This window comes from Ziziphus jujuba, chromosome 12 (genome assembly GCF_031755915.1).
Source record: "Ziziphus jujuba cultivar Dongzao chromosome 12, ASM3175591v1".
NCBI classification, from domain to species: domain Eukaryota; kingdom Viridiplantae; phylum Streptophyta; class Magnoliopsida; order Rosales; family Rhamnaceae; genus Ziziphus; species Ziziphus jujuba.
In genome coordinates, this window is record NC_083390.1 from 24,525,772 (window position 1) to 24,596,557 (window position 70,786).

At 37.9% G+C, this 70,786-nt stretch overlaps 11 protein-coding genes and 1 long non-coding RNA gene across 12 annotated transcripts; 11 read left to right on the plus strand and 1 right to left on the minus strand.

The window, feature by feature from the left end:
• Window positions 1–1,572: 1,572 nt before the first annotated feature.
• Window positions 1,573–2,496, plus strand: LOC107404030 (protein FAR1-RELATED SEQUENCE 5-like). Its single transcript, XM_048462069.1, has one exon. The coding sequence runs from the start codon at window positions 1,573–1,575 to the stop codon at window positions 2,494–2,496; it is 924 nt and encodes a 307-aa protein (XP_048318026.1).
• Window positions 2,497–3,036: 540 nt separating this feature from the next.
• Window positions 3,037–4,046, plus strand: LOC125418504 (protein FAR1-RELATED SEQUENCE 9-like). The gene is made up of 3 exons (XM_048462070.2): window positions 3,037–3,773; window positions 3,861–3,934; window positions 4,021–4,046. Exons 1-3 carry the CDS (start codon window positions 3,037–3,039, stop codon window positions 4,044–4,046), a joined length of 837 nt encoding a protein of 278 aa, XP_048318027.2.
• A 4,647-nt stretch (window positions 4,047–8,693) lies between these two features.
• Window positions 8,694–13,241, plus strand: LOC107405832 (lignin-forming anionic peroxidase). Its single transcript, XM_048463326.2, has 3 exons — window positions 8,694–8,978; window positions 9,129–9,320; window positions 12,501–13,241. Exons 1-3 carry the CDS (start codon window positions 8,766–8,768, stop codon window positions 13,059–13,061), a joined length of 966 nt encoding a protein of 321 aa, XP_048319283.1. The 5' UTR covers window positions 8,694–8,765; the 3' UTR covers window positions 13,062–13,241.
• Window positions 13,242–14,882: 1,641 nt separating this feature from the next.
• LOC132800111 (lignin-forming anionic peroxidase-like) lies at window positions 14,883–15,473 on the plus strand. Its single transcript, XM_060813077.1, has one exon. The coding sequence runs from the start codon at window positions 14,883–14,885 to the stop codon at window positions 15,291–15,293; it is 411 nt and encodes a 136-aa protein (XP_060669060.1). The 3' UTR covers window positions 15,294–15,473.
• A 1,641-nt stretch (window positions 15,474–17,114) lies between these two features.
• On the plus strand, window positions 17,115–17,705 carry LOC132800112 (lignin-forming anionic peroxidase-like). Its single transcript, XM_060813078.1, has one exon. It carries the CDS (start codon window positions 17,115–17,117, stop codon window positions 17,523–17,525), a length of 411 nt encoding a protein of 136 aa, XP_060669061.1. The 3' UTR covers window positions 17,526–17,705.
• Window positions 17,706–18,251: 546 nt separating this feature from the next.
• LOC132800173 (lignin-forming anionic peroxidase-like) lies at window positions 18,252–19,937 on the plus strand. Its single transcript, XM_060813198.1, has 2 exons — window positions 18,252–18,293; window positions 19,197–19,937. Exons 1-2 carry the CDS (start codon window positions 18,252–18,254, stop codon window positions 19,755–19,757), a joined length of 603 nt encoding a protein of 200 aa, XP_060669181.1. The 3' UTR covers window positions 19,758–19,937.
• Window positions 19,938–20,483: 546 nt separating this feature from the next.
• LOC132800174 (lignin-forming anionic peroxidase-like) lies at window positions 20,484–22,169 on the plus strand. The gene is made up of 2 exons (XM_060813199.1): window positions 20,484–20,525; window positions 21,429–22,169. The coding sequence occupies exons 1-2, from the start codon at window positions 20,484–20,486 to the stop codon at window positions 21,987–21,989; spliced, it is 603 nt and encodes a 200-aa protein (XP_060669182.1). The 3' UTR covers window positions 21,990–22,169.
• A 546-nt stretch (window positions 22,170–22,715) lies between these two features.
• On the plus strand, window positions 22,716–24,401 carry LOC132800175 (lignin-forming anionic peroxidase-like). The gene is made up of 2 exons (XM_060813200.1): window positions 22,716–22,757; window positions 23,661–24,401. The coding sequence occupies exons 1-2, from the start codon at window positions 22,716–22,718 to the stop codon at window positions 24,219–24,221; spliced, it is 603 nt and encodes a 200-aa protein (XP_060669183.1). The 3' UTR covers window positions 24,222–24,401.
• Window positions 24,402–40,206: 15,805 nt separating this feature from the next.
• On the plus strand, window positions 40,207–41,448 carry LOC107405830 (lignin-forming anionic peroxidase). The gene is made up of 2 exons (XM_048463325.2): window positions 40,207–40,534; window positions 40,628–41,448. Exons 1-2 carry the CDS (start codon window positions 40,316–40,318, stop codon window positions 41,363–41,365), a joined length of 957 nt encoding a protein of 318 aa, XP_048319282.2. The 5' UTR covers window positions 40,207–40,315; the 3' UTR covers window positions 41,366–41,448.
• Window positions 41,449–52,650: 11,202 nt separating this feature from the next.
• On the minus strand, window positions 52,651–54,718 carry LOC132800300 (uncharacterized). The gene is made up of 3 exons (XR_009635309.1): window positions 54,287–54,718; window positions 54,115–54,175; window positions 52,651–52,919 (listed from the first exon to the last, which is right to left on the minus strand). It is a non-coding gene; the product is annotated as an uncharacterized LOC132800300 (long non-coding RNA).
• Window positions 54,719–63,969: 9,251 nt separating this feature from the next.
• Window positions 63,970–65,491, plus strand: LOC125418792 (lignin-forming anionic peroxidase-like). The gene is made up of 3 exons (XM_048463324.2): window positions 63,970–64,341; window positions 64,451–64,642; window positions 64,750–65,491. The coding sequence occupies exons 1-3, from the start codon at window positions 64,096–64,098 to the stop codon at window positions 65,308–65,310; spliced, it is 999 nt and encodes a 332-aa protein (XP_048319281.1). The 5' UTR covers window positions 63,970–64,095; the 3' UTR covers window positions 65,311–65,491.
• Window positions 65,492–67,246: 1,755 nt separating this feature from the next.
• Window positions 67,247–68,207, plus strand: LOC107404035 (lignin-forming anionic peroxidase-like). The gene is made up of 2 exons (XM_060813201.1): window positions 67,247–67,252; window positions 67,334–68,207. Exons 1-2 carry the CDS (start codon window positions 67,247–67,249, stop codon window positions 68,069–68,071), a joined length of 744 nt encoding a protein of 247 aa, XP_060669184.1. The 3' UTR covers window positions 68,072–68,207.
• The last annotated feature ends 2,579 nt before the right edge of the window (window positions 68,208–70,786 follow it).

Here is a 70,786-nt window from a genome sequence, read left to right on the forward strand (position 1 = left end):
GGTTTAATATTTAATAACTGATAAACAAAATTAGAAATCGGCTAGGCTGCTAGCCATGCAAGTGGGCTAGGCTGCTAGCCATGCAGGTGCGCTGGATTTAACTTATATATATATATATATATATATATATATATATACAGAGAGGCTAGCATGAGGACTGACCGCATGAGTTATATGCGGACCAAACATGTGATGAAATTTCCTGCCCTTCGATTTGCACTGCTGGCATCTACGGCCCAACTTCAAAGCAACTCTCACGTGAGAATGGCTGGCCAAATTTCCCCTGAGCCCTTCCCCCTTACATTCTCGCTCTCACCAGCTCAAAAGGACTTTGCCAAAATTCCCAATCGCACCAGCAGTAACCAGCCAAAATTCCCAATCGCACCAGCAGCAACCAGCATTGCCATCCTTGCAAACCCACCAGATCGCACCACCATTGCCACAGCATTTCCATCTTGCAAATGCACCTGTTTGCACCACGATTGCCACCCTTCTCTGTACCCATCAGCTCATAATCTTCTACTCTGCATGTCTATATTCTGGCTCTTCGTATCTGTGAGTGAGTGAGTTTATGTTTTGTAATTTTTTTTTCATTCTATTTTTTATGTTGGTGATTTTATGTAATCTTGCATAATTGAAATTGTTAAATGTGGGATTGTGATTTGGGTTGAGAAATAACTTGAACGAAGGCCAATCTTCATGATGATTTTTGAAAATGATACTTTTCGCAGAAAAAGCATGAATGTATGCATGTTGTTTTTCTTTCCTGGTGTATAAATACCACTGTTCACGCATACTGTTCACGCATACTGTTCATTGTGTAATAATCAATTCACTTAGTCTATCATAATAATAACACGAAAGAGATATTTACACCACTTGTTTTTGGAGTATACGAATGGCCAATCCATGCATGCTATACAAGAGAAAATAAGTTTGTTATAATTGGAATACAAAGTAATTCTATTTTGTAATTCCTATATCTACACACACACACACACACATAAAGACATATGTATATATATCCTTGAATAAGAACTTTAAATAATTATAATCCCTTTAATATGCATGAAACATAGAGTTAATAGATTAAATTGATATCATTGCTTTTTATTTTTATTCTTTTAATAGCCTTTGCGTAGATTTGTTAACCTCTCATTGATTAAAGAGTTATGTATCAATATTTTTGTTTCCCTTTATCTAGCAAAGATGTAATTATTGCATTGTTTTGCAACTTATATTTTTCATTTTTATATGTACTATTAACCTTTTTGAACCCCTTGATTCAGATTTATTTATTTATTTATTTTTTCTGTTGATGCACGCATATTTGTTTCTTTCGTTATAGAGTGTGCTGGATCAGCAACCATAATGCAAACTCGGCAGATTTTGGCTGAAGTGCCTTTATTTTTGCAATATTTTTCTCTTCTATTTAGAAACTAAACTTTCTTAAAATAAAAGATATTACCACCTCTCATGATGGTTTTGCTTTGCGATCTACCAGGTTACAAATTGATCAATAGGAAGCTGGTTTGAGTGTAGAATAGTTGGAAGCAAATTCAGATTGGAAACATGAGTGTAGAACAGTTGGAAGGAAATTCAGATTGTAGACGAGTTGAAGACATATCCTTGCTGTCACATTCAAAATCCGTGGATGACGTTTACATTCCCCAAGTGGCCGAAAACTGCAAACCAAAGGTTGGACAAGAGTTTGAATCGATAGATGGGGCACATGAGTTCTACATTAAATATGCAAAAGAGGCGGGGTTTAGTGTTCGTAGCAGTTCGACTAAGAGATGTAAAGGTGTGAAAGAAGTTGTCAGGAAAGAATTTGTGTGTTTTAAGGAAGGAGTATCTTCTATAAAGGACGGTGAGAGAAAAAGGTGTCGGGGGATGACAAGAGAAAATTGTAAAGCTAAACTTGCCGTGGTTAGGTCAAAAACAGGGAAATTTGTTATCACTGTATTTGTTGAAGAACATAGTCATCCATTATCAACCCCTCGAAGAGTGCATTTATTGAGATCACATCGTAGTGTGTCTGAAGCCAAGAAGTCACTAACTTTGCAGTTTTCAGCAGCAAATGTGCCAACTCACCAACAAATAAGCATTCTTGAATTTGAAGCTGGAGGTATAGAGAATATTGGGTGTACAAAGAAGGATATATATAACCATGAAGCTAAGGTGCGGAATGAATTAAGAGGACAAGATGCAGAACTTTTAAAGGAATATTTCCTAACCGAGCAAGAAAAAGATCCTTGCTTCTTTTTTAAAATAGATGTAGATGATGATGGTAAATTGAAGCGTTGTTTTTGGGCTGATTCGGTGTCTAGAAGAGCTTATGGATGTTTTGGTGATGTAGTTGTATTTGATACAACTTACAACACTAATCAATATGGTATGATATTTGCACCCTTGGTGGGGGTGAACAATCATGGTCAAACGGTGCTTTTTGCATGTGCCTTTTTAAGTGATGAAAAAACGGAATCATTTGTTTAGTTGTTTGAGCTATTAAAGGATAGCATGCCGACGAACAACCCAAAAATGATCATTACCGATCAAGATCCTGCAATGACAAAGGCTATAGTTCAGAGCTTACCGAATACATTTCATAGGTATTGTAGTTGGCACATACTTGAGAAGTTATCTACGTATTTAAATGCGATCACCTATAGAGATTTTTATAAGGACTTCCACCAATGCATTTGGGAATCAGAATGCCCTGAAGAGTTTGAAAGAAAATGGGTGACTACCATCGAGAAGGCAAGCCTAGATAACAATGATTGGTTAAAATCAATATTTGAGCTACTTTCAAGATGGGTGCCTGCATATGTTAACCATGTATTCTCAGCTGGAATGTCAAGTAGCCAATGTGCGGAAAGCTCCCATGCATTTTTCAAGAAATATGTTTCGAAGAGAAACTTATTGATGGATTTCATACTTCGATTTAATAGGGCGCTTGCACAACAACGTCACGAAGAATTAGGGGCTGATCACGTTGATATTAATGAGAAGCTTGTTTTGAAATTGCCATTGGAAATGGAAAAGCAAATGGCTGAGATTTACACACGTAAGATTTTTCTTAAGTTTCAAGATGAGTTGTGGAATAGCTTAGTAATAATGCCACAATTTGTTCGTGAAAATGCTATACACAAAATGTATGTGGTCGAGAGTAGTCCAAAAGAACGTGTTCGTAGAGTGCGGGAAATTGCTTATGATAAAGAATTGGACTTTGCATCTTGTACATGTAAGAAGTTTGAGAGTGAAGGACTTCCCTGTAGACATATCTTGGCATTCTTGAGACTATTTGGTAACATTCCTTTGCCAAATCAATATATAATGAAAAGGTGGACTAGAGGTGCAAAATGTCAAATAATAGCCGATAAGCAAGGTGTTGAGATAGGTGGACAGCGTAGTTCAATGTTGACCTGGCGAGCTAAACTATTCCAACTTGCTTCGGAAGTCATTGATAAAGCCATAATATATGAAGAGGCAAGTGTAATTGTGAATGATGGTCTTCAAAGTTTGCTAGGCAAGATTGAATCCATAGTTAGCAACACGAAAAGTGGAGGCATTTCTGAAAAAGGTAGCACTACTCATGACTATGAGGCTTTGAAAGACCCATCTGCTGTGAGGGCAAAGGGATGCGGACAAAGATTAAAAAGGGGAAAGGAGAAGGTAACAAATGCCGCAAAGTATAGAGGTCGACGTTGCAATGGATGTGGAAAAATTGGGCAATCGCACGACAAAAGAAACTGTCCACTCCTCAACAATCTGTAAGAAAATAATACATTTACTATTTATTATTCTTATGCAATTTGTATGATTATACTTTATACAAACCATGCTGCTCATCTATATAGGTCCTCACAAAATGAGGAAAGTCCTCAGCACGCCTCGGAATATGATTCTAAAGCTGATAGTTTTTCTTCCACAGGTATGAAACTAAGTGGTATCGTATGGTCTTCGATATTTTATTGAACTAACATGCTGCTAATCTAAGGACGTGCTGGACTTTGGCAGGTCTGCATGAGAAAATGAAAGGATGACCTATCTTGAAACAATTTGGGAGAAGAAGTTGTTTTTTTTATTTTGGTGTGCTTGTCTGGGATTTTCTATCTTATAGCAAGCACTATCAGCTGACTATATAAAATAGAGATGTGTTTTGATTATTGGATTGAATGTATACTGGTTTTGCCGTATATTCACGCGCTACTCTTTATGTTTGGAACGTTTAATTTCTATACATCATGATAAATGAAGAGAAGAGGAGCCATTTTTGCAACAGATTATCTTCTTCCACATACCACTGCCATTTTGCTCTACTTCAATATTCTAATCTGTCATGTTATTGATTTACTTCTAAAATGCCACATTGTACTTCACCACCTTAGTTTATTTGTTAGAAGACTTATTGGGCTGTTTATTTCATCTTTCTCATGTTTTTTCTATGCCTGTTTATTGGATTTATGCTTATTAGGAATTTTCTGGCCTCTACTTAGGTGTGTTTGTCAATGGATAGATTGGCATCTCAAAAAAAGATCTAAAAAGTCCTAAGCTAGATGAAGCACATAGAAATATCCTATGGGACATTAATAATCGAAACGAAAAAGGAAAGTGCTCTAAGGAATAGGATGCTCAATGTTGTGGTAAATTCTGCATAGAACAAAAAGCTGATATTTTGTTCGTTGGTTTTGTAGAAAAGTAGATTATTTTTCATGGGATTCTGTCATTGGTTGGTATATTTGTTAACTAGGATAAAAAAGTCATAGTACAAACTAGTACAGAAAACTTAAGAAAGCAAGAAACTTAAGAAAACAAGCTTCGTGATTACTGTTCACGTGTACTGTTCACGTAAACTGTTTACCTGCATTTAAACATTCTTCTTTTTCTTACATTTTTTTGTCTTTTTTTGTCATATTGCAATAACTATCAGCTTAGTTACTAAAAGAGAGTTGAGTTATGATTATAGACTTCTTAAATTGCCATGTATTGGAAACATGAAGTCTTGTTTGATTATTTGACGAAATGTATGCTAGTTTGCTTTTAGTCTAGTTTGCTGTTTATTTACCAATGTGGTTTACTTCAATTAGCAGGAAAGAGAAGCTGGAGATTGATGTTTATACACAGGTATTTTAGCAAAATAAAAAAATAAAAAAATCTAAAAAAAAAAAAAAGATGTTTAAACACATATGAACAGTGCACGTGAACAGTGCGCGTGAACAGTATCTCGGCAGCAACATAGCTCGGCAGCAATACAAGCTGGAGATTGATGTTTATACATAGGTATTTGAACCCCAAAAGCAATAAAAATAAATCTAAAAAAAAAAAAAGGATGTTTAAACATAGGTGAACAGTGCACGTAAACAGTACACATAAACAGTAGCTCGACAGCAACATAGCTCGGCAGCAACTCAAGCTGGAGATTGATGTTTACACACAGGTATTTTAGCCAAAAAAAATTTAAAAAAAATCTAAAAAAAAAAGATGTTTAATATAGATGAACAGTGCACATAAACAGTACATGTAAACAGTAGCTCGGAAGCAAGGTAGCTCGGCAGCAATACAAGCTGGAGATTGATGTTTATATGCAGATATTTTAGCCAAAAAAAAAAAAAAGATATTTAAACAACACAGATGAACAGTGCACATGAACAGTATCTCGGCAGCAATACAAGCTGGAGATTGATGTTTATATACAGATATTTTAGCCAAAAAAAAAAAAAAAAAAAGATATTTAAACAACACAGGTGAACAGTGCCATGAACAGTAGCTCAGAAGCAGGTAGCTCGGCAGCAATACAAGTTGGAGATTGATGTTTATATGCAGATATTTTAGCCCAAAAAAATCAAAAAAAAAAAAAGATATTTAAACACAGGTGAACAGTGCCATGAACAGTAGCTCAGAAGCAGGGTAGCTCGGCAGCAATACAAGCTGGAGATTGATGTTTATACGCAGATATTTTAGCCAAAAAAAATCAAAAAAAAAAAAAAAGATATTTAAACAACACAGATGAACAGTGCACGTGAACAGTAGCTCGGCAGCAATTCAAGCTGGAGATTGATGTTTATATGCAGATATTTTAGCCAAAAAAAAATGAAAAAAAAAAAAGATATTTAAACAACACAGGTGAACAGTGCACGTGAACAGTAGCTGAGAAGCAAGGTAGCTCGGCAACAATACAAGTTGGATATGCAGATATTTTAGCCCAAAAAAATCAAAAAAAAAAAAAGATATTTAAACACAGGTGAACAGTGCATGTGAACAGTAGCTCGGAAGCAAGGTAGCTCGGCAGCAATACAAGCTGGAGATTGATGTTTATACGCAGATATTTTAGCCAAAAAAAAAATCAGAAAAAAAAAAGATATTTAAGCAACACAGATGAACAGTGCACGTAAACAGTATCTCGGCAGTAATACAAGCTGGAGATTGATGTTTATATGCAGATATTTTAGCCAAAAAAAATAAAAATAAAAAAAGATATTTAAACAACACAGGTGAACAGTGCACGTGAACAGTAGCTCGGAAGCAAGGTAGCTCGGCAGCAATACAAGCTGGAGATTGATGTTTATATGCAGATATTTTAGCCAAAAAAAATCAAAAAAAAAAAAAAAGATATTTAAAGACAGGTGAGCAGTGCACGTGAACAGTAGCTCGGCAGCAACACAGTAGCTCGGCAACAGCACTAGCAGCAACACAGCAAGCTCGGCGACAGCAAAAACAAGCTCGGCAGCAATGCAGTAGCTCGGTAATAGCACTAACAGCAACACAGCACGCTCGGCAGCACCAGCAACAGCACCAGCAGCAACACAGCAAGCTCGGCAGCAGTAACAACAAGCTCGGCAGCAACACAGCAAGCTCAGCAGCACCAGCAGCAATACAGGAGCACCAGCAGCAACACAGCAAGCTCGACAGCAGCAACAACCACTAAATATAAGGCAAAAGCAGAAACATGTAATTCAACAGATGAATTTATACTGCATGCCCAAGTTGCTCTCTTGTGTGTGCAAGAAGTCGCAGCAGATAGACCAAACATGGCAGATGTTGTGTCAATGCTTGGAGGATATGCAGTAACTCCCCCACATCCAAACGGGAGAGGTTGGGAGCATTGAAACTGATAAGGCAATCACAAAAGACTATCATTCAGCCATATATTATTGATAGCAAAGAAAATCAAATAAAAAATGTTTTGACTGGGTTTGATTAATTTATAAAAATATTGTAAAAAGGATAGGAAATAATACATTAAAAAAAAGAAAAAAACACAGTCCATAGAGTTAATATATTTAAAGGACAAAACATCTCAAAGGAACAATATCATAGAAACTTGAATAAGTAAAATCCAGTACTACTGGTTTCACTATTGAGTAACTTGTAGTTTAAGATTAAGAGCGTCTTTTATTATATATGAATTTTTAATTTTGAATCTCTCTATTAGTAGATTCGTTGTCACTAACTATCCTTGATTAAGACCAACTTATGGTTTAACCGCTAGAATAAATAAAAATAAATACATAAATAAAATAATTCATTAAAATGGTATGAAATTAGAGGGTCCGCAAAAATCAACAGTGGTTATTTCCATAAAGACCAAAGAAACATACAGTGAAAGAGATGCTTGGAGAGAGTATCATTAGGCATATACTCCGCTACTAACAACCGCTCGTCTCCCTCAGTACATCATCCACAGAAATCTAACAAGCTTCTCAACTCTAGATATTGGAGCCACAATCTTAAAAAAGAAAGCAATTTCTTGAATATTTGCTCCCAATAAACAATGAGATCCATAGAATAAACAAAATAATTCAAAAAAGTTTATTACATTACGATTTCTAGAAGCCTAAGTAAATAAGAATAACTATATACATTAAGTGATTACCCAAAAAAAATAAAAAATAAAAACACTTTAAAAGCAATGAAACAAAAAGAGAAACATTATTATTATTTTTTTTAAAAGAACAGAACTGAACCAGAATAAAATATATATATATATATATATCTATATATAAAACATAAAAACACAAACAGAGGTATAGAAAAATCAAAATGAAAGAGAGGAAGGAAGGAATGGCAAAGAACCCACACTCCAACGGCAAGGCACTAACGGTTTGAGATTTTTGAAATAATCAGGTCGGTGGCTGGTTGGGCTGGTTCCGAATGGGGAGATGCGAGCGGGAAGGGGGTGGAAGCAGAGGAGAAGAGGAATTTTGGTAAAGGTGGTTCCAGCTGATGCAAGGGGGAATGCGAGCTCCTGTGAGCGGGAAGGGGAGATTTTGCCAAAATTCTCACGTGAGAGTTGCAATTCCATCTGGACCGTTGACTCCAGATATGAAAATCCAATGGTCTTTATTTACTCACGTTTTTGGTCCGCATATAACCCATGCGATCGGTCCTCATGCTAGCCTCTCTGTATATATATATATATATATATACACTTTGTCTTTATTCGCTATAATTGTCAAAGTCGACAAACTCAAACTTTATCTTTTGTATTATAATAATAATATCTTCTTTTGACTTACAATTATACTCTCTACAATTCAATCTGAATTTTCAAAATAAATAATAATTCAACGGTCAGCAAAATAATATAATAGAATTTGTCAAAGCCTTTCTTGTTTCTACTTTGCATTACTGAACTATAAATATGACCACTGGAACGCTAATCTTTCTCCAAACATATCTATCCCTATCTTTTTCCTTACCATCTCATTGTTTTTCCTTTCCCATCCAAAGCAAAATTTTCCAAAGAAACAAACATCTAAATAATGGCCTCCCGTGCAATATTTGTCCCCGCTGCTTTGTTCCTTCTACTTCTTTTCAGCACAACATGCAAAGCCCAACTATCCTCTTCCTTCTATGAATCTACATGTCCAAATGCCCTCGCTACTATCCGAAATTCCATTAGAGCTGCAATTTCCCGAGAACGTCGAATGGCAGCTTCTCTCATCCGCCTTCATTTTCATGACTGCTTTGTTCAGGTATATTTATATATATATATATATATATATATATATATATATATATATATATATATATATATGTACTTAATACACATACATATATATACTTTTTTATTTTTTGTACAAATAATGTAATTTTGGAATTATACATATTATTGGTTTTTGCAGGGTTGTGATGCATCAATTTTGCTTAATGGAACTTCTACTATTAGAAGTGAAATGGAAGCAGGACCCAATAGGAATTCAGCAAGAGGCCACCAAGTGATTGATGCTGCAAAATTGGAGGTCGAGAAAATATGCCCTGGTGTTATATCTTGTGCTGATATCCTTTCAATCGCCGCAAGAGATGCATCTGTTGCTGTGAGTATATATTTCATATGTATATATATATATATATGGAACCATTCACCTCATCGAAGATGTTACAATCTTTAGCACCGCCACATCACCATGTCTCTTATTATAAGTTACAAAATAGTTTTTGAGAAATTGAACTTCATGTATATATAGTAGATTAATTATATCTAAATATATGTTGACATATTTACATACATATTAATGGCTCTGATTATATATGTATGTCAGGACCCGTCCAGAATTCCTTCCCCGGAACCCTAGACAGCCCTGATCCCAGGGAAACCCTACCGGACCCTCCAACGGAAAATCCGACAGAGCCTCCCCTAAGGGATTTACTTACCACAAATTACCTGCACTGAAAACACACTTCTATAAACATCCCCTTATTCCTCCCACAAACTACAAATTGTTTCCACAAATTTCAGCACTTCAAAATAAAACAACAGCAGCAACCCAGTGCATAAAAACAACAACACGTCCAATACAGTATACAGAGCATTATACAATTAACTGTGGAATTTATAAAATTAACAGATAAGAATGTAATACAAGATAGAGAGGAAAAAGGGAAGAAAAACTGCTTGAACCTTCGGCAACGAACTGAGACGTCGGGCTCGCCTCGGACAAATCAACGTCTCCAACCTGGACCTAGGGGAACGGAATTTAAGAGTGTGAGATGCTAATCATCTCAGTGAGTGACCCTAACTACTATACACCTTTAATAATAATAATATAAAAATAAAGGAATTTAATTAAGCAATACCGAACAATTAAATAAATAAATAAATAAATATTTGAAGTAATAATTTCTCTCAAAACCCTCACTATTCACTCTGTTTGAAATGTTCCCCTTTTAAAACATTTTCACAAAACCCTTGTACGTACTTCCCAAAAACCAAGGAACCAAACAAATTAATAAACAACAAATAAACAAATAAATACCCCAAATATAATAAATAATTTTTTGAACACCTTTGGGGTTTTAAACTTTAATTGCAATTTACACCGACGCACCACACCATATACCAGTGATGCCCTCCGATACCCAGCGTCCTGAGCACCGACTGGCGGGGGGTTAAAGAGAGAAACCTGCAGCGGTCACTTCGGCGTCCCGACAGTACCAACTGTTAAAAAAAAACCATCACCCGGCCAAGGAGGGGGGCGGCTGTGCGCAACAATAACCTTGCCTGCCCACGGTCCAATGGCAACTCACGGGTGAAGTAAAAACCGCACGCTAAACCATATAATAACCGCGTGCTACCACGTGTCCATACACCATACACCAGAACACCAATACTGTATGAGTACGTTTAAAAATAAACATAAGTAACCAACCGTACCGTTTTTCCAAAAACCACCGTGGGAAGTATACCAAAATTTCACAAAACACCATCCCACATATTTTATCCAATAACCCGGTACGAAACAGTGATAACCAACAAATCACAACTTCCTCGAAATACGAGATACAACCATAAAAATACCGCGGGCATAATTTATAAAATATAACCAAATATTTTCGTAAAATATTTAACCCAATTATGCCCGGAAAATCAAATTTAAAACCACGTACAAATACCACCAAAATTCACTTTGCTCATGCATAATAAATTAAACAACAATATAATTCATAATTAAATCACCATAAAATAATAATCGAGAATTTCTTAATGATCCCAAAATTTCCATTTATTACCAATGGTAAATATATATATAAAATAATATTTTTCCCGATTATATTTAAAATACACCACATGAGCACAATTTACAGATATCAAATTAATACCACATAAATACAATTAATTACCCCAAAAATATTTTTAAAGGTGGATCACTCACCTGGAGCACGCAATTAACCCATGATCCACCACGGCATCAATTCTACGACTCACCGGTGCTCCTAGAACAAAATTCACAGACAGTCAAATAAATTAATATTTTAATCGGGTAAATAATACCCGGTACTCGGGGGCTTAAACACAAACTTTAACCAAAATGGTCGAATGATATACCGAATCGAAGCTCGTGGAACGAGGATCACCAATCCGGTCTCCATCGACCCCAATTCCGCCGGAGGTGGCCGGAATTTGGTCGGGAAGTCTCGGCCGGTGTTGATATTGAGGGATCTTTCAAACGGTGGGGATTTTGGGCAATCTAACCCCGGAAATGGACTCAGAGGGGTCGAAAATAGTGGGATAGAGGTATGGGATGGGCTGGGTTGGTCGGAAACGGCGAGAATCGCCGGAAAAATTTCTCCTCGCCGCCGTGACTTCGCCGGCCCGATCTGGGCGCGTCCGGCGGCGGCTGACCGGGAAATTTGGTGGCCGAGGTCTTGAGATGGCGGGCTACACCGGTGGCCGGCGCGTGTAGCATTCCGGCGACTGAAATCCGGCGAAACACCGGTCAAACAGGGAGACGTAGAGAGTCAAAGGAGAGAGAAATGGAGAAAAAGCTTGCTGCGTGTTTTTGGTCTCTCGGGCTCGGGGAAGAAGAAAGGAAAGGGAAAGGAAAAAAGAAAAGAAAAAGAAAAAAGAAAGAATGGTGTTTTCCCACGTGGGGAAGGAAAAGAAAAAGAAAAAGAAAAAGAAAAGAAAAAGGAAAAGAAAAAAGAAAAAGGAAAAAGGAAAAATAATAATAATTAAATAAAAAATATTATTATTTAAAATAATAATAAAAATAATTTGATTTTTCACATGGTTGACATGTGGCATTTCACCATGGTGACACATGGCCACCTTCATTAAGTCACACGTGGCACATCGTTATGCGTGTAAAAATAATATTAAAATAATACAGTATTTGAAAAACTTTACAGGTCCATAACTTTCAAACAACATGTCCAAATCGAACGTGCCGCTAGTCTACAGACTCGTATCGACGAGCACTTCAGGCATGAGTCAACGCTCAACCTTACATGAATAAAAAGTCAACCTCGGCACCCCTTGGACAGTTTGGACCTCAACTTGTTTTACTCAAAACTTTCAAACCGTAGCTCCGTTTTCAACGTGCTACCAGTCTACGAACTCGTGCCAACGTGTACTTCGTAACGGTACCTCAGTCAACCTAGAATTCCAACCGGATCAAAAAGTCAACTTTTGACCCTTTTCGGTCAACGGTCAACAGTCAACCTCGGTCAACGTGCGAAAATTTCCGACATGGTTCGGGACGGGGTGTTACATGTAGGTGGGAGGTCCATTATGGACAGTGAAGCTTGGAAGAAGAGATTCAACTACAGCAAATCCGGACAAGGCTAACAGTGATCTTCCTAGCTTCAGAGATGGTGTTGATAGACTTATATCTAGATTTGCTGACAAAGGCCTCAATGCAAGAGACATGGTTGCCTTGTTAGGATCACATACAATTGGACAAGCTCAATGTGTCACATTCCGTGACAGAATTTACAACAATGCCAGTGACATTGATGCTGGTTTTGCCAGCACTCGAAGACGCGGTTGCCCTGCTAACCAAGGCGATGGTAATTCCAATTTGGCTCCGCTTGATTTGGTGACACCGAATCAATTGGACAATAATTACTTCAAGAACTTGATTCAGAAGAAGGGTCTTCTTGAATCTGATCAAGTTCTCTTCAGCGGAGGATCAACGGACAGCATTGTTTCAGAGTACAGTAGCAACCCTTCAAAATTTCTGTCTGACTTTGCATCTGCCATGGTTAAAATGGGAGATATTGAGCCTCTCACTGGTTCTGCTGGACAGATAAGAAGGATTTGCAGCGCTGTTAACTAAAATTCTAGCCTCTGCCAGGAAATATTATTTCATTTATATCTTATTAAGCATTTGTTTGTTAAAAAGAACAATAAATAGACACCAGGATTGTCTATAATTTTTAATTTTCACTTCCATCAATTGTAAACAATTATGAGATCAATTTTAATGTATTACTTTATTTCAAGTTTTTCAAACAAAGATAGGAAAAACAAAAAAAAAAAAAAAATATGTACATCTTGTCAGTGATATCTAAACCTAAATTTTCTGACCTCATTTCAATTTACAAGCACATACACAAAACGAAGCAATGCAAGCTTAACACTTGGCTCGTTTCTAATGTTCTTATGAAAAGAAGAATTATTATAAAAATATATATTGTAGTATAATATAAAGTCTTTGGCGTACGTTTAAGACTTACCAATAGCAAGTAATACAGTTAATCTGCTTCGATTGGAAGAGATTCTTCATTAACCAAGAAGTAAGGAAAGAGTGCAATGGTTGATATGCTTTTACACACTCATTCTTTAAACCCCAATACAAAAACTGTAGGAGAAATCTTTTGTGAGAAAAAAGCCAAAACCCTCTGATACCATTGATACTAGAACAAGTTGCATATTGGCTTCCCCAAGTAAGACTCTCTCCAACTTTCTTTACAAGCTCATACAATGCTTCATTGTTAACAGCTACAGGATAAAGCAGTGGCATTTCCTCCTTGAAGTCCACAACCGGCACCAAATTCTATATATGAACTACTACTTGATGCTCTATGACCTTGACATGGAACATGTCAGGACCCGTCCAAAATTTCTCACCGGAACCCTAGACAAGCCCTGATGTCAGGACCCGTCCAGAATTCCTTCCCCGGAACCCTAGACAGCCCTGATCCCAGGGAAACCCTACCGGACCCTCCAAAGGAAAATCCGACAGAGCCTCCCCTAAGGGATTTACTTACCACAAATTACCTGCACTGAAAACACACTTCTAAAAACATCCCCTTATTCCTCCCACAAACTACAACTGAGTCCACAAATTCCAACACTTCTCAAAGCAACAACAGTCCAGTGCATAAATAAAACAGAAGTATCCCAATAGTATACAGAGCTTTAAGAAGTGCTAAACAACAGAAATACAACAAGGCGGAAAAGAAATAATACACTGAGATGAAAGAGTACAAAGAAACTTCTCGAAACACAACAGCAGCGGAAAACTTGGTTCGCTCCGGAAGAACGTCTACCACCACTTGCACCTAAGGGAACGGAATTTAAGAGTGTGAGATGCTAATCATCTCCGTGAGTAACCCGAACTACTGAACACCTTTTGATAATAATAATAAAATAATAACAATTAAGGAGTGGAACAAATACCAACAATTAACCTTTGGAAAATAATGATTTCCCTCAAAACTCTCACCAATCGCTCCGTTTGAAATGTTCCCTTTTTAAAACCTTTTCGCAAAACCCAATGTGTATACCTCCCAAAAACCAAGGGATTAAATAATTTAACAACAACAATTAAATAAATACATACCCCACATATATAATAAAAATATAATAAATTATAATAAATAAATTTTGAACACCTTTGGGGTTTAAACCATTATTTGCAATTACACCTACACCTGACGCCCAGTCAACCTCGGTCAACGTGCGAAAATTTCCGACATGGTTCGGGACGGGGTGTTACATGTAGGTGGGAGGTCCATTATGGACAGTGAAGCTTGGAAGAAGAGATTCAACTACAGCAAATCCGGACAAGGCTAACAGTGATCTTCCTAGCTTCAGAGATGGTGTTGATAGACTTATATCTAGATTTGCTGACAAAGGCCTCAATGCAAGAGACATGGTTGCCTTGTTAGGATCACATACAATTGGACAAGCTCAATGTGTCACATTCCGTGACAGAATTTACAACAATGCCAGTGACATTGATGCTGGTTTTGCCAGCACTCGAAGACGCGGTTGCCCTGCTAACCAAGGCGATGGTAATTCCAATTTGGCTCCGCTTGATTTGGTGACACCGAATCAATTGGACAATAATTACTTCAAGAACTTGATTCAGAAGAAGGGTCTTCTTGAATCTGATCAAGTTCTCTTCAGCGGAGGATCAACGGACAGCATTGTTTCAGAGTACAGTAGCAACCCTTCAAAATTTCTGTCTGACTTTGCATCTGCCATGGTTAAAATGGGAGATATTGAGCCTCTCACTGGTTCTGCTGGACAGATAAGAAGGATTTGCAGCGCTGTTAACTAAAATTCTAGCCTCTGCCAGGAAATATTATTTCATTTATATCTTATTAAGCATTTGTTTGTTAAAAAGAACAATAAATAGACACCAGGATTGTCTATAATTTTTAATTTTCACTTCCATCAATTGTAAACAATTATGAGATCAATTTTAATGTATTACTTTATTTCAAGTTTTTCAAACAAAGATAGGAAAAACAAAAAAAAAAAAAAAATATGTACATCTTGTCAGTGATATCTAAACCTAAATTTTCTGACCTCATTTCAATTTACAAGCACATACACAAAACGAAGCAATGCAAGCTTAACACTTGGCTCGTTTCTAATGTTCTTATGAAAAGAAGAATTATTATAAAAATATATATTGTAGTATAATATAAAGTCTTTGGCGTACTTTTAAGACTTACCAATAGCAAGTAATACAGTTAATCTGCTTCGATTGGAAGAGATTCTTCATTAACCAAGAAGTAAGGAAAGAGTGCAATGGTTGATATGCTTTTACACACTCATTCTTTAAACCCCAATACAAAAACTGTAGGAGAAATCTTTTGTGAGAAAAAAGCCAAAACCCTCTGATACCATTGATACTAGAACAAGTTGCATATTGGCTTCCCCAAGTAAGACTCTCTCCAACTTTCTTTACAAGCTCATACAATGCTTCATTGTTAACAGCTACAGGATAAAGCAGTGGCATTTCCTCCTTGAAGTCCACAACCGGCACCAAATTCTATATATGAACTACTACTTGATGCTCTATGACCTTGACATGGAACATGTCAGGACCCGTCCAAAATTTCTCACCGGAACCCTAGACAAGCCCTGATGTCAGGACCCGTCCAGAATTCCTTCCCCGGAACCCTAGACAGCCCTGATCCCAGGGAAACCCTACCGGACCCTCCAAAGGAAAATCCGACAGAGCCTCCCCTAAGGGATTTACTTACCACAAATTACCTGCACTGAAAACACACTTCTAAAAACATCCCCTTATTCCTCCCACAAACTACAACTGAGTCCACAAATTCCAACACTTCTCAAAGCAACAACAGTCCAGTGCATAAATAAAACAGAAGTATCCCAATAGTATACAGAGCTTTAAGAAGTGCTAAACAACAGAAATACAACAAGGCGGAAAAGAAATAATACACTGAGATGAAAGAGTACAAAGAAACTTCTCGAAACACAACAGCAGCGGAAAACTTGGTTCGCTCCGGAAGAACGTCTACCACCACTTGCACCTAAGGGAACGGAATTTAAGAGTGTGAGATGCTAATCATCTCCGTGAGTAACCCGAACTACTGAACACCTTTTGATAATAATAATAAAATAATAACAATTAAGGAGTGGAACAAATACCAACAATTAACCTTTGGAAAATAATGATTTCCCTCAAAACTCTCACCAATCGCTCCGTTTGAAATGTTCCCTTTTTAAAACCTTTTCGCAAAACCCAATGTGTATACCTCCCAAAAACCAAGGGATTAAATAATTTAACAACAACAATTAAATAAATACATACCCCACATATATAATAAAAATATAATAAATTATAATAAATAAATTTTGAACACCTTTGGGGTTTAAACCATTATTTGCAATTACACCTACACCTGACGCCCAGTCAACCTCGGTCAACGTGCGAAAATTTCCGACATGGTTCGGGACGGGGTGTTACATGTAGGTGGGAGGTCCATTATGGACAGTGAAGCTTGGAAGAAGAGATTCAACTACAGCAAATCCGGACAAGGCTAACAGTGATCTTCCTAGCTTCAGAGATGGTGTTGATAGACTTATATCTAGATTTGCTGACAAAGGCCTCAATGCAAGAGACATGGTTGCCTTGTTAGGATCACATACAATTGGACAAGCTCAATGTGTCACATTCCGTGACAGAATTTACAACAATGCCAGTGACATTGATGCTGGTTTTGCCAGCACTCGAAGACGCGGTTGCCCTGCTAACCAAGGCGATGGTAATTCCAATTTGGCTCCGCTTGATTTGGTGACACCGAATCAATTGGACAATAATTACTTCAAGAACTTGATTCAGAAGAAGGGTCTTCTTGAATCTGATCAAGTTCTCTTCAGCGGAGGATCAACGGACAGCATTGTTTCAGAGTACAGTAGCAACCCTTCAAAATTTCTGTCTGACTTTGCATCTGCCATGGTTAAAATGGGAGATATTGAGCCTCTCACTGGTTCTGCTGGACAGATAAGAAGGATTTGCAGCGCTGTTAACTAAAATTCTAGCCTCTGCCAGGAAATATTATTTCATTTATATCTTATTAAGCATTTGTTTGTTAAAAAGAACAATAAATAGACACCAGGATTGTCTATAATTTTTAATTTTCACTTCCATCAATTGTAAACAATTATGAGATCAATTTTAATGTATTACTTTATTTCAAGTTTTTCAAACAAAGATAGGAAAAACAAAAAAAAAAAAAAAATATGTACATCTTGTCAGTGATATCTAAACCTAAATTTTCTGACCTCATTTCAATTTACAAGCACATACACAAAACGAAGCAATGCAAGCTTAACACTTGGCTCGTTTCTAATGTTCTTATGAAAAGAAGAATTATTATAAAAATATATATTGTAGTATAATATAAAGTCTTTGGCGTACTTTTAAGACTTACCAATAGCAAGTAATACAGTTAATCTGCTTCGATTGGAAGAGATTCTTCATTAACCAAGAAGTAAGGAAAGAGTGCAATGGTTGATATGCTTTTACACACTCATTCTTTAAACCCCAATACAAAAACTGTAGGAGAAATCTTTTGTGAGAAAAAAGCCAAAACCCTCTGATACCATTGATACTAGAACAAGTTGCATATTGGCTTCCCCAAGTAAGACTCTCTCCAACTTTCTTTACAAGCTCATACAATGCTTCATTGTTAACAGCTACAGGATAAAGCAGTGGCATTTCCTCCTTGAAGTCCACAACCGGCACCAAATTCTATATATGAACTACTACTTGATGCTCTATGACCTTGACATGGAACATGTCAGGACCCGTCCAAAATTTCTCACCGGAACCCTAGACAAGCCCTGATGTCAGGACCCGTCCAGAATTCCTTCCCCGGAACCCTAGACAGCCCTGATCCCAGGGAAACCCTACCGGACCCTCCAAAGGAAAATCCGACAGAGCCTCCCCTAAGGGATTTACTTACCACAAATTACCTGCACTGAAAACACACTTCTAAAAACATCCCCTTATTCCTCCCACAAACTACAACTGAGTCCACAAATTCCAACACTTCTCAAAGCAACAACAGTCCAGTGCATAAATAAAACAGAAGTATCCCAATAGTATACAGAGCTTTAAGAAGTGCTAAACAACAGAAATACAACAAGGCGGAAAAGAAATAATACACTGAGATGAAAGAGTACAAAGAAACTTCTCGAAACACAACAGCAGCGGAAAACTTGGTTCGCTCCGGAAGAACGTCTACCACCACTTGCACCTAAGGGAACGGAATTTAAGAGTGTGAGATGCTAATCATCTCCGTGACTAACCCGAACTACTGAACACCTTTTGATAATAATAATAAAATAATAACAATTAAGGAGTGGAACAAATACCAACAATTAACCTTTGGAAAATAATGATTTCCCTCAAAACTCTCACCAATCGCTCCGTTTGAAATGTTCCCTTTTTAAAACCTTTTCGCAAAACCCAATGTGTATACCTCCCAAAAACCAAGGGATTAAATAATTTAACAACAACAATTAAATAAATACATACCCCACATATATAATAAAAATATAATAAATTATAATAAATAAATTTTGAACACCTTTGGGGTTTAAACCATTATTTGCAATTACACCTACACCTGACGCCCAGTCAACCTCGGTCAACGTGCGAAAATTTCCGACATGGTTCGGGACGGGGTGTTACATGTAGGTGGGAGGTCCATTATGGACAGTGAAGCTTGGAAGAAGAGATTCAACTACAGCAAATCCGGACAAGGCTAACAGTGATCTTCCTAGCTTCAGAGATGGTGTTGATAGACTTATATCTAGATTTGCTGACAAAGGCCTCAATGCAAGAGACATGGTTGCCTTGTTAGGATCACATACAATTGGACAAGCTCAATGTGTCACATTCCGTGACAGAATTTACAACAATGCCAGTGACATTGATGCTGGTTTTGCCAGCACTCGAAGACGCGGTTGCCCTGCTAACCAAGGCGATGGTAATTCCAATTTGGCTCCGCTTGATTTGGTGACACCGAATCAATTTGACAATAATTACTTCAAGAACTTGATTCAGAAGAAGGGTCTTCTTGAATCTGATCAAGTTCTCTTCAGCGGAGGATCAACGGACAGCATTGTTTCAGAGTACAGTAGCAACCCTTCAAAATTTCTGTCTGACTTTGCATCTGCCATGGTTAAAATGGGAGATATTGAGCCTCTCACTGGTTCTGCTGGACAGATAAGAAGGATTTGCAGCGCTGTTAACTAAAATTCTAGCCTCTGCCAGGAAATATTATTTCATTTATATCTTATTAAGCATTTGTTTGTTAAAAAGAACAATAAATAGACACCAGGATTGTCTATAATTTTTAATTTTCACTTCCATCAATTGTAAACAATTATGAGATCAATTTTAATGTATTACTTTATTTCAAGTTTTTCAAACAAAGATAGGAAAAACAAAAAAAAAAAAAAAATATGTACATCTTGTCAGTGATATCTAAACCTAAATTTTCTGACCTCATTTCAATTTACAAGCACATACACAAAACGAAGCAATGCAAGCTTAACACTTGGCTCGTTTCTAATGTTCTTATGAAAAGAAGAATTATTATAAAAATATATATTGTAGTATAATATAAAGTCTTTGGCGTACTTTTAAGACTTACCAATAGCAAGTAATACAGTTAATCTGCTTCGATTGGAAGAGATTCTTCATTAACCAAGAAGTAAGGAAAGAGTGCAATGGTTGATATGCTTTTACACACTCATTCTTTAAACCCCAATACAAAAACTGTAGGAGAAATCTTTTGTGAGAAAAAAGCCAAAACCCTCTGATACCATTGATACTAGAACAAGTTGCATATTGGCTTCCCCAAGTAAGACTCTCTCCAACTTTCTTTACAAGCTCATACAATGCTTCATTGTTAACAGCTACAGGATAAAGCAGTGGCATTTCCTCCTTGAAGTCCACAACCGGCACCAAATTCTATATATGAACTACTACTTGATGCTCTATGACCTTGACATGGAACATGTCAGGACCCGTCCAAAATTTCTCACCGGAACCCTAGACAAGCCCTGATGTCAGGACCCGTCCAGAATTCCTTCCCCGGAACCCTAGACAGCCCTGATCCCAGGGAAACCCTACCGGACCCTCCAAAGGAAAATCCGACAGAGCCTCCCCTAAGGGATTTACTTACCACAAATTACCTGCACTGAAAACACACTTCTAAAAACATCCCCTTATTCCTCCCACAAACTACAACTGAGTCCACAAATTCCAACACTTCTCAAAGCAACAACAGTCCAGTGCATAAATAAAACAGAAGTATCCCAATAGTATACAGAGCTTTAAGAAGTGCTAAACAACAGAAATACAACAAGGCGGAAAAGAAATAATACACTGAGATGAAAGAGTACAAAGAAACTTCTCGAAACACAACAGCAGCGGAAAACTTGGTTCGCTCCGGAAGAACGTCTACCACCACTTGCACCTAAGGGAACGGAATTTAAGAGTGTGAGATGCTAATCATCTCCGTGACTAACCCGAACTACTGAACACCTTTTGATAATAATAATAAAATAATAACAATTAAGGAGTGGAACAAATACCAACAATTAACCTTTGGAAAATAATAATTTCCCTCAAAACTCTCACCAATCGCTCCGTTTGAAATGTTCCCTTTTTAAAACCTTTTCGCAAAACCCAATGTGTATACCTCCCAAAAACTAAGGGATTAAATAATTTAACAACAACAATTAAATAAATACATACCCCACATATATAATAAAAATATAATAAATTATAATAAATAAATTTTGAACACCTTTGGGGTTTAAACCATTATTTACAATTACACCTACACCTGACGCCCAGTCAACCTCGGTCAACGTGCGAAAATTTCCGACATGGTTCGGGACGGGGTGTTACATGTAGGTGGGAGGTCCATTATGGATAGTGAAGCTTGGAAGAAGAGATTCAACTACAGCAAATCCGGACAAGGCTAACAGTGATCTTCCTAGCTTCAGAGATGGTGTTGATAGACTTATATCTAGATTTGCTGACAAAGGCCTCAATGCAAGAGACATGGTTGCCTTGTTAGGATCACATACAATTGGACAAGCTCAATGTGTCACATTCCGTGACAGAATTTACAACAATGCCAGTGACATTGATGCTGGTTTTGCCAGCACTCGAAGACGCGGTTGCCCTGCTAACCAAGGCGATGGTAATTCCAATTTGGCTCCGCTTGATTTGGTGACACCGAATCAATTTGACAATAATTACTTCAAGAACTTGATTCAGAAGAAGGGTCTTCTTGAATCTGATCAAGTTCTCTTCAGCGGAGGATCAACGGACAGCATTGTTTCAGAGTACAGTAGCAACCCTTCAAAATTTCTGTCTGACTTTGCATCTGCCATGGTTAAAATGGGAGATATTGAGCCTCTCACTGGTTCTGCTGGACAGATAAGAAGGATTTGCAGCGCTGTTAACTAAAATTCTAGCCTCTGCCAGGAAATATTATTTCATTTATATCTTATTAAGCATTTGTTTGTTAAAAAGAACAATAAATAGACACCAGGATTGTCTATAATTTTTAATTTTCACTTCCATCAATTGTAAACAATTATGAGATCAATTTTAATGTATTACTTTATTTCAAGTTTTTCAAACAAAGATAGGAAAAACAAAAAAAAAAAAAAAATATGTACATCTTGTCAGTGATATCTAAACCTAAATTTTCTGACCTCATTTCAATTTACAAGCACATACACAAAACGAAGCAATGCAAGCTTAACACTTGGCTCGTTTCTAATGTTCTTATGAAAAGAAGAATTATTATAAAAATATATATTGTAGTATAATATAAAGTCTTTGGCGTACTTTTAAGACTTACCAATAGCAAGTAATACAGTTAATCTGCTTCGATTGGAAGAGATTCTTCATTAACCAAGAAGTAAGGAAAGAGTGCAATGGTTGATATGCTTTTACACACTCATTCTTTAAACCCCAATACAAAAACTGTAGGAGAAATCTTTTGTGAGAAAAAAGCCAAAACCCTCTGATACCATTGATACTAGAACAAGTTGCATATTGGCTTCCCCAAGTAAGACTCTCTCCAACTTTCTTTACAAGCTCATACAATGCTTCATTGTTAACAGCTACAGGATAAAGCAGTGGCATTTCCTCCTTGAAGTCCACAACCGGCACCAAATTCTATATATGAACTACTACTTGATGCTCTATGACCTTGACATGGAACATGTCAGGACCCGTCCAAAATTTCTCACCGGAACCCTAGACAAGCCCTGATGTCAGGACCCGTCCAGAATTCCTTCCCCGGAACCCTAGACAGCCCTGATCCCAGGGAAACCCTACCGGACCCTCCAAAGGAAAATCCGACAGAGCCTCCCCTAAGGGATTTACTTACCACAAATTACCTGCACTGAAAACACACTTCTAAAAACATCCCCTTATTCCTCCCACAAACTACAACTGAGTCCACAAATTCCAACACTTCTCAAAGCAACAACAGTCCAGTGCATAAATAAAACAGAAGTATCCCAATAGTATACAGAGCTTTAAGAAGTGCTAAACAACAGAAATACAACAAGGCGGAAAAGAAATAATACACTGAGATGAAAGAGTACAAAGAAACTTCTCGAAACACAACAGCAGCGGAAAACTTGGTTCGCTCCGGAAGAACGTCTACCACCACTTGCACCTAAGGGAACGGAATTTAAGAGTGTGAGATGCTAATCATCTCCGTGACTAACCCGAACTACTGAACACCTTTTGATAATAATAATAAAATAATAACAATTAAGGAGTGGAACAAATACCAACAATTAACCTTTGGAAAATAATGATTTCCCTCAAAACTCTCACCAATCGCTCCGTTTGAAATGTTCCCTTTTTAAAACCTTTTCGCAAAACCCAATGTGTATACCTCCCAAAAACTAAGGGATTAAATAATTTAACAACAACAATTAAATAAATACATACCCCACATATATAATAAAAATATAATAAATTATAATAAATAAATTTTGAACACCTTTGGGGTTTAAACCATTATTTGCAATTACACCTACACCTGACGCCCAGTCAACCTCGGTCAACGTGCGAAAATTTCCGACATGGTTCGGGACGGGGTGTTACATGTAGGTGGGAGGTCCATTATGGACAGTGAAGCTTGGAAGAAGAGATTCAACTACAGCAAATCCGGACAAGGCTAACAGTGATCTTCCTAGCTTCAGAGATGGTGTTGATAGACTTATATCTAGATTTGCTGACAAAGGCCTCAATGCAAGAGACATGGTTGCCTTGTTAGGATCACATACAATTGGACAAGCTCAATGTGTCACATTCCGTGACAGAATTTACAACAATGCCAGTGACATTGATGCTGGTTTTGCCAGCACTCGAAGACGCGGTTGCCCTGCTAACCAAGGCGATGGTAATTCCAATTTGGCTCCGCTTGATTTGGTGACACCGAATCAATTTGACAATAATTACTTCAAGAACTTGATTCAGAAGAAGGGTCTTCTTGAATCTGATCAAGTTCTCTTCAGCGGAGGATCAACGGACAGCATTGTTTCAGAGTACAGTAGCAACCCTTCAAAATTTCTGTCTGACTTTGCATCTGCCATGGTTAAAATGGGAGATATTGAGCCTCTCACTGGTTCTGCTGGACAGATAAGAAGGATTTGCAGCGCTGTTAACTAAAATTCTAGCCTCTGCCAGGAAATATTATTTCATTTATATCTTATTAAGCATTTGTTTGTTAAAAAGAACAATAAATAGACACCAGGATTGTCTATAATTTTTAATTTTCACTTCCATCAATTGTAAACAATTATGAGATCAATTTTAATGTATTACTTTATTTCAAGTTTTTCAAACAAAGATAGGAAAAACAAAAAAAAAAAAAAAATATGTACATCTTGTCAGTGATATCTAAACCTAAATTTTCTGACCTCATTTCAATTTACAAGCACATACACAAAACGAAGCAATGCAAGCTTAACACTTGGCTCGTTTCTAATGTTCTTATGAAAAGAAGAATTATTATAAAAATATATATTGTAGTATAATATAAAGTCTTTGGCGTACTTTTAAGACTTACCAATAGCAAGTAATACAGTTAATCTGCTTCGATTGGAAGAGATTCTTCATTAACCAAGAAGTAAGGAAAGAGTGCAATGGTTGATATGCTTTTACACACTCATTCTTTAAACCCCAATACAAAAACTGTAGGAGAAATCTTTTGTGAGAAAAAAGCCAAAACCCTCTGATACCATTGATACTAGAACAAGTTGCATATTGGCTTCCCCAAGTAAGACTCTCTCCAACTTTCTTTACAAGCTCATACAATGCTTCATTGTTAACAGCTACAGGATAAAGCAGTGGCATTTCCTCCTTGAAGTCCACAACCGGCACCAAATTCTATATATGAACTACTACTTGATGCTCTATGACCTTGACATGGAACATGTCAGGACCCGTCCAAAATTTCTCACCGGAACCCTAGACAAGCCCTGATGTCAGGACCCGTCCAGAATTCCTTCCCCGGAACCCTAGACAGCCCTGATCCCAGGGAAACCCTACCGGACCCTCCAAAGGAAAATCCGACAGAGCCTCCCCTAAGGGATTTACTTACCACAAATTACCTGCACTGAAAACACACTTCTAAAAACATCCCCTTATTCCTCCCACAAACTACAACTGAGTCCACAAATTCCAACACTTCTCAAAGCAACAACAGTCCAGTGCATAAATAAAACAGAAGTATCCCAATAGTATACAGAGCTTTAAGAAGTGCTAAACAACAGAAATACAACAAGGCGGAAAAGAAATAATACACTGAGATGAAAGAGTACAAAGAAACTTCTCGAAACACAACAGCAGCGGAAAACTTGGTTCGCTCCGGAAGAACGTCTACCACCACTTGCACCTAAGGGAACGGAATTTAAGAGTGTGAGATGCTAATCATCTCCGTGAGTAACCCGAACTACTGAACACCTTTTGATAATAATAATAAAATAATAACAATTAAGGAGTGGAACAAATACCAACAATTAACCTTTGGAAAATAATGATTTCCCTCAAAACTCTCACCAATCGCTCCGTTTGAAATGTTCCCTTTTTAAAACCTTTTCGCAAAACCCAATGTGTATACCTCCCAAAAACCAAGGGATTAAATAATTTAACAACAACAATTAAATAAATACATACCCCACATATATAATAAAAATATAATAAATTATAATAAATAAATTTTGAACACCTTTGGGGTTTAAACCATTATTTGCAATTACACCTACACCTGACGCACCACACCATATACCGGTGATGCCCTCCGATACCCAGCGTCCCGAGCACCGACTGGCGGGAGGTTAAAGAGAGAAACCTGCAGTGGTCACTTCGGCGTCCCGACAGTACCGACTGCTAAAAACCATCACCCGGCCAAGGAGGGGGGCGGCTGTGCGCAACAATAACCTTGCCTGCCCACGGTCCAATGGCAACTCACGGGTGAAGTAATAACCGCACGCTAAACCATATAATAACCGCGTGCTAAACCACGTGTCCATACACCATACACCAGAACACCAATACTGTATGAGTGCGTCTAAAAATAAACATAAACAACCAACCGTACCGTTTTTCCAAAAACCACCGTGGGAAGTATACCAAAATTTCACAAAACACCATCCCACATATTTTATCCAATCACCCGGTACGAAACAGCGATAACAACAAACCACAATTTCTCGAAATACGAAATGCAACCATAAAAATACCGCGGGCATAATTTATAAAATTTAACCAAATATTTTCATAAAATATTTAACCTAATTATGCCCGAGAAATCACATTTGAAACCACGTGAAATTAATACCGAAACATACCTTGCTCATGCATAACAAATAATTTAAATTAAACCGCATTAAAATCATACTTAAACCACACCACATGAGCATAATTAAATACTAAATTAAATACCAATTAAATTTAATTAATTGCCCAAAATAATTTTTGAAGGTGGGTCACTCACCTGGAGAGCGCAAATCAACTAAGATCCTCCTCGGGATCCACTCCACTACTCGCGCGTGCACCTAAACAACCACAGTGCACAAACCAAAAATATTAATATTTTATTCGGGTAATTCCCAAATGGATACCCGGGGAGCGAACACCAAGCGACATCTAAGGGTTACGAGTTATATACCGAATCGAAGCTCGCGTGATGAGGATCACGGATTCGGTCTTACTTTCCGGTGATCGAACCCGACGGGGTCGGAATCTCGCCGGAAAGCTTTTCGAGTTTCGGCTCCGCAATTCTCCCAAACCGTCGCGAATTGGCGGAAACGGAAGTCGGATTTGGGTTCAGGAGGTCGAACACTGCGGACTGGAGCTGGCCGGAATTTTCGGGTACTCGCCGGAACAGTATTTTCCGGCGGGCCGCCACGTCACCGGCAACCGTCACCGGAACAGTATTTTCCGACGGTGGCCGTTTGCTGTGAAATTTTGCAGATTTGTAGATCGTGAGGAGAGCAATCCAACGGGACCGACGGTGAGCAAAACGGAGGTCGGACGGCGGAGAAATCACCGTTTGAAGATTTTCGACCCCTCGTCGGAAAACGCTCCGATCCCGGCGCGTCGGTGGTCCGATGGCCGTGATTTTTGGTGGGTAGGCCGGACTTGAGGAGAGGATCAAGGCTGTCAGGCGCGTGTGGCCGGAAAGTGGCCGGAACAGTGCCGATTCGCGGTGGCCGGCGGTGGAGGGGAAAAATCGCCGCCAAACTTCGGACGTCCGATCCGGGCGCGTCCGGCGGCCGTTCACCGTGAAATTTGGAGGTTTTGCCGGAAATGAGGTGGGCAAGCTTTCTGTCTGGTGTGTGTACAGTAACTCGGCCGGAACAGTGGCAAAATCCGGTGGCCGGCGGTGGCTCTCTCTCTCTCTTTCTCTCTCCTCTCTCTCTTTCTCTCTCTTCTCTCTCTTTCTCTCTCTTCCCCGAGAGTTTTTCAAAATTAAAACCCTGTGTGACACTGTTCATGCCACGTGGACCACTCAGAAGCTGACACGTGGCATTTCACTGTTCACGATCAAAAAAAATATTAAAATAATACGGTATCCGGTAAACTTCAAACGTCCATAACTTTTTAACCGGATGTCCGTTTTGAGCGTGCCGCTAGTCTGTGAACTCGTATCGACGAGCACTTCACAACCATGCATGAGTCAAAGCTCAATTCCCCATAAACAAAAAGTCAACTCCGGCACCCCTTGGACAGTTTGGACCGCAACTTGTTTCGTCCATAACTTCCAAACCGTAGCTCCATTTTCGACGTGCTACCAGTCTACGAACTCGTGGCATCGTGCACTTCGCCACAGTATCCTGGTCAACTCAAAATTCTCACCGAGTCAAAAAGTCAACTTTTGACCCCTTTGGTCAACGGTCAACAGTCAACCTAGGTCAACGTGCACGGATTCCGGTGCGATTTGGGACGGGGTGTTACAGCCTTCCCCCCTTACAAAAATTTCGTCCTCGAAATTTCCGCACGTCACTAGAACAGATAAGGGTTCTGATCACGCACCTGCGCTTCGAGCTCCTACGTCGCTTCCTCGACTAAGTGGTTCCTTACCAACCAATCCATGCCCAAACTTACTTCAAGTCCGAATAGATCCAACAGGATCAGATCCGCTTCCATCACTTGATCTTCGATGCAGAAGAAACATTCCTTGATTAACTGGCTAGGCCACAAGGATTCTCCTACAGGAGTGGCTATTTCTAGCAGACATTCTAAAGGAGTAGGGGTCATACCGACCCGAACGACAGACTCTCTTGAGATGAACGAATGTGTTGCTCCCGGGTCTATAAGTACACATGTGTCATTACCAAAAATATTCAAAGTACCTGTGAAATCGTCGGGCGTAGTCCTGGCTCCCTGCTGCGTCATAGCAAACACCCGGCCTTGACTTGTCTGTTGGGGTCTCCTTCCTCTACCTCGACTCGATCCTGCAGACGGCTGGACTGATCCCGAAGAAACTCCTACTGGCTGACTCCCCTGGGAACTCTGTCCTGGAAATACTCCCGTATGCTGTGTCCGTCGACCTGCTCCTAGCACACTGCCGCTACCATAAGGGCAATCCCTCCTTATGTGGCCTGGCTGCCCACACCGAAAGCATAAACCATCCATCTGACACTGCCCAGAATGATTCCCCCTACAAAGTGGACAAATCCGCGGAGAACCAATGCGTGACTGCTGGTACGAGCTTGTATCCACACTGATCGAATGGCGAGCTGGCTGGGGCATACGATAACTATCTCTCCTCTGGAATCTGCCTCGTGGGCTTAACCCATCATTGTCTGAGCCTGAACTATGGCTTCTTTTAGTTGCCCCCTGTTGAGGTACTCTGCTATACGAACCTTCGAAAGATCTGCGCCTTGAGGGTCTGCGTATCTCCTCCTGTCTCTCTAGCTCGAGCGCTGCATCCCTGGCGGACTGATAGGTGGGATGTACTGATCCAGAAAGAGTGTAGCCGATGCTCTCTTTCAATCCATCTATGAACCTCATCTTCTTCGTGTGATCGTCAGGAATCAGGTGCATGCAGAATTCTGATAGTTCCCGGAATCTCCTCTCGTACTCGGTCACTGTCATGTTCCCCTGTCGCAATTCCTCGAACTCTCTCCTTCTTGCCTCACGATAGGCAGGAGGACAAAACTCAGTAGAGAAGGCAATCTTGAACTGATCCCACGTATGCCTTCTGCGGGTCTTCTCCATCTGCCACCACTTCCGGGCGTCTCCCTCTAACATGAACCCAGAAATCCTCACCATATCTTCATCGGGGCACTGCATCCCCTCTTCCAAGATTTTCTCCATGCTGGATAGCCACTTCAAGGCTGCTGCTGGGCCTTGGCTCCCATCGAACTCCACGGCTCCTAAACGTCGAGCTTGATCCACAGATCGATTACTAGAGCTTGAACCCCCTAAGGCTCTAGTTAGTTGAGAGACCAGATTTCTAAGGCTAGAACGACTTCCGGAACTCTCAGCAGAGCGTTCCCGAGTCCTACGTGTGTCCGGCCGACTCATTGTAGTAGATTCTGAGGAAACAAACAAGAGTTTAGAAACAGGGAAACAGGGACACTTAAGCACGATTACGAAAGGAAGGAATTTACGGATGGGCTGTACAGCAATGCACAGTCCCTTAGGATTACAAGAACCTATGCTCTGATACCAACTGTCAGGACCCGTCCAGAATTCCTTCCCCGGAACCCTAGACAGCCCTGATCCCAGGGAAACCCTACCGGACCCTCCAAAGGAAAATCCGACAGAGCCTCCCCTAAGGGATTTACTTACCACAAATTACCTGCACTGAAAACACACTTCTAAAAACATCCCCTTATTCCTCCCACAAACTACAACTGAGTCCACAAATTCCAACACTTCTCAAAGCAACAACAGTCCAGTGCATAAATAAAACAGAAGTATCCCAATAGTATACAGAGCTTTAAGAAGTGCTAAACAACAGAAATACAACAAGGCGGAAAAGAAATAATACACTGAGATGAAAGAGTACAAAGAAACTTCTCGAAACACAACAGCAGCGGAAAACTTGGTTCGCTCCGGAAGAACGTCTACCACCACTTGCACCTAAGGGAACGGAATTTAAGAGTGTGAGATGCTAATCATCTCCGTGACTAACCCGAACTACTGAACACCTTTTGATAATAATAATAAAATAATAACAATTAAGGAGTGGAACAAATACCAACAATTAACCTTTGGAAAATAATGATTTCCCTCAAAACTCTCACCAATCGCTCCGTTTGAAATGTTCCCTTTTTAAAACCTTTTCGCAAAACCCAATGTGTATACCTCCCAAAAACCAAGGGATTAAATAATTTAACAACAACAATTAAATAAATACATACCCCACATATATAATAAAAATATAATAAATTATAATAAATAAATTTTGAACACCTTTGGGGTTTAAACCATTATTTGCAATTACACCTACACCTGACGCACCACACCATATACCGGTGATGCCCTCCGATACCCAGCGTCCCGAGCACCGACTGGCGGGAGGTTAAAGAGAGAAACCTGCAGTGGTCACTTCGGCGTCCCGACAGTACCGACTGCTAAAAACCATCACCCGGCCAAGGAGGGGGGCGGCTGTGCGCAACAATAACCTTGCCTGCCCACGGTCCAATGGCAACTCACGGGTGAAGTAATAACCGCACGCTAAACCATATAATAACCGCGTGCTAAACCACGTGTCCATACACCATACACCAGAACACCAATACTGTATGAGTGCGTCTAAAAATAAACATAAACAACCAACCGTACCGTTTTTCCAAAAACCACCGTGGGAAGTATACCAAAATTTCACAAAACACCATCCCACATATTTTATCCAATCACCCGGTACGAAACAGCGATAACAACAAACCACAATTTCTCGAAATACGAAATGCAACCATAAAAATACCGCGGGCATAATTTATAAAATTTAACCAAATATTTTCATAAAATATTTAACCTAATTATGCCCGAGAAATCACATTTGAAACCACGTGAAATTAATACCGAAACATACCTTGCTCATGCATAACAAATAATTTAAATTAAACCGCATTAAAATCATACTTAAACCACACCACATGAGCATAATTAAATACTAAATTAAATACCAATTAAATTTAATTAATTGCCCAAAATAATTTTTGAAGGTGGGTCACTCACCTGGAGAGCGCAAATCAACTAAGATCCTCCTCGGGATCCACTCCACTACTCGCGCGTGCACCTAAACAACCACAGTGCACAAACCAAAAATATTAATATTTTATTCGGGTAATTCCCAAATGGATACCCGGGGAGCGAACACCAAGCGACATCTAAGGGTTACGAGTTATATACCGAATCGAAGCTCGCGTGATGAGGATCACGGATTCGGTCTTACTTTCCGGTGATCGAACCCGACGGGGTCGGAATCTCGCCGGAAAGCTTTTCGAGTTTCGGCTCCGCAATTCTCCCAAACCGTCGCGAATTGGCGGAAACGGAAGTCGGATTTGGGTTCAGGAGGTCGAACACTGCGGACTGGAGCTGGCCGGAATTTTCGGGTACTCGCCGGAACAGTATTTTCCGGCGGGCCGCCACGTCACCGGCAACCGTCACCGGAACAGTATTTTCCGACGGTGGCCGTTTGCTGTGAAATTTTGCAGATTTGTAGATCGTGAGGAGAGCAATCCAACGGGACCGACGGTGAGCAAAACGGAGGTCGGACGGCGGAGAAATCACCGTTTGAAGATTTTCGACCCCTCGTCGGAAAACGCTCCGATCCCGGCGCGTCGGTGGTCCGATGGCCGTGATTTTTGGTGGGTAGGCCGGACTTGAGGAGAGGATCAAGGCTGTCAGGCGCGTGTGGCCGGAAAGTGGCTGGAACAGTGCCGATTCGCGGTGGCCGGCGGTGGAGGGGAAAAATCGCCGCCAAACTTCGGACGTCCGATCCGGGCGCGTCCGGCGGCCGTTCACCGTGAAATTTGGAGGTTTTGCCGGAAATGAGGTGGGCAAGCTTTCTGTCTGGTGTGTGTACAGTAACTCGGCCGGAACAGTGGCAAAATCCGGTGGCCGGCGGTGGCTCTCTCTCTCTCTTTCTCTCTCCTCTCTCTCTTTCTCTCTCTTCTCTCTCTTCCCCGAGAGTTTTTCAAAATTAAAACCCTGCGTGACACTGTTCATGCCACGTGGACCACTCAGAAGCTGACACGTGGCATTTCACTGTTCACGATCAAAAAAAATATTAAAATAATACGGTATCCGGTAAACTTCAAACGTCCATAACTTTTTAACCGGATGTCCGTTTTGAGCGTGCCGCTAGTCTGTGAACCCGTATCGACGAGCACTTCACAACCATGCATGAGTCAAAGCTCAATTCCCCATAAACAAAAAGTCAACTCCGGCACCCCTTGGACAGTTTGGACCGCAACTTGTTTCGTCCATAACTTCCAAACCGTAGCTCCATTTTCGACGTGCTACCAGTCTACGAACTCGTGGCATCGTGCACTTCGCCACAGTATCCTGGTCAACTCAAAATTCTCACCGAGTCAAAAAGTCAACTTTTGACCCCTTTGGTCAACAGTCAACCTAGGTCAACGTGCACGGATTCCGGTGCGATTTGGGACGGGGTGTTACACCTGATCCCAGGAAAATTCTACCGGACCCTCCAATGGAAAATCCAGCAGAACCTTCCCTAAGGATTGGACTTACCACAAATTTCCTACACTGAAAACACACTTCTATAAGCATCCCCTTATTCCTCCCACATTACTACAATATAATTCCACAAATTTGCAGCACTCCAAATGAATAACAGTAAATCAGTGCATAATTAATAACTAAATATACAATACAGTATACAGAGCATTATAAAAATAAATGTGGAATTAATACAATGACAGATAAGGAAGCAATACAAGATGGAGAGGAAAAAGAGAAGAAATTCTTCTTAGACTTTCGGCAATGAACTGAGATGTCGGGCTCCCCCCGGACGATCAACGTCTCCCAACCTGGACCTAGGGGAACGGAATTTAAAAATATGAGATGCTAATCATCTCACTGAGTGACCTTAACTACTGTACAATTATAAAGCAACGATAATTATAGTACAGTTCTTTAATTAAAAATAAATAAGTAAGTAAATAATTAATAATTAATTGAAAATAATATTTCCTCTCAAAACCCTCACGATTCACTCGGTTGGAAAAGTTTCCCTTTTAAAACATTTTACAAAACCCACTATTTGTATGCCCCGAAAACCAAGGAAACAATTAATCAACTAAATAATAATTAAATAATCCAAATGTAAATAAAATGTAATAAAATATAATAAATAAATGTAGAACACTTGTAATAAAGAAATATGACATAAAGTAAAAACCTTCAATATAACTAATTCATAAAATTTGATTTAATCAATCAAAATAAAGAATGCCGAAAATGTAATTTAAATAATTAATTAGATGGTAACGCAAATAAAATACATTTAATTTAAATACGATTTTAAAACCTTTAGGGTTTGAAATTTCTATCTGAAAATTTATACTTGACGCACCACACCATATACCAGTGATTCCCTCTGATACCCAGCATCTCGAGCACCATCTAGCGCGGGGGTTAAAGAGAGAAACTTGCATACGGTCGCTTCGACGTCCCGACAGCGCTGCTACTTAAACCGTCATCCCGGCCATGGAGGGGGGCGGCTTATGCGCATTATATAAAACTTGCCTGCCCTCGGTCCAATGGCAACTCACGGGAGACATTATAACTTGTGCGCTCATCCACATATACAGTACAGAACACCAGTACTGTATGAGTGCGTCTAAAATAAATAACCAAATTGTATTATAAAAAGATATGCAAACTTTTCCAAAATCCACCGTGGGAATTATACCATTTTTCGAACTCAACCTCCCACATTTTTCTTTAACATTTCCAGTACAAATCCACCGATAACCATATACAAATAATTTTTCTCGTATCATAAAGTCCATCAAATAATGTTCCACGGGCATAATTATAAAATTTGAAACCACCAATTTAAACCAATATTTTCCTTGAAATATTTAAAATCAAATCATTGTAACACCCCGTCCCGAACCATGTCAGAATTTTTGCAGGTTGACCGAGGTTGACTGTTGACCGTTGACAGAAGGGGTTAAAAGTTGACTTTTTGACCCGATTAGAATTCTAGGTTGACTGAGGTACCGTTACGAAGTACACATTGGCACGAGTTCATAGACTAGTAGCACGTTGAAAACAGAGCTACGGTTTGAAAGTTATGAGCAAAACAAGTTGAGGTCCAAACTGTCCAAGGGGTGTCGGAGTTGACTTTTTATTCATGTAAAGTTGAGCATTAACTCATGCATGGTTGTAAAGTGCTCGTCGATACGAGACCGTAGACTAGTGGCACGTCCGATTTGGACATGTGGTTTGAAAGTTATGGACCTGTAGAGTTTTTCAAATACTGTATTATTTTAGTATTATTTTTTTAAACGCGTAACGATGTGCCACGTGTGACTTAATAAATGTGATCATGTGTTACCATATGGAGATGCCACATGTCAACCATGCTTATTACCCTATTATTTTATTATTGTTAATTGATATAATAATATTATTTTTTAATATTATTTAATTAAATTATTTTATTTTCTTTTATTTCTTTTTCTTTCTTTTTCTTTTCTTTTTTCTTTTTTTTTTCTTTTCCCCCACGTGGGAAAAAAGGGGACCCAGCCCCGTTCTCCTTCTTCTTCTTCCTTCTTCTTCTTTTCTTCTTCCTTTCCTTTCCTTTCTCCCTCTCGGCCTCACCGTATTTTTTAAATTCTGGCCACCCATTGCCCACACGCGCCGGCCAGTGATGAGCGGAGGGAGAAGGCGAGCTCGGCCGCCAATTTTCACGGTCACCGGCTGTCGGACGCGCCCCGATCAGGCCGGAGAAGCCGCCGGCCGAAAAAATTTCTCTCTCCTCTTTTCTTGTGTTTTCCGGCCAGCCCAGTCCAAATTAAACCTCCTCTCCCCCTATTTTGGGTCCTCTGAGTCCAAATATGGCCTCCAATCTCCAAAATTCGAAGCGGTTTGCGAGATAAGAGGAAATCAAAACCAGCCGAAGCTTTCCGGCCACCTCCGGCGGAATTGGGGTCGATGGAGGTCGGTAATGTGATCCTCATCTCACAAGCTTTCCATACACATATAATTTTTCAATTTTGGATAACGTTTGTGTTTGACCCCCCGGGTACTGGGTATTATTTATCCGAATAAAATATTAATTTATTTGACTGTGTGTGAATTGTGTTTTAGGAGCACCGGTGAGTCGTGGAATTGATCTCATGGTGGATCATGGTTTAATTGCATGCTTCAGGTGAGTGACCCACCTTCAAAAATATTTTGGGCAATTAATTATGTTTAATTGATATTTAAATTATGCTCATGTGGTACAATTTAGTTATGGTTTTATTGTGATTTAATTTATTTATTATGCATGAGCAAAGTATATTTCGGTAATAGTCATACGTGGTTTTAAGTATTATTTTGGGCATAATTGGTTTAAATATTTTATGAAAATATTTGTTAAATTGGTGGTTTAATTTTATAATTATGCCCACGGTATTTTTATCTGTTGAACCTCGTATTACGAGAAAATTATGGTTTATTTGTTATCTATGTTTTCGTACCGGTTTGTTAAATAAAAAATATGTGGGATGGTAAGTGTGAAAATTTAATATATTTCCCACGGTAATTTTGGAAAATGGTACGGTTGATTTAATAATTATTTTAGACGCACTCATACAGTATCGGTGTTCTGGTGTATGTACACGTGGTTTAGTGCACAAGTATTATATGGTTTAGCATGCAAGTATTATGTCTCCCGTGGTTGCCATTGGACCGTGGGCAGGCAAGTTTGATATTGGCCACAGCCGCCCCTCCCTTGGTCGAGATGACGGTTTCAGCAGCGGTACTGTCGGGACGCCGAAGTGCCGTTTGCAAGTTTCTCTCTTTAATCTCCCCGCCAGTCAGTGCTCGGGACGCTAGGTATCGGAGGGCATCACTGGTATATGGTGTGGTGCGTCAAGTGTAATTTTTCGGATAGAAATTTCAAATCCCAAAGAGTACAAAAATTATTTATTATAATTTATTACACTTTATTTATATTTGGGGTATTTAATTATTTATTTGTTGTTTATTAAATTATTTGATCCCTTGGTTTTCGGGAAGTACAAGTATCGGGTTTTGTGAAAATGTTTCAAAAGGGGAACATTTCTAACGGAGTGAATAGTAAGGGTTTTGAGAGAAATTATTACTTCAATTGTTTATTTATTTATTTATTTAATCGTTCGGTATTGAGTAATTAAATCCCTTTATTTGGTATATTATTGATATTAAAGGTGTACAGTAGATAGGGTCACTCACTGAGATGATTAGCATCTCACGTTTTTAAATTCCGTTCCCCTAGGTCCAGGTTGGAGACGTTGATTGTCCGGGGCGAGCCCAACGTCTCAGTTCGTTGCCGAAAGTTCAAGAAGTATTTCTTCCCTTTTTCCTCTCCATCCTGTATTACTTCTTATCTGTCATTGTATAAATTCCACATTTATCTGTATAATGCTCTATATACTGTATTGGACGTATAGTTATTATTTATGCACTGAGTTGCTATTATTTCTTTGAAGTGCTGAAATTGTGGAATCAATTTGTAGTATTGTGGGAGGAATAAGGGGATGTCTATAGAAGTGTGTTTTCAGTGCAGGTAATTTTTGGTTAGTCCTACCCTTAGGGGAGGTGCTGCCGGATTTTTCGTTGGAAGGTTCGGTGGTATTTTCCTGGGATCAGGGCTTGTCTAGGGTTCCGGGGAGGAATTCTGGACGGGTCCTGACATCATGCCTAAAAATAATATTAAAATCCAAATACAATTAATTAACTGAAAACACCTTGCTCATGCGTGATAAATACAATTGAATCATAATAATAATCAAAAATCCATTAATAAACCAAAATTTTCATTTAGCAGCAATAAACATATACGTACATATAAAATAATTTTTTTTTTCACAATTATATTTAAATTCCACCATATGAGCATAATTCTAGATATCAAATTAACACCAAATAAATATAATTAATCACCCCAAAATAGTTTTAAAGGTGGGTCACTCACTTTAAGCACGTGTATCAATCAAGATCCTCCGCAAGATCAACTCCACTACCCACACGTGCACCTATAATATCCACAATACACAAAACCAATTATTTTAATATTTTAATCGGGTAACACCCAAATGGGTACCCAGGGAGCGAACACAAACGACAACCAAAATTGATGAGTAATATACCGAATCGAAGCTTGAGTGATAAGGATTACGAATCCGGTCTTACTTCCCGGAGATCGGACCCGAGGTGGCCGAAATCTCGCCTGAGATCTTTTAGGATTCAACTCTTCGTTGAGATTTAAGGAAAGGGGACACCGAATTTGGATTCAGGGGGTCGGAATTAGTGGGGAGGGATCGGCGGTGGAACTGGGTACTCGCCGAAATTGGATTTTTCGGCGAGCCGCCAAATCCCACCGGAAATCGTCACCACTGGTAGCGCGTCCGGTGGCTGGTGGCCGAGATTTTTGGGGGTTTTGTAGATCGAAGGGAGAGGGTTCCAATGGGACCGGCGGTGAGGCAAACGGAGGCTGGACGGCGAAGAGATCTGGGTTTGAAGATTTTCAGCCCCTTGCCTGAAAATACTCCAATCCTGGCGCATCGGAGGTCCAGTAGCCGTGAAATTTGGTGGGTTGGCCAAAAATGAGGAGTGGTGAGGGGTGGCTGGCATGTGTGGCCTGAAAATGGCTGGAAATGGGTCAAACGGGGGTGGCCGTTGGTGGAGGGGAAAAATAGCAGTCACCGAAAAACGCTCCGATCCCGGCGCTTTACATGGGGCCCTTCGGTGGCCGAACGATGGCCAACCGGTGGTGGCCGATTTTTCTCCCCCTCTGTTTCTCTCTCCTCCTTCTCTCTCCTTCCCCCCACCCTCCCTCTCTCTCTCTCCCCTCTCACCTAATAAAAACCACGTGGATGCCACTGTGCACTCATAGGAACGGCTGAGATCGCGACATGTGGTGTTTCACTGTTCACCGATTCAAAAATATTAAATTATTACGGTATTCGAAAAAATTCACATGTCCATAATTTTTAAACCACATGTCCAAATCGAATGTACCGCTAGTCTATAGACTCATATCGATGAGTACTTCACAATCATGCATGATTCAAAGCTCAACTTTGCATGAATAAAAAGTCAACTCCGGCACCCCTTGGACAGTTTGGACTTCGATTTGTTTTGCTCATAACCTTCAAACCGTAGCTCTGTTTTTGATGTGTTACTAGTCTACAAACTTGTGCCAACGGTACCTCAGTCAACCTAAAATTCCATCCGAGTCAAAAAGTCAACTTTTGACCTTTTGGTCAACGGTCAAAGTCAACGGTCAACCTTGGTCAAATTTGAAAAAAAATTCGGTGTACTTGGGGACGAAGTGTTACAGAACAGAATTGCCAGTTTACTTCAAACCAAATTCTTGAAAGGTCGTCAAATATCGAGAAGTGTTACGTCTTTGATTCTTTCCTTGAGGTAAGACAGACATTCAGAGGTTAAGCTCCTAAGGTTCCACCAAATTTTAGGGCTTGTCTAGGGTTCCGATGAGGAATTTTGGATGGGTCCTGACAAATTTCAATCGTAAAAATATTTTCATTGATCTTATTCTTTTTTTTTTTTTTTACACAATTTCAACTGAAATTACAATTCAAGGATAACGGAGACATTGCGACGTTGTTGTTGGGATCCTTGATCATCTCCTCCATAATACCTTTTGTAACAATGTTCATGCAAACTCCATATTTTTTTTGCAAAGTGTTGAAAATAGAATAAAAGGTTGGTGGATGAGTGTGAGGTTAGAATACGAACAGAATAATATAAAAAGACAAATTTGTGTGACAATAACTACTTGAGATATGAACAAAATCTGCTTAGTCGCAATATTTTGAGATTAAGGATATGAATAAAAATAGTTAGATATATTTTTATAAAAATATGGATGGATTTTGAAAATGCAAAATTTTACTGCATTTGCAATGGTTTGATGTGGATTTTTTTTTTTTTTTGGGTACATAATTGCTTTTTTGGAGATTGAGAGACAATAGGATTTGAAAAAAAAAAAAAAAAGTAGGATACAATATTTATAGATAAGTTTAGGAAACTATTTAGACGTATTTCAAATTTGAAAACGTGTTGTACAAAAAGATATGCATTGTTTCGATCACCAAAAAAAAAAAAAAATGAAAACAAAGACAAAGAAATATATATTGTTTATGTAAATTTAAAAATAGCCCTACATCTATATTTTACCATTAGAAATTGTAACTAATTATTTCAAAAGTAATACTACAGTACCAAATTTGTGTACAAGATTATTTACTAATTGATGTGGTTTAAATTACCAATTTACATTAATTGATGCCCCACATAAAGTTCGAATATATATATATATATATATATTGCTTCAACGAATATTTTTGGATATTTGATTCCAAAAAGATCAATGACAATGACAGTTTTATATATATATATATATATATATATATATATATATTTACATATTTGGATATACTTGGTATCTATAGCTCAGCGAGGCAGTTCGTATATGTAGCAATGACAATGATCCCAATTCAAGTACATATAACCCAATATATATATATTACTTTTTTTATTTTCAATAATATATACAAATTACTTTACAATATAAAATGGGCCGGAAAAATGTTAAAACTTATTTGCTAATAATACCAATGCGGAAAAATGTCAAACTTGTGCAAAGAGTCTGCAGGTGTTACCTTTTGGTGAATTGGATGCCGGCCGTTATATACTTTGGAATATCATTATATTTATATATTCGGCTGCAGCTTCCATATGTAGATTGTCTTTATTCACAAATTGCCAAAGACGACCAACTCCAACTTTATATGCATGGAGTTATCATCTTTGACTTTTTGTACAAATTCAACCCCACTGAATTTTCTTTCAAACAAGTACTTAGAACTATTCAACGCGTCACAGCAGACAAAAAAATGAACTATAAATTTGACGAGAGGCTCCTTTTTTCTCCACACCATTTGCAGTTAATATCATTTGCTTCTTTCTCTTCATCAATATTTTGTTTTCCCCACTGAAGCAAAACGCCACTATAATTTGTGAAAAAACTAGCAAATTATTAATTTTATACGATGGCTTCCAATGCATTTGCATTTGTTCCTGCCCTTCTCTTTCTGTTGATGATGCTTTTCAGCTCAACAAGCAAAGCTCAACTATCTTCTACATTTTATGACAAAACTTGTCCTAATGCTCTCAGTACAATCCGAACTTCCATTAGAGCTGGAATTTCCCGTGAACGTCGAATGGCGGCCTCTCTCATTCGCCTTCATTTCCATGACTGTTTCATCAAGGTGTTTAATCAAAATTCATATGCATAAATATGGTGTGCTCGTTGTTCTTTAATTTTCCTCGCATATTAATTAATATTGTTCCTCGTTTTGCAGGGTTGTGATGGATCCATTTTACTCAACGATACTGCTAATAATGAAAGGGAGGTAATTTTCAATAAGAATTCAGCAAGAGGTTACGAACTCATAGACAATACGAAAACAGAGGTCGAAAAAATCTGCCCCGGTGTTGTATCTTGTGCTGATATTCTAGCAGTGGCAGCTCGTGACGCATCGGTTGCAGTGAGTGGTCCATCATGGACGGTGAAGCTTGGAAGAAGAGATTCAACAACACCATATCCAGATGTTGCATTATCTGATCTTCCTCGTTTCACCGAAAGCCTTCCGGAACTTATAGCTAGATTCGAACACAAAGGCCTAAGTGAAAGGGACATGGTTGCCTTGTCAGGTTCGCATTCAATTGGACAAGCTCAATGCTTCACATTCCGCGACAGAATTTATAATGGCGGCGACATTGATGCTGGCTTCGCTAGCACTCGAAGACGGGGTTATCCGGTTAGCTCAGGTGATTCAAAGTTGGCACCACTTGAGTTGGTGACACCAAATCAATTGGACAATAATTACTTCAAGAACTTGCTTCAGAAGAAAGGTCTTCTTCAATCTGATCAGGTTCTATTCAGTGGAGGATCAACGGACACCATTGTATCTGAGTATAGTAGGAATCCTTCAACTTTCTTGGCTGACTTTGCTTCTGCCATGGTTAAAATGGGAGATATTGAGCCTCTTACTGGTTCTGCTGGACAGATAAGGAGGATTTGTCATGCTGTCAACTAATTGGAATCTGCCAAATGTATAAGCTGCCTTAAATATTCTTTAATTTGTATCTAATTACAAATTTGTTAATTTGTTTAAATAAATAGACACTTTGTGTAATGATGTAACACCCAGTCCCAAATTGCACCGGAATCCATCCACGTTGACCGAGGTTGACCGTTAACCATTGACCGAAAGGAGTCAAAGTTGACTTTTTGACTCGATGGGAATTTTGAGTTGACCAGGGTACCGTGGCGAACGATGCCACGAGTTCGTAGACTGGTAGCACGTCAAAAACGGAGCTACGGTTTGAAAGTTATGGACGAAACAAGTTGCGGTCCAAACTGTCCAGGGAGTGCCGGAGTTGACTTTTTATTTATGGGGAAATGAACTTTCACTCATGCGTGGTTATGAAGTGCTCGTCGATACGAGTTCACAGACTAGTGGCACGCTTAAAACGGACATCCGGTTAAAAAGTTATAGACGTTTGAAGTTTACCGGATACTGTAATATTTTAATGTTTTTGGGTCGATGAACAGTGAAACACCACGTGTCATCTTCTGATTGGTCCACGTGGCATGAACAGTGTCACACAGGGTTTTTATTTGATAAAATTCTCGGGGAAGAGAGAGAAAGAGAGAGAGAGGATCTGACGGCCACCGGAGATTTTCAACTTTTCCGGCCGATCTACAGTACATGCGCCGGCCAGTAAAGTTCCCCTCCCCATTTCCGGCAAAACCTCCAAGTTTCACGGCGATCGGCCGCCGGACGCGCCCGGATCGGACGTCCAAAGATCGGCGGCGAGTTTTACCCCTCCACCGCCAGCCACCGCAAATCGACCCACTTCCGGCCATTTTCCGGCCACACGCGCCAGTCACACTTGATCCTCTCCTCAAGTCTGGCCGACCCACCAAAAATCACGGGCATCGGACCACCGACGCGCCGGGATCGGAGCGTTTTCCAGCGAGGGACCGGAAATCTTCAAACAGTGATTTCTTCGCCGTCCGGCCTCCGTTTTGCTCACCGTCGGTCCCGTTGGATTGCTCTCCTCACAATCTACAAGTCTGCAAAATTTCACGACCAACGGCCACCGCACGCGCCGCCGCCGACGACGGTTGCCGGTGACCGCGGCGGCTCACCGGAAATTACTGTTCCGGCGAGTACCCAGTTTTTCGGCCAGCTCCAGTCCGCTGTGTTCGACCTCCTAAACCCGAATCCGACTTTTGTTTCCGCCAATTCACGACGGTTTGGGAGAATTGCGGAGCCGAAACTCGAAAAGCTTTCCGGTGAGATTCCGACCCTGTCGGGTCCGATCATCCGAAAGTAAGACCGAATCCGTGATCCTCATCACGCAAGCTTCGATTCGGTATATAACTCGTAACCCTTAGATATCGTTTGGTGTTCGCTCCCCGGGTACCCATTTGTGAATTACCCGAATAAAATATTAATATTTTTGGTTTGTGCACTGTAGTTGTTTAGGTGAACGCGCGAGTGGTGGAGTTGATCCCAAGGAGGATCTTAGTTGATTTGCGTGCTCAAGGTGAGTGACCCACCTTCAAAAATTATTTTGGGCAATTAATTATATTTAATTGGTATTTAAATTATGCTCATGTGGTGTGATTTATTTATGAATTATATTGTGGTTTAATTTATTATGCATGAGCAAGGTGTATTTTGGTAGTATTTGTACGTGATTTTTTAAAATTGATTTTTCCGGGCATAATTGGGTTAAATATTTTACGAAAATATTGGTTTAAATTTTATAAATTATGCCCGCGGTATTTTTATGGTTGCATCTCGTACTTCGAGAAAATTGTGGTTTGTTGGTTATCAGTGTTTCGTACCGGTTTGGTTAAATAAAAATGTGTGGGATGGTAAGTGTGATAATTTAATGTATTTCCCACGGTGGTTTTTGGAAAAACGGTACGGTTGGTTAATAATGTTTATTTTTAGACGCACTCATACAGTATTGGTGTTCTGGTGTATGGTGTATGGACACGTGGTAGCACGCGGTTATTATGTGGTTTAGCGTGCGGTTATTACTTCACCCGTGAGTTGCCATTGGACCGTAGGCAGGCAAGTTTGTTATTGGCCACAGCCGCCCCCCTCCTTGGCCGGGTTGATGGTTTTAGCAGCGGTACTGTCGGGACGCCGAAGTGACCGTTGCAGGTTTCTCTCTTTAACCCCCCGCCAGTCGGTGCTCGGGACGCTGGGTATCGGAGGGCATCACCGGTATATGGTGTGGTGCGTCGGTGTAAATTGCAAATAATGGTTTAAACCCCAAAGGTGTTCAAAATTATTTACTATAATTTATTATATTTTTATTATATATATTGGGGTATGTTTTTATTTATTTATTGTGTATCAAATGGTTTAATCCCTTGGTTTTTGGGAGGTATGTACATTGGGTTTTGCGAAAAGGTTTTAAAAATGGAACATTTCAAACGGAGCGATTGGTGAGAGTTTTGAGGGAAATTATTATTTTCCAACAGTTATTATTATTTATTTATTAATTGTTGGTATTTGTTCTATTCCTTAATTGCTATTAATATTATTTTATTATTAAAAGTGTTCAGTAGTTAGGGTCACTCACGGAGATGATTAGCATCTCACACTCTTAAATTCCGTTCCCTTAGGTGCAAGTGGTGGTAGACGTTCTTCCGGAGCGAACCAAGTTTTCCGCTGCTGTTGTGTTTCGAGAAGTACTTCTGTACTCTTTTATTTCAGTGTATTATTTCTTTCATCCTGGTTGTATTTCTGTTGTTTAGCACTTCTTAAAGCTCTGTATACTATTGGGATAATTATGTTTTATTTATGCACTGGACTGTTGTTTTTGAGAAGTGCTGAAATTTGTGGAACAATTTGTAGTTTGTGGGAGGAATAAGGGGATGTTTTTAGAAGTGTGTTTTCAGTGCAGGTAATTTGTGGTAAGTAAATCCCTTAGGGGAGGCTCTGCTGGATTTTCCGTTAGAGGGTCCGGTAGGGTTTCCCTGGGATCAGGACTTGTCTAGGGTTCCGGGGAAGGAATTCTGGACGGGTCCTGACAAATGATCATTTGTATTTTCATTTCAATCAATTGTAAACAATCAAGAGATCAAAATTAAAAATTTATTATTTCACTTCAATCCAACAAAAAAGGAAAGAAAAGACTTGAGTATGTATTAAACCTTGTTAGTGTGATTAATTCGGTGATCTTCATTTAATTTGTTGAGGATATATATAAAACCGAACAATGCAAATTAAACAAAGTTGGCTTAATGCTTTCTTATTTTCAATTTCAGATTTCTTATTTCTTTAAGTTAATAATATGTTGAATTTTGTACGGAATTTTTTAGCAATAATTGTGGTTTCAAGTTCCTAGTTTTCTGATCAGCATTAATGGTCTATCTTAATAGCATGGGTGTTCTTTGTACTAATAGAGGAACTTAATTGGGAAAATAAATTCAAATTCAAACTCAATATTACAGTAGTAACATTGATATTGTAAATCAAGCATAATTTAAAAAAAATATAGAAAAGGAAATATTAAAAAGAGCTAGCAGCATGCCAAAACCGTTGAATTGTAAGCAATTATATCCCAATATATATGCTTGTCATAGATAGGCAGCGACATAAACTTTTTCAATTATCCAGAAAGGGGATTAAGAACAGCCCCAGTGAAAATCACAGCCTGGGAAACTTTTTCTCTGATCGTGAACATGAAAGGATGGTTGGCTACAAACTCAGGAGGGCGATACCTTGATCTTGCCATTCCTCCCGAGATTAGTTTACAAGAAACTGAACTGCTTCTGTTCCTTATCAATTTCAATACATGATTTCTGAAACATTTTGTCAATAAAAAGCAGTTTTCCAAGCGGCTTGTAACGGAAAGGCAATGTCAATCCTAATTTCTTCATGAGCTTTACAGTATCAAAACCGTAAGAAAACTTCCATCGTGGAATTCATATTTTTGCAATTTTCTTTACTTCAAGGTCAAAATCAAGGAGTAGAAGTTTTGTATCAGAATTGAACTTCTTTAGAATATCTTGAAGTCCATTTTTTTTCTTTCAGGAAGAATGATATCCAGACGGAAATTTGGGTGGTTGTTACTGTAATCGTGACAGCCACTTGTATCATAATAGAGTCTGGTAATATCATAATAATGTCTGTTAGACTCTGCATATTCTACTCGATTGGAGTCAGGAAAGGTACTTTAATGGTTTTCCCATCGGGATGGTGGAAATATTTGTACCAAGGCGACAAGGCTATGAATGGGTCCCTCCAGGCTCCTTTAAAGCAGAGAGCATTTGCAAGTAAGAGTGGTGGTTCCAATTTTACTAAGCGTGGCAAATAGTCTTCGATGAGGCCGCTTGTGCTATTCTCTGCCCATGAGTTCACTTCATTCCTCATATTTTCTGTCTGCTCAATTGGATTGAAATAATTATTTGTATGGACTGTTACTAATTTTATAATATGTATACACCAAGATTGGTTAATTTTAATGGTTCGAAATCTCTTAAAACCGAAGATTACTTTGAGATTAAAGTATATATTACTAAAATATAAACTCTTTTTCCTTCTTCCTTCTATGATTTTTTTTTTTTAACAATTAAGATGCTTTTAAGCACTTTGAGAAAGTAAACTTTAGAATTAAGTAAGGTTGGCTTAGTTGGTATGCATAACTGCATCTGGAAGGTAGTCATGAGTTTGAGACACCGCCTTAAAGGAAAATTGGTGTAAATGATTAAAAAAATAAATAAATAAACTTTAGCTTCTTTTGCATACTCCAATTTTGCCATCTGTACTATCCCAAGGGTTCACCAAACATCACGTTCACGAAAGACAATTGGGGAAGAGCATTCTTCCTCTGCCTCTTCCTTCTTGATGATGATGATGATGATGATGTTTACGTGTTGGTATCGAGTCAAGAAGAAGAGCCATCAAATATGAAGACTTGGATCTCAAATTAGTGATGGTTTCTGACCCAAGACATCCACCAAGAGACTGCTTCAAAGTTTTGCCTGAAGACCCCAAAGCCGCCATGTTTAGCAAAAGGTTCAACGACGATGCAGACATCACAACGTTCTTGTTGGCATCCCTGATCACCTGCTTCTGAATCCCTTCTGTAGCAACTTTCAAGCAGAACTCCATTTTAAGTGTTTGGATAAAGAATGAATATTGTGAGCTTTGATGCTAACACTATATATAGAAGGAGAAATACAAGTAACTTGCGTAACAAGCAACTATTTTAGAGGGTTTCACTTTCTCCTGCTTGAAATATGGATTCTTATATATCTCTATATATGGGTAAAGAGTGAGATGGTATATTATGAGATATCACTAGTGTTAGGACCCATCTGAGACCCCTCACCAAAATCCTAGACAAATCCTGATTCCAGGGAAACACCACCGAACCTTCCAACGGAAAATCCAGTAGCATCTCCCCTAAGGGTAGGACTTACCACAATTTTCCTGCACTGAAAATACACTTCTATATACACCCCTTATTCCTCCCATCTTACTACAATATAAGTTCCACAACTGGCAGCACTTCGATAACAAATTATATAAAAGGCATATGATGGAATTTATTTAGTAAATAACCAATTAAAATATACCATCATAGATTCTCGTCCGCCCACACCACCCACTTAGTGCTGCACATATCAATTACACTTCAAATGTCGTTTTGCAAATATGGCAATGCGTAACATAGAAAGAAAGGTAAAACGACATCACATTAACAGTAATAAAAAAATAAAATAAAAACAATAACAAAAGTTTTAATGATAATGGTATTAATGTAACTTGCCTGAGGGCTATCATATTCCTATACATGCCCGAGGGCGATCACCTATCCAAAGGATATCACATAACCACACCTGTCCAAGGGCTATCTCACCTACCCAAAGGTTACCACTTGTCCGAGGACTATTATACTTATCCGATAGCTATCTTTCTACTCGTAGGCTGTAATATTTGTCCAAAGGTACCATATGATAGTAATAATAATAAGAACAATAACAAAATTAATATTAAAGACCTAAATTATTTATTAAAATCTCAATAACTGAGAATAGCAACTGCGATAATACTTAATAATAGTTTTGTTAATAAATACCATTGATAATAACAATAATAACAACTATAATTATAATAATGATAATAATAGAAATTGGAATTACAATAAAAATAATCATTATAAATAATAATAACAATCCCGATAATAGTGACAATAATGATTGAATAAATAGTTAAATACAATTAATAGTAATAAGAATATAATAACATCGATTAAGACTATTAGTAAGAAATTAAATCACAAATAAATAACATAACATAATTACATAAAATCATATCTTAAAATTCATAGCATAAAATGAAATATGCACGCTCGTAATGGAGATACGTATGATACCTTCTAACATGCTACGTGATCCATGATTCCAGCTATCGCCGGCACTCTGCTACCAATACAAACCAGGGTGGTTGCCTATATTGGTCATCCGATCCCTTGACTCGTAAGCAACATGGTTATGAGGCTAGCTTTATATGGACCACATTGGTTTGCTGCCTCTGTATGGTGCGGTATATGCAGTATAATATCAAATAATATAACATACAAATATATGTACAAACATATAAAAAAGTACTTGATGCACCATACTATATACCAGTGGTGCCTTATGATGCCCAGCGTCCCGAGCACCGTCTGGCGGGAGGTTAAAGAGAGAAACTTGCATACAGTCACTTCGGCGTCCCCACAATGCCGCTGCTTAAACTGTCATCCCGGCCATGGAGGGGGGCGGCTTATGTGCATTATATCAAACTTGCCTGCCCTCGGTCCAGTGGCAACTCACGGGAGACATTACAACTTACGCGCTTATCATAATCATATATACGATACAGAACACCGGTACGTGTATGGGTGTATCTTAAAAAAAACTATAAATTTTGTAATATTATAAAATATTAAATTTAGATAAAATATAATCCAATTCATATGTTTTTATCAAATACATACACAATAATAATAAATAATAAATAATCAAATATACGGATATTCCTAATCACAATAATTTGATATAATTATTTGCTCAAACCTTCAATTCAATTTATATCAAACATATCATTAAAGCCAAGTAAAATTTACACATAATTAAATTCCACAATTTTAAATATTATCCAATAATTCATATATTCTCAAGTATCAAAATCTCATAAATATTACTGGATTAAATACTTCCTTTCAAGTCCATATAAATCACATTTTCTTTAGACCACCATCATAATCCTATCAGCTTAAATTCATCACTGTACATCCATTAATAGATAAATAAATAATAAACAAACGCACAAATAAAATTTTTCAGCTCAATAATTAATACAAATATTCTCATAAATCTTCTTGAAATTTACTTGCACACAACCTCATTTAAATCGCATTATAAAATATGTGCTCATATTTGAATTCATAAATAACATTTTAATTTACATAACATTTCAACAATGATTTAACAATTATTAACAAAATTCCATATCCATGAATAAATAAATATCTAAAGGGATAAATATATTTACAGCCATATAGATATACACTTTTTATCAAATCCATAGAATTTCATATTTTCTTTTAAACAATCATATAATTGAATATAACAAAAATTTCAGTAATATAGATATATATATATATATATATATATATAATCAATTTTGCCAAACCATATAACGAATATTATATAACATTATGTTTAAATCAATTAAATAGCATAATAATTTAGATAATACTTCCTTAAATTTTCAGTCAACCATAATACTTATCAGGATACACACACACATATACATATATATATATATATATATATATATATATATATATATATATATATATATATATTTATATATGATTACATCTATCTACTCGCACACACACACATATATATCCACATATATATATATAATTATTTTTTTTTCATATAAAATCACACATCTCCATATATATATATATATATATATACATACATATATGTGTCATACGTTCACAGTACATGTGTATATATCTATATATATATATATCAATCTATACACATGCTAACTATAATTTTCATATAATGATTCCAATCAACATAACAAGTAAACTCACAAAAAATCTATAACAATCCTTTTACACCTTTTGCTTAATATTATCAACATTGTCCACCCTAATTTGATAGAATACAGGATGAACCCGTATGGCCTAAACTGCAAATTTGGGATTTTTCAATATCTCGACATTTAATTCAAATTAACCATTCCTTTAGCCTCTAACAATCATTAAGAACCCAAATGTAATGGCAATTGGCTAAGGACTTGTCCAACCTCTATCCAATTTCAACATAAACACAACCTAGCTCCATCAATGGCAACTTCCTAATTACTCAATTATAATTCACATTCTAGCTACCAATTTGAAGCTTATAATGAGAGCATTAAGAAGATACCTTCAATTGGTCCAACTGCCGTCGGAGGTCGCCGGAATCCTATTGTGAAGTTGCTGCCGAAATGGGCTCTTATCATATCTCACAAATGAGCAAGATTTGAGCCACTCCGAGCTTGGAAATGGACTTGGGGGCCCCAAATTTATGGAAAAGGACCCGTCACATGGCTGGTAGCAGCTGGAAAATCAGCCAACAGGGAGGGCACAGGTCGCCGGTATTGGGCACCGATTGTAACATCCCACATCGGTTGGAAAAGGGAACGAAGCATGGCTTATAAGCGTGTGGATACCTTTCCCTTCACGAGGCCTTTTGCCAGTGGGACTGGCAGAAACAAAACCGTGAGGGGGGCTACGGCCTGGAATACCACAAAGCGGACAATATCTTGATGCGGGTGGACTGGGCTGTTACAGTGGTATCAGAGCCGGACCCGGATCGGTGTGCCAGCGAGGACGCTGGGCCCCAAGGGGGGAGGATTGTAACATCCCACATCGGTTGGAAAGGGGAACGAAGCATGGCTTATAACCGTGTGGATACCTTTCCCTTCAAGAGGCCTTTTGCCAGTGGGACTGGCAGAAACAAAACCGTGAGGGGGGCTACGGCCTGGAATACCCCAAAGCGGACAATATCTTGATGACACCCCGTCCCGAACCATGTCGGAATTTTTACACGTTGACCGAGGTTGACCGTTGACCAAGGGGTCAAAGGTTGACGTTTTGACCTGGTTGGAATTCTAGGTTGACTGAGGTACCGTTACGGAGTACACGTTGGCACGAGTTCGTAGACTGGTAGCAAGTTGAAAACGGAGCTACGGTTTGAAAGTTTTGAGCAAAACAAGTTGAGTTCCAAACTGTCGAAGGGGTGCCAGAGTTGACTTTTTATTCATGTAAGGTTGAGCTTTAACTCATGTATGGTTGTGACGTGCTCGTCGATACGAGTCCGTAGACTAGCGGCACGTCCGATTTGGACATGTGGTTTGAAAGTTATGGACCTGTAGAGTTTTTTTTTAATACTGTATTATTTTAATATTATTTTTAAAACGCATAACGATGTGCCACGTGTGACTTAATGAAGGTGACCATGTGTCACCATGTTGAGAAGCCATATGTCAACCATGTGTAAAATCAAATTATTTTTATTATTATTTTAAATAATAATATTTAATTATTTTTATTTCATTTTTTTTCTTTTTCTTTTTCTTTTCTTTTTCTTTTTTCCCCACGTGGGAAAACTCTTTTTTTTTTTCCTTTCCCTTTCCTTTCCTTCTTCCCCGAGCCATCAAAAAACCAGAGGCAAAACACGTAGACTTTTTTTCTGTCTATCTCTCTCCTTTGACTCTCTCCCTCTCCCTGTTTGACCGGCGTCTTGGCCGGATTTCAGTCGCCGGAATGCTACACGCGCCGGCCACTGTCCAAGCCCACCACCTCGCGACCTCAGCCACCAAATCTCCCGGCCAGCCGCCGGACGCGCCCAGATCAGGCCGGCGAAGTCGCGGCGGCGAGGTGAAATATTTCCGGCGATTCTCGCCATTTCCGACCAACCCAGCCCGACCCTTACCTCTATCCCACTATTTTCGACCCCTCTGAGTCCATTTCCGGGGTTAGTTTGCCCAAAATCCCCACCGTTTGAAAGATCCCTCAAGATCAAAACCGGCCAAAGCTTCCCGACCAAATTCCGGCCACCTCCGGCAGAATTGGGGTCGATGGAGACCGGATTTGTGATCCTCGTCCCACGAGCTTCGATTCGGTATATTATTCGACCATTTTAGTTAAAGTTTGTGTTTGACCCCTCGGGTACCGGGTATTATTTACCCGAATAAAATATTAATTTATTTGACTGTGTGTGAATTGTATTCTAGGAGCACCGGTGAGTTGTGGAATTGATCCCACGGTGGATCATGGTTTAATTGCGTGCTCCAGGTGAGTGACCCACCTTCAAATTAATTTTGGGAATTTAATTAGTGAATATATTATGTGTGATTTAAATATTTGGAATTTAATTTCTATGTGCCAAATATTTATTTGATTTATTGTGGAATTATTGGTGAATTTATTGGATTTAAGAAAATGTGCATTTTACAAAATTATGCCATATGAAATTATTTTATGGTTTGAGGATTTTGAAATTTTTGTGGTTTTAACATTAAATCGGGCATGATTTGATTTTCAAATATTTCAAGGAAAATATTTGGTTATGTTGGTGATTTCAATTTTTATAAAATATGCCCATGGAATATTATGAGATTTAATTATTATATTTCGATAATTATTTATGCTTGGGAAAATGTGAATATTTGAATTGGTGGATTTGGGAGTTGGTGGATTTGAAAATCATGGAATTTATGGTATTGATTATAAAGAAATTGTGGAGAATTTCCCGGGTTCAAGCGGATGGAATATACCCGCTGTGTTTATGCAAAAGTGTGAGTTTTGATATATAAATTCAATATGTGGATTTTATGATTTTTAGATGCACCGTGCACATACTGGTGTTCTGTTTATATGTGATATGGTTAGTGTACACACGGTTGTGATTAGCGCGCAGGTGGGTGTGAGGAGCGCTCCGGTGATATTGTGAGGTTGTCTTGTGGTTGCCATCGGATGAGGGTAGGCCACCCCTCCATGGCCGGGACACCAGGTTAGCAGTGGCGCAGTGGGACGCCACGCGACCGTATGCCGGTTTCTTTCTATAACCTCCTGTGTCAGGACCCGTCCAGAATTCCTTCCCCGGAACCCTAGACAGCCCTGATCCCAGGGAAACCCTACCGAACCCTCCAACGGAAAATCCGGCAGAGCCTCCCCTAAGGGATTTAATTACCACAAACTACCTGCACTGAAAACACACTTCTAAAAACATCTCCTTATTCCTCCCACAAACTACAAATTGTTCCACAAATTTTAGCACTTCAAAAGAAAACAACAGCAGCAACCCAGTGCATAAAAACAACTACACGTCCAATACAGTATACAGAGCATTATACAGAAACATGCGGAATTTATAAAATGACAGATACGGAAACAATACAAGATCGAGAGGAAAAAGGGAAGAAAAACTGCTTGAACCTTCGGCAACGAACTGAGACGTTGGGCTCGCCCCGGACAATCAACGTCTCCAACCTGGACCTAGGGGAAACGGAATTTAAGAGTGTGAGATGCTAATCATCTCAGTGAGTGACCCTATCTACTATACAATATAATACCACGGTAATACAGTAGATAGATAATAATTAAATGGGAAAATAATAATTTCTCTCAAAACCCTTACAATTCTCTCAGTTGGAAAAGTTCCCCTTTTAAAACATTTTCACAAAACCCTTGTACGTACTTCCCAAAAACCAAGGAACCAAACAAATTAATAAACAACAAATAAACAAATAAATACATAAATACCCCAAATATAAATAACTGCAATAAATTATAATAAATAATTTTTTGAACACCTTTGGGGTTTTAAACTTTAATTGCAATTTACACCGACAATTACACCTGACGCACCACACCATATACCGGTGATGCCCTCCGATACCCAGCGTCCCGAGCACCGACTGGCGGGAGGTTAAAGAGAGAAACCTGCAGTGGTCACTTCGGCGTCCCGACAGTACCGACTGCTAAAAACCATCACCCGGCCAAGGAGGGGGGCGGCTGTGCACAACAATAACCTTGCCTGCCCACGGTCCAATGGCAACTCACGGGTGAAGTAATAACCGTGCGCTAAACCAGATAATAACCGCGCACTACCACGTGTCCATACACCATACACCAGAACACCAATACTGTATGAGTGCGTCTAAAAATAACAATAATAACCAACCGTACCGTTTTACAAAATTACCGTGGGAAGTATACCAAATTTTCACAAAACACCATCCCACATATTTTTATTCAACAACCCGGTACGAAAACATCGATAACAGATAAAACCATACCTTTTCTCGTAATACGAGATTCAACAATTGAAATACCGCGGGCATAATTTATAAAATATAACCAAATATTTTCGTAAAATATTTAACCCAATTATGCCCGAAAAATCAAATTTAAAACCACGTACAAATACTACCAAAATTCACTTTGCTCATGCATAATAAATTAAACAACAATATAATTCATAATTAAATCACCATAAAATAATAATCGGGAATTTCTTGATGATCCCAAAATTTCCATTTATTACCAATGGTAAATATATATATAAAATAATATTTTTCCCGATTGTATTTAAAATACACCACATGAGCACAATTTTACAGATACCAAATTAATACTACATAAATACAATTAATTACCCCAAAAATATTTTTAAAGGTGGGTCACTCACCTGGTGCACGCAATTAATCCAAGATCCACCACGGGATCAATTCTACGACTCACCGGTGCTCCTAGAACAAAATTCACAGACAGTCAAATAAAATAATATTTTATTCGGGTAAATAATACCGGTACCCGGGGGCTTAAACGCAAACGTTAACCAAAATAGGCGAATGATATACCGAATCGAAGCTCGTGGAACGAGGATCACAAATCCGATCTCCATCGACCCCAATTCCGCCGGAGGTGGCCGGAATTTGGTCGGAAAGTCTCGGCCGGTGTTCACTTCCCCATATCTCACAAACTGCTTCAAATTTCTGGGATTGGAGGCCATTTTTGGATTCAGAGGACCCAAAATAGGGGGATAGGAGGCTCAATTGGGAGTGGGCTGGCCGGAAAACACAAGAAAAGAGGAGAGAGAAACTTGGCCGGCCGGCGGCTTCTCCGGCCCGATCGGCGCGCGTCCGGCGGTGGCTGGCCGTGAAACTTGGCGGCCAAGCTCGCGAGGTGGCGGGCTTCCTTGGTGGCTGGCGCGTGAGGGCTATGGGTGGCCGGAATTCAAAAACACGGGAGAGAGAGAGGGACGGTCGGGAGAGAAGAAAAAAAAAGCTGCGTGTGTGTGTATTTCGGGGAAGAAGAAGGAAAAAAAGAAAAGAAAAAGAAAAAGAAAAAGAAAAAGAAAGAATGGTGTTTTCCCACGTGGGGAAAAGAAAAGAAAAAGAAAAAGAAAAAGAAAAAGAAAAAGGAAAAGAAAAAGAAATAATTAAATAATATTAATAATAATATTATTATTCAAAAATAATAAAATAATTTGATTTTTTTTCACATGGTTGACATGTGGCATTTCACCATGGTGACACATGGCCACCTTCATTGAGTCACACGTGGCACCTCGTTATGCGTGTAAAAATAATATTAAAATAATACAGTATTTGAAAAACTTTACAGGTCCATAACTTTCAAACCACATGTCCAAATCGGACGTGCCGCTAGTCTACGAACTCGTATCGACGAGCACTTCACAACCATGCATGAGTCAACGCTCAACCTTGCATGAATAAAAAGTCAACTTCGGCACCCCTTGGACAGTTTGGACCTCAACTTGTTTTGCTCAAAACTTTCAAACCGTAGCTCCGTTTTTAACGTGCTACCAGTCTACGAACTCGTGCCAACGTGTACTTCGTAACGGTACCTCAGTCAACCCAGAATTCCAATCGGATCAAAAAGTCAACTTTTGACCCCTTCGGTCAACGGTCAACGGTCAACCTCGGTCAACGTGCAAAAATTCCGACATGGTTCGGGACGGGGTGTTACAACCTTCCCCCCTTACAAAAATTTCGTCCTCGAAATTTCTTACGTCGCTGAAGTCAGTCTTAGAAAAACCACAACATAAAACAAATATGCACGCTTGTAATGGAGGTACGTACGATACCTTCTACATATTACGTAATCCATGATTCCAACTGTCGCCGACACTCTGCTACCAATACAAACCAGGGTGGTTGCCTATATTGGCCGTCCGATCCCCTGGACTCGTAGGCAACATGATTATGGGGCTAGCTCTACATGGACCACATTGGTTCGCCGCCTCCGTATGGTGCAGTATAATATCAAACAATATACATACAAATACATGTACGAGCACAAACCAAAAATACTTGAATAAAGCATCTTTAATTTCAAATACCACTTTGAAAAGCATTTAATTTTGATAAACGATCGGAAAAATATTTTGACACCCTCGAAGATTAGAGTTATTCAAACTCGGGCAACGAATTTGCTTTGAGACAAACGGAAAGAACGCTTTAAGAAGGAAAAACGAGAGAATAGACACGGATGGGATGCACAACAATGCACAGTCCCTTAGGAATACTAGAACCTAGAGCTCTGATACCAACTGTCAGGACCCGTCCAGAATTCCTTCCCCGGAACCCTAGACAGCCCTGATCCCAGGGAAACCCTACCGAACCCTCCAACGGAAAATCCGGCAGAGCCTCCCCTAAGGGATTTAATTACCACAAACTACCTGCACTGAAAACACACTTCTAAAAACATCTCCTTATTCCTCCCACAAACTACAAATTGTTCCACAAATTTTAGCACTTCAAAAGAAAACAACAGCAGCAACCCAGTGCATAAAAACAACTACACGTCCAATACAGTATACAGAACATTATACAGAAACATGCGGAATTTATAAAATGACAGATACGGAAACAATACAAGATCGAGAGGAAAAAGGGAAGAAAAACTGCTTGAACCTTCGGCAACGAACTGAGACGTTGGGCTCGCCCCGGACAATCAACGTCTCCAACCTGGACCTAGGGGAAACGGAATTTAAGAGTGTGAGATGCTAATCATCTCAGTGAGTGACCCTATCTACTATACAATATAATACCACGGTAATACAGTAGATAGATAATAATTAAATGGGAAAATAATAATTTCTCTCAAAACCCTTACAATTCTCTCAGTTGGAAAAGTTCCCCTTTTAAAACATTTTCACAAAACCCTTGTACGTACTTCCCAAAAACCAAGGAACCAAACAAATTAATAAACAACAAATAAACAAATAAATACATAAATACCCCAAATATAAATAACTGCAATAAATTATAATAAATAATTTTTTGAACACCTTTGGGGTTTTAAACTTTAATTGCAATTTACACCGACAATTACACCTGACGCACCACACCATATACCGGTGATGCCCTCCGATACCCAGCGTCCCGAGCACCGACTGGCGGGAGGTTAAAGAGAGAAACCTGCAGTGGTCACTTCGGCGTCCCGACAGTACCGACTGCTAAAAACCATCACCCGGCCAAGGAGGGGGGCGGCTGTGCACAACAATAACCTTGCCTGCCCACGGTCCAATGGCAACTCACGGGTGAAGTAATAACCGTGCGCTAAACCAGATAATAACCGCGCACTACCACGTGTCCATACACCATACACCAGAACACCAATACTGTATGAGTGCGTCTAAAAATAACAATAATAACCAACCGTACCGTTTTACAAAATTACCGTGGGAAGTATACCAAATTTTCACAAAACACCATCCCACATATTTTTATTCAACAACCCGGTACGAAAACATCGATAACAGATAAAACCATACCTTTTCTCGTAATACGAGATTCAACAATTGAAATACCGCGGGCATAATTTATAAAATATAACCAAATATTTTCGTAAAATATTTAACCCAATTATGCCCGAAAAATCAAATTTAAAACCACGTACAAATACTACCAAAATTCACTTTGCTCATGCATAATAAATTAAACAACAATATAATTCATAATTAAATCACCATAAAATAATAATCGGGAATTTCTTGATGATCCCAAAATTTCCATTTATTACCAATGGTAAATATATATATAAAATAATATTTTTCCCGATTGTATTTAAAATACACCACATGAGCACAATTTTACAGATACCAAATTAATACTACATAAATACAATTAATTACCCCAAAAATATTTTTAAAGGTGGGTCACTCACCTGGTGCACGCAATTAATCCAAGATCCACCACGGGATCAATTCTACGACTCACCGGTGCTCCTAGAACAAAATTCACAGACAGTCAAATAAAATAATATTTTATTCGGGTAAATAATACCGGTACCCGGGGGCTTAAACGCAAACGTTAACCAAAATAGGCGAATGATATACCGAATCGAAGCTCGTGGAACGAGGATCACAAATCCGATCTCCATCGACCCCAATTCCGCCGGAGGTGGCCGGAATTTGGTCGGAAAGTCTCGGCCGGTGTTCACTTCCCCATATCTCACAAACTGCTTCAAATTTCTGGGATTGGAGGCCATTTTTGGATTCAGAGGACCCAAAATAGGGGGATAGGAGGCTCAATTGGGAGTGGGCTGGCCGGAAAACACAAGAAAAGAGGAGAGAGAAACTTGGCCGGCCGGCGGCTTCTCCGGCCCGATCGGCGCGCGTCCGGCGGTGGCTGGCCGTGAAACTTGGCGGCCAAGCTCGCGAGGTGGCGGGCTTCCTTGGTGGCTGGCGCGTGAGGGCTATGGGTGGCCGGAATTCAAAAACACGGGAGAGAGAGAGGGACGGTCGGGAGAGAAGAAAAAAAAAGCTGCGTGTGTGTGTATTTCGGGGAAGAAGAAGGAAAAAAAGAAAAGAAAAAGAAAAAGAAAAAGAAAAAGAAAGAATGGTGTTTTCCCACGTGGGGAAAAGAAAAGAAAAAGAAAAAGAAAAAGAAAAAGAAAAAGGAAAAGAAAAAGAAATAATTAAATAATATTAATAATAATATTATTATTCAAAAATAATAAAATAATTTGATTTTTTTTCACATGGTTGACATGTGGCATTTCACCATGGTGATACATGGCCACCTTCATTGAGTCACACGTGGCACCTCGTTATGCGTGTAAAAATAATATTAAAATAATACAGTATTTGAAAAACTTTACAGGTCCATAACTTTCAAACCACATGTCCAAATCGGACGTGCCGCTAGTCTACGAACTCGTATCGACGAGCACTTCACAACCATGCATGAGTCAACGCTCAACCTTGCATGAATAAAAAGTCAACTTCGGCACCCCTTGGACAGTTTGGACCTCAACTTGTTTTGCTCAAAACTTTCAAACCGTAGCTCCGTTTTTAACGTGCTACCAGTCTACGAACTCGTGCCAACGTGTACTTCGTAACGGTACCTCAGTCAACCCAGAATTCCAACCGGATCAAAAAGTCAACTTTTGACCCCTTCGGTCAACGGTCAACGGTCAACCTCGGTCAACGTGCAAAAATTCCGACATGGTTCGGGACGGGGTGTTACATCCTGTCTGGCGGTACCTCGGGACGCTGGGTACTGTTGGCGCCACTGGTATATAGTGGGTGCATTAAATGATTTTCAGAACTGTGTTTTAAAAATAAAACGTTTTGAAATTGTATTGGAATTAAAAATATAATTATTACTGTTCTGATATTTATTTGGTTGGGGATCTTAAATTGGTTTAATTTTCTCTTTACTTAATTATTCAATAAATTAATTTCCTTTAAATTAAAATTGTCGGATGCTTGACTTATTATATTCTATTTGATATTTAGTGAATTAATTGATGTCTTGGTTTTCGGGGAATACGAACAAAGGGTTTTGTGAAATAGTTTTAAAAGGGGAACTTTTCCAACTGAGAGAATTGTAAGGGTTTTGAGAGAAATTATTATTTTCAATTTATTACTATTTATCTACTTATTACCGTGGTATTATATTGTATAGTAGATAGGGTCACTCACTGAGATGATTAGCATCTCACACTCTTAAATTTCGTTCCCCTAGGTCCAGGTTGGAGACGTTGATTGTCCGGGATGAGCCCAACGTCTCAGTTCGTTGCCGAAGGTTCAAGAAGTTTTTCTTCCCTTTTTCCTCTTGAACTTGTATTGTTTCTTTATCTGTCATTTTATAAATTCCATATTTATCTGTTTAATGCTCTGTATACTGTATTGGACGTGTAGTTGTTCTTTATACACTGGGTTGCTGCTGTGGTTATTTGAAGTGCTGAAATTTGTGGAATCAATTTATAGTATCGTGGGAGGAATAAGGGGATGTTTTTAGAAGTGTGTTTTCAGTGCAGGTAAATTTTTGGTTAGTCCTACCCTTAGGGGAGGTGCTGCCGGATTTTCCGTTAGAAGGTTCGGTGGTATTTCCCTGGGATCAGGGCTTGTCTAGGGTTCCGGGGAAGGAATTCTGGACGGGTCCTGACACCGATCCCAACGCGTCCGTCGACCAACCGGTAGGAGAATCAACGGCTGAGCTCGCCTAGTCGTGGGCCGTCCCATTGCCTGGCGCGTGTAGCCGTCCGAGGGCCGGGAAAGGTGCAGACAGGGAGAAGGACCGACGGGAGGGAGAGAGGAAGAAGAAGGAGTCCCCTGCCCCCCCTTTTTCCCCATGGGAGAGAAGAAAAAAAGAAAAAAGAAAATAATTAAACAAGTATATAAAATAATATTAAAATAATAATATAATATAAAATAATAAAATGATGATAAGAAAATAATGTGATATTTAATTATTGTTGACATATGGTATTTTCTTGTCGTGACACGTGGCACCCTTTTATAATGTTACATTGTGGCATCGCTGTTCATTACACTCACATATCAATGAATAGTCACAGCTGTCTCAGAAAACTTGATAGATCCATAACTTTCAAACCACATGTCTAAATCAGACGTACTGCTAGTCTACGAACACTTTCACAACCATACATGATTCATAACTCAATCTTTCAAGGATAAAAAGTCAACTCCGACACTCTCGAACAGTTCAAACCTCAACTTGTTTTGCTCGTAACTTTCAAACCATAGCTCTGTTTTTGACGTGCTACTAGTCTACGGACTCGGATTGATGTGAAATCTGCAATGGTACCTTGGTAAGTGCAAAATTCCCTTTAAAGCAAAAAGTCAACATTTTGACCCACTTGGTCAATAGTCAAACTTGGTCAACCCTCAATCAACGTGAAAATTTCCGACGTATTTCAGGATGGGATGTTACAACTAGTCTATTTTTTGTTTCTTTTTTTTTTTTGGGGGGGGGGGGGGATAAATTTGGAAGTAGAAATTTTAGCACATAGGATTATCACCTCCAACAGTTAAAAATAAAAAATTATAAAAGGAAAATCGAATTTCTTTCCAATAGAGTAAATATAGCATTAAATTTGTTAAAGTATATAACGCAATTCTAGTTCACCTCATAAATTGGAGCTTTTTGACAACAATGGTATCGGGTTGTGGTTTGACAAGATTAATTAAGTACCCTACAATGCAATATTTAAAGTCTGAATTTGTTTCTGCAAATAAGAAGGATTTGTACTTTGTTGTTGGTATCAACTCGATAAACAATATTGTTTGATGATCGAGTCGGGTTAATTATTTTTAAAGCATAAAAAAAAAAAAATTAAAGTTTATTTCAGTATTGATTCAAATATCGTAATTTTGTCGTTCTGAAGATAATCCAATGATAAATTAATCACTGTTTAATTTTCCAAAGGTAAAGTTTATGAGTTGATCATATCCTTGCAACCCATTTAAATTATTAAAAGACAAAAAAAAAAAAAAAAAAAACTATGTCTTTCTTATGTACGAGATGGATGCATTTTAAAATTATTATAGATAATGAGCAAACTATTATAATGTTATTTGTGTTCCTTTAATTTGTGTAACTTTATGTTATGAGGGTAGCCCAAAAGGCCCTGCACCATACGTATAACATCTAGGCGGGTAGGTACTCGCTAAAAATCCAATATGGAGCAATATGGAGCCCACCCAACATCAGGGGCTGTATTTCACCTGTCACAAGCTCATTTGAGTCGTTCAGATAAGCCAGGTTGGGCAATCATGCGGTCAAGATTCAGACACAAATAGGCAGAGTTTGTCATTATCTCCAAATATCACCTCCTGAGAGAGCGGGAGTTCGTCCACCTCGCAAATGTAATTATTATCTTCATATCAAAAACTGAAAGTGACAATGGAATGTTTGACCATACATTTACGTCTGCATGTGTCCAATTACCTATTTAACAACATTGGAAAGTTCAAAGATATTTCTTTGAGGGAGTGTCCCAGCTGTCCACAACTTCGACTACATTTTTAAATTTCTACTCTGTTTAATTTATTTCATTATTCCAATTAGAGTATAGTTAAATATTTCTTTTGGGGAAGTTGCATGCATGGCTTCCTTAAAGTTTCTCTCGGCTGTCATCATCATTTCACATAGAATATTCATAATGAAACTTTGAAAGGGAAATCAATCAGAATTTTTTAGTCTTCCAAGCTCAAAAAGCACATGACGTATATATATATATATATATATGAATTTAATAGTAGATGATATATTGACTATGTGCCTCATATGACAAATCTACAACTTTATTATATTCTCTTGTCGTATTTAATTAATTGATTTATGCATGTATTCTACTTTCCATGTCGGTTCTTAATTAATTAAAGTACAGGTACTTTTAGAAATCGAGTTAAGACAACATACTAACTACAATTAATTATGTCAGAAAAAGGAAAAGGTAGCATGTAAACTATTATGCTTTTAGTTTTTATGAAGATTAAAATATTTTATTTTCAAAAATAAGAAGGAAAAAAAAATTTAACACCCGAAAAGTTTTCAATATTTGTATCTTATTTTGTTTAGGTTTCGAGAACACACTGATAGTACTCACACAAGTCCGGTTGACGTTAGATATATATATATATATATATATATATACATAAAGAGAAAGAATTCTTCTGTAGTACACATGTTTGCGTATTTTTAACGTCTGAATGTCTGTAATTTTTTAAAAAATATTAATATTATCAATAAAGAAGGTAGTTTTTTGAAAAATCATCTTTGTTAATGTTTGTATTTTAAAAAATATGTATATCTACACTATACAGCCACCATATATATATATATATATCATAAAATTAATTTCGTTTCTCATGAATCTGAGTATCAGAACTCCGAAGGTAAATTTATTACATAGTTTTACATAATTGATTTGTACATGAATTGATTTGTCCACACTATCCCAGAAAACTCCGAACGTAAAAAATGATGGCCAATGAATTGGATTTATTGTTTTTTTTTATTTTTTATTTTTTGTTTTTGTGTCGTTGTTGAAGGATAACATATTACAAATTTATAATTAGTTATGACCACGGTCTTGAGATGAATGCGGTGCAACCAATCATAAAATTGTTTAATCATTTTTCTTTTTCTATACCTTTTTTTTTTTTTTTTTTTGGGGTGGCGGATGGAGGAGACTCGTTAAATAAGAGTTGGATTATATCACATGATTAAAAGAAATATTTTTAAAGAGGTTGGCGTGCATCAGAACTACGTCTGCTCAAATAATTAGAATCTAGACTAGACATCCTGTGCGAAGAGTTCAATTTAGTTGTCAGACTTAGTAAAATGTCAAGGGATGAGTTCGCATGAGCAATATATATATATATATATATATATAATTTATGTGTATTACAATTGATCAATCTCCTAGAAAGAGAAATAATTGTACTGTATTCCAATCTTATGTATTCCAATCTTATGAAATTAAGATATTTTGATTTTAAAAATCAAAATATTTATGAAAAAGATTAGACATATACAAATTACATAAATGCTTTACGCAATGCAACTCTAATTTTCAATAGGAGAATTTATATATATATATATGAAACTTAAATTATAATTCCATCGAAAATGAATAAGAGTATTAGCATTTTTCTTAAAAACATAAATAAAAAATACAGTTATTTATATGAATTTCCTCATTAATCTCTGCTTAATTCTACTCTTGTTTGACAATATTAGAATATATATTTTTCGTATTATTTGGTTGCAAAACTAAGGTGGAAAACGAGAAAACATGGGCTGCTTTTCTTAATTACCAAACGTACCTCATCTAGAAATCAAATCATAGAGAGCTAGCTGTACCTCTCGCTAATTACCAATAAGGTCAACGATAGATATAATGTAAAATAAATAGTTTTGGGGATCATAATTCTCTCTTTATTCACAATAAGCCAAAAACCAAATTTAGCCTCCTATAGTGTGTGTGTATATATAATTGCAAATGGAATTATTATATATATATATATATCTTTGACCTTCTTTTAATTTTATAATACATGTATAGTAAATTCCCGCACGCCATTTATGCATGTGGCAGCCAAAGAAGATCCAGAACCGGTCACACATCGCACACAGATTGATTTTTTATTTTTTTGGGTAATAACATCGCAAACGGATTGATAAATTATTTATTAATCTTCCATGAAACAATCCCAAATTAACCTACTCTGCTACACAGCTCTGGTATATATAGAGGATAGTCCCTAATAGCTTTTTCTCCAACATATTCACACATTTTTTCCTCTTGATATCCATTCAAATTAAGTTTTCAGAGTTAGTGCTTCCTTTGGGGAACTTGTTTAGTAGCTAGAGAAACATAAAGAATGGCTTCAATGAATTGGAACTCTAACAGCACTATTTCTTTTACATTTGTTAATGCTGCTCTATGTTTGCTGTTGGTTTTGCATTTCACCACAACTTGTGAAGCTACATTGTCTTCCAAGTTTTATGACAAAACCTGTCCCAATGCAATTAGCACCATTCGAAGCTCCATTCGGTCAGCAATTTCCCGAGAGCGTCGAATGGCAGCATCCCTCATTCGCCTTCATTTCCATGACTGTTTCGTTAAGGTACTTCAAATACACTATGTAGATGCTTAATTAGTATGGTATATATTTTTGACAAACATATAATTAATTAGTATAGTTTGCTTATGAATATGTTCTTGGTTTTTCGTAGGGCTGTGATGCATCAATCTTACTTGATGACTCTTCCACATTCACAAGTGAAAAGAACGCATTGCCTAATAGAAATTCCGCAAGAGGTTACGAACTCATAGAAGATGCAAAAGCAAAAGTTGAGAAAATATGCCCTGGAGTTGTATCTTGTGCTGATGTCCTTGCAGTTGCAGCACGTGAGGCTTCACTTGCTGTAAGTAGCAATTAAAATCCAACCTCATCATACCACAAATGAAAAACTATATATTATAAGATATTCCAATTAATTATTAAATTAATGTAAAAATTTAATTTATACAGGTAAGTGGCCCATCGTGGACAGTGAAACTTGGAAGAAGAGATTCAACAAGAGCATATCCAGATGTGGCCAATACCGATCTTCCTGGTTTCACAGAGAACCTTGACAGACTTATATCTAGATTTGGTGGCAAAGGCCTAAGCGCAAGAGACATGGTTGCATTATCAGGAGCACATACAATTGGACAAGCTCAATGCTTCACTTTCCGTAACAGGATTTACAGCAATACCAGCGATATCAATGCTAGCTTTGCTCGTTCTCGAAGAAGCCGTTGTCCTGCTGCTGTAACCCAAGGCAGTAGCAATTTGGCACCCCTTGAATTGGTAACGCCCAATTCATTCGACAACAATTACTTCAAGAACTTGATTCAGAAGAAGGGGCTTCTTCAATCTGATCAGGTTCTGTTCAGTGGAGGATCAACAGACAGCATCGTATCCGAGTATAGCAAGAACTCTGCTAGATTCAGGGCTGATTTTGCTGCTGCAATGGTTAGGATGGGAGATATTGAGCCTCTCACTGGTTCTGCTGGGCAGATTAGAAGGGTTTGCAGTGCTGTCAGCTAAAATTTGTGACTACATTCTTTCATTCTTTGATGTCTTCTTAAGAAATATATGTTCTTTTGTTGAAAAATAATTAGCATTGGATTTATATGTTTTTAATAAAGAACAAACACAAACGTTTGTCATTAATTTGTATTTGCAGTTTTATCCAATTGTCCCAAAAAAAAAAAAAACAATTGTGTGATTCAAGTGTGTTCATTATATTTAATTAATAAACGTGTTTTTTTTTTCCCCCATTCTACCAAATAATACATTGGACAACAATTACTTCAAGAACTCGACTCGGTTAAATTAAAAAGGATCTTCTTCAAAACATTTTAAATTCAATTTACTTCAACCAAAATATTTTTTCCAATAGAGTAAATGTAGCATTAAAGTAATTAAAGTATCCTGCAATGCAATAGTTAAAGTCTGAATTTTTCTTCTGCAGATAAGAAGGATTTGTACTTTGTTGATGGTGTCGAGTGTCAACTAGATAAATGATTTTGTTTTTTGATTTAATCATGTTAGTTACTTCCGACGTACAAAAAAGAAAATTAAAGTTTCTTTTAATATTGGTTCAACATCCAGTATTTTTTTTTTTTTTGTCGTTTTGGAAACACTGCAGAGACAAATTAATCATTGTTTTCTTAGATAATGTTTATGATTTCATAACCTTTCACCGCATTCAAATTAAAGAAAATAAATAAATAAATAAAACTTGTGTTTCTTGAGTCAACAAAACATGTTAAGATGGATTTATTTTAAAATTATTATAGATAATGTGCAAAAATATTAATTTTATTTGCAATCCTTTTATTTGTGCAAATATATTCTTGTATATACATATAAATCTAATTAATTATTCAAGTATAAAGTTGGTTAAAAAAAAAAAAAGCTTAAAGGCCCAAATAAAAAAGTTAGATGATATAGATACAATCAAGCCCTCGCATAATTATTCCACCAAAAGATAAGCAAATAAATAAAAGCCTCCAATTACTTAAAAAAGAATTTCCAAAGGACAAAAGTTGGTGGTCTTCGAATCGGTGCACGTGGTGCCTACCATCTAAAGGGAAGGAAAAGCAACGTATCACGTCTAAGCTTATCCTTATTTATTTATTATTTTTTTTCTGAAATATCTAACTTTTTTTTTTTCTTTTTTTGAAACACTGAAACATCTAACTCTATCGGCAAATTTTATTAACAAAACTATTTCAAGTTTTATATTAATCAATCAAATATATATATTCTTTCTTACATACATTGGAGGATTCAGTTTTGGAACCTCATCTGAATGAAAAATAATTTTGCCACTAGACCATCTTGAAAAGGACAATTAAATGGAAATTTTAATTAATAATCAAGTCATTAATTTTTATTATCCTTGATTTTTTTTTCCGACCATCATGCGTTATTTACAATGTTTTTACTTTTTAGACACTTTGGAATGATATGTTTACCATTTAAGTAAGATACCACATAAAGTAGGCGGTAGAAATAATAAAAATATCAAACTTGGGCATGTAGGTGGGCTGGATCTGCAGCTGTTATATACTTTTGGAAACTGGCATCATATATGCATATATTCTCTTGCAAATTTCACATGTGTGTACATCGGCTTTTGTTCACAATTTGCCCAAATAAGACCAACTCTAACTTATAGAAAAATCAACTTTGACTTGTACAAATTCAAATCTATAATAATTTTCAAATTAATCAATTTTGAGAGCCAACCAAAGAATTAATTATACTATAGAACAATTCATCAACGCGGTCAGTGAAAGAAGAAAAACATCATACTATAAATATGATAACAAACCCAACTCTTTCTCCACATCAATTTCCATTTGCTTCTTTTCTGATCATAATCATCTTTTTCTCCTTCTCTATCAAATTAGCAAAAAACTTACTAAATATATAAACTTACTAAATATATATAAAAAGATTTAATTATAAACAGATGCTTGTTATAATTAATTTGTTCTCCAATTGTTGTGCCAATATTATTTTATTAAATAACTTTTTTTTTTTTGGGGGTCTTTAACAGGGTTGTGATGGATCAATTTTACTTAATGATACTGCTAATAACGAAAGGGATGTAATTTTCAATAAGAACTCAGCAAGAGGTTACGAACTCATAGACAATGCGAAAACAGAGGTCGAAAAAATATGCCCCGGTGTCGTATCTTGTGCTGATATTCTAGCAGTCGCAGCTCGTGACGCATCGGTTGCAGTGAGTGGTCCATCATGGACGGTGAAGCTTGGAAGAAGAGATTCAACAACACCATATCCAGATGTTGCATTGTCTGATCTTCCTCGTTTCACCGAAAGCCTTCCGGAACTTATAGCTAGATTCGAACACAAAGGCCTAAGTGAAAGGGACATGGTTGCCTTGTCAGGTTCGCATTCAATCGGACAAGCTCAATGCTTCACATTCCGCGACAGAATTTATAATGGCGGCGACATTGATGCTGGCTTCGCTAGCACTCGAAGACGCGGTTGTCCGGTTAGCTCAGGTGATTCAAAGTTGGCACCACTTGAGCTGGTGACACCAAATCAATTGGACAATAATTACTTCAAGAACTTGCTTCAGAAGAAAGGTCTTCTTCAATCTGATCAGGTTCTATTCAGTGGAGGATCAACGGACAGCATCGTATCTGAATATAGTAGGAACCCTTCAAAATTTCTGTCTGACTTTGCATCTGCCATGGTTAAAATGGGAGATATTGAACCTCTTACTGGTTCTGCTGGACAGATAAGGAGGATTTGTCATGCTGTCAACTAAAAATTTGGAGCCTATAGCTAGCTACTATATTGGACTTGTCAAATGTATATGCTGCCTTTAAATTCTGTCTTTGATTTGTATTCAAATTAAAAAGAAAAAAATTATTAAATTTTTAATAAGTAGACACTTATAGTTATTTGTATTTTTCATTTCCATCAATTGTAAACGATTATGAGATTAATTAACGTTAATTTTCTTTACTTTGTTAATGTTCATGATGTGTTAAGCATTCTAACAAAAAAAAAAGAATTAATCTTTGATAGATATTGTTTAGTTTTAAGGCTCTATATACAATAATTAAAAAAATAATAATTATCCTCTTTCTCCAACAAAAGAAAAATTAAGTTATACACAGATTTCATCCTCTTGATGCGCCTAGTCAGATGTACAGATCCGATGCATTCGGTTCTTCTGTATTTCATCTTTTCCAGAGTTTAGTTTTAGAAGAAAGATCACCCATCTTTAACTTTTGTTGTCCATTTTTATTTTGGCATTTTAAATTCAAACCTTATAAATTTTGCCCTATATTTATTTTTCTGCTTTTGAGGAGATAGCGAAGTCCCAATAGTTTATTATTTCTTTCGATAATTATTTGAGTTTGAATCCTTAATTTTCAATATAAAAAAGCAAAAAAATAAAAAAAATATATGTATTAGTACCATTATAAGTTCAGGGTTGAAGTACCACCAGAAAGTGGTTGGAGGAGGGCTTGATGTTGAAACCAACCTCTCCTCCAGCGATTATTGGTGGTCCTCTGGCGGGCAGTAGTGCACCGGCAATGACCAGCTGCTGGTGGTTTTCCGGTTGCAACTCACTAGAGTAGTTTTAAGTAAAAGAAAAACGCTAAGAGGCAGAAAAAAGATCGAGACAGCTAACCTCTATACATGCATGCGTGCAAGCATATAACATGAAATGGTCAACATCTCATAGAGCAAATCAACTTCAAAAATTAACTAATATGAAATCGTTTCAAAACCTTGACATTTGTGAAGAAGAACTTAAATTGGCTGCGATTAATGCGAACATATTTGACTACGGAACTTATAAAGAACGACACCTCTCAATAATTTTATATTTTATAATCTTGTTGTATGTATTTTAAAATTGAGGGATATCATCATTGGTCCAAATTAAAAATCATAAAAGTCAAAGGGAAATTGAAATGTTGAGTTGGTCAAATCTTTGAGTTGACCACAATATTAATTCTTTTACCTAAATTCTTATCACCGCTGCAAGCGACGAGTACATATAATATTTTTATTTTTTCTGCACGGTATTTTTTATTTAACAATTACAATTAAAATATAAAAATAAAGTCATTGTTATGGAAGAAGATGCATGAGCTAAAGTAATTTAATTTCCTCATCGTCATCATCATGATATACTCCTTATACATCATAATGTAAGTGAACCACTTAAGCAGAATGTGATTTTCGTATGTCTTCCAGCTCAAGTCTCTTGATGAAGACATATGTAAATTTTGAAAAAAATAATGTATTAATTAATTAAGGATATAATATTATTATATAATTAGGTAGCTGCTGACCTATATCTATATATATATATATATATATTATTACGCTGAACTATATATTTATTGCTTTATTAATAGATCAAAATCCTATATATCTTAATCTATAATAAAAATCCACGTCATTTAGAAAGGACCAGTATTTATTTAGATATTGTTTACAAGAATTGATTCTCGGGCGATGTAATAGTGGCATTAAAGTGGTTAGTGCTTCGAAAAAAACATCGATCAAGGTAGGCTTTACTTAATAGTAAGGTGGGCTGGTGCCTTCGCCCATGTACCAATGCACACGACCATATTTAAATAATAATAATTAAATTAATTTAATTTTTTTTTTCCAATTATACTATGGACCCTTTGTTGATTTTTTTATATACTATTCTTTTTCTTGTTTGTTTTTACGCTTACGTTAATAAGATTAACATCTAATTAAGAGATTAATAAAGAATTGAATGCTATTAAAAATCAAATTTGAAGTACAAACATGAAATATTCAAGTAGTCTTTGCCTAGGTACCAATACGCACACTACCAATTTAGAAAAAAGAAAAAAAAAACAATTGAATTAATTTAAACATTTTTTTTAATTATACGATGGGCCTTATCTTCATTTTTATTATATACTATTTCTTCTTTCTTACTTGTTTTTACCCTTGGGTTGGTGAGTTCAATATTCAATCAAGATATTATTAAACAAAATTGGAAATCTGCTAGTCATGCACATTGGCTGGGTTTAACTTTCATAAATACTTCATCTTTATTCACAATAATTTGCCAGACTAACTCCAACTTTTTAACTCTTGTATCGTAGTTATAATGTCTTCGTTGTCTTATTACTTTATACAAATCTATCATGATTTTTAAATCTATATAATACAATTAAATAGCCAGCCAAAGAATAAGAGAATTTGCCAAAGCCTTTCTTGTTAATTTCTACTATGTACTGAGAAATTATTTTCCTTCCCATCCATACAAAGTTTTCCAAAGAAACAAACATCCAGTAAGTAATGTCCTCCCATACGTGCAATATTGTCCCTTCCACTTTATTCCTAATCCTGATACTTATTTTCACCACAACATGCAAAGCCCAAGTATATATATTTTCTTCGTGTTATGAATGAACCTGTCCAAATAAGGTTTCCATTCAATTTCATGTACGAAAACATCAAATTCTTGTTACAATAG

Excerpts from the sequence above, each read along its gene's own strand:
- LOC107404030 (XM_048462069.1), top strand. The coding sequence starts at position 1,573 with ATGAGTGTAGAACAGTTGGAAGGAAATTCAGATTGTAGACGAGTTGAA.
- LOC125418504 (XM_048462070.2), top strand. The coding sequence starts at position 3,037 with ATGGAAAAGCAAATGGCTGAGATTTACACACGTAAGATTTTTCTTAAG. Across the intron at positions 3,774-3,860 it reads TGTCCACTCCTCAACAATCT|GTCCTCACAAAATGAGGAAA; the intron begins GTAAGAAAATAA and ends TCATCTATATAG. Across the intron at positions 3,935-4,020 it reads TGATAGTTTTTCTTCCACAG|GTCTGCATGAGAAAATGAAA; the intron begins GTATGAAACTAA and ends GGACTTTGGCAG.
- LOC107405832 (XM_048463326.2), top strand. The coding sequence starts at position 8,766 with ATGGCCTCCCGTGCAATATTTGTCCCCGCTGCTTTGTTCCTTCTACTT. Across the intron at positions 8,979-9,128 it reads TTCATGACTGCTTTGTTCAG|GGTTGTGATGCATCAATTTT; the intron begins GTATATTTATAT and ends TGGTTTTTGCAG. Across the intron at positions 9,321-12,500 it reads CAAGAGATGCATCTGTTGCT|GTGGGAGGTCCATTATGGAC; the intron begins GTGAGTATATAT and ends TGTTACATGTAG.
- LOC132800111 (XM_060813077.1), top strand. The coding sequence starts at position 14,883 with ATGGTTGCCTTGTTAGGATCACATACAATTGGACAAGCTCAATGTGTC.
- LOC132800112 (XM_060813078.1), top strand. The coding sequence starts at position 17,115 with ATGGTTGCCTTGTTAGGATCACATACAATTGGACAAGCTCAATGTGTC.
- LOC132800173 (XM_060813198.1), top strand. The coding sequence starts at position 18,252 with ATGAACTACTACTTGATGCTCTATGACCTTGACATGGAACAT. Across the intron at positions 18,294-19,196 it reads ATGACCTTGACATGGAACAT|GTGGGAGGTCCATTATGGAC; the intron begins GTCAGGACCCGT and ends TGTTACATGTAG.
- LOC132800174 (XM_060813199.1), top strand. The coding sequence starts at position 20,484 with ATGAACTACTACTTGATGCTCTATGACCTTGACATGGAACAT. Across the intron at positions 20,526-21,428 it reads ATGACCTTGACATGGAACAT|GTGGGAGGTCCATTATGGAT; the intron begins GTCAGGACCCGT and ends TGTTACATGTAG.
- LOC132800175 (XM_060813200.1), top strand. The coding sequence starts at position 22,716 with ATGAACTACTACTTGATGCTCTATGACCTTGACATGGAACAT. Across the intron at positions 22,758-23,660 it reads ATGACCTTGACATGGAACAT|GTGGGAGGTCCATTATGGAC; the intron begins GTCAGGACCCGT and ends TGTTACATGTAG.
- LOC107405830 (XM_048463325.2), top strand. The coding sequence starts at position 40,316 with ATGGCTTCCAATGCATTTGCATTTGTTCCTGCCCTTCTCTTTCTGTTG. Across the intron at positions 40,535-40,627 it reads TCCATGACTGTTTCATCAAG|GGTTGTGATGGATCCATTTT; the intron begins GTGTTTAATCAA and ends CTCGTTTTGCAG.
- LOC125418792 (XM_048463324.2), top strand. The coding sequence starts at position 64,096 with ATGGCTTCAATGAATTGGAACTCTAACAGCACTATTTCTTTTACATTT. Across the intron at positions 64,342-64,450 it reads TCCATGACTGTTTCGTTAAG|GGCTGTGATGCATCAATCTT; the intron begins GTACTTCAAATA and ends GGTTTTTCGTAG. Across the intron at positions 64,643-64,749 it reads CACGTGAGGCTTCACTTGCT|GTAAGTGGCCCATCGTGGAC; the intron begins GTAAGTAGCAAT and ends TAATTTATACAG.